At 38.1% G+C, this 54,889-nt stretch overlaps 1 protein-coding gene across 5 annotated transcripts; it reads right to left on the reverse strand.

Annotated features, from left to right (window-relative positions):
* Nucleotides 1-2,820: 2,820 nt before the first annotated feature.
* On the reverse strand, nt 2,821-46,830 carry LOC115339253 (sodium channel protein type 5 subunit alpha-like). Of its 5 annotated transcripts, XM_030008949.1 has the most exons (30): nt 46,686-46,830; nt 42,468-42,584; nt 39,086-39,284; nt 37,963-38,246; nt 36,835-36,953; nt 35,093-35,200; nt 33,374-33,502; nt 32,496-32,587; nt 31,433-31,654; nt 28,997-29,054; nt 28,188-28,329; nt 27,507-27,704; nt 26,373-26,552; nt 25,423-25,824; nt 24,559-24,688; nt 22,324-22,562; nt 21,781-21,981; nt 20,628-20,981; nt 18,499-18,936; nt 17,421-17,567; nt 16,208-16,328; nt 13,304-13,458; nt 12,469-12,642; nt 12,095-12,202; nt 10,105-10,383; nt 9,420-9,473; nt 7,535-7,672; nt 6,801-6,905; nt 6,116-6,386; nt 2,821-4,683 (listed from the first exon to the last, which is right to left on the reverse strand). In XM_030008949.1, exons 4-30 carry the CDS (start codon nt 38,215-38,217, stop codon nt 3,485-3,487), a joined length of 6,018 nt encoding a protein of 2,005 aa, XP_029864809.1. In that variant the 5' UTR covers nt 38,218-38,246; nt 39,086-39,284; nt 42,468-42,584; nt 46,686-46,830; the 3' UTR covers nt 2,821-3,484. The 5 variants fall into 5 exon arrangements, with proteins under 5 accessions (XP_029864809.1, XP_029864808.1, XP_029864807.1 ...); XM_030008948.1 differs by lacking the exon at nt 42,468-42,584 and having other exon boundaries at nt 39,159-39,284; XM_030008947.1 differs by lacking the exon at nt 42,468-42,584.
* Nucleotides 46,831-54,889: the final 8,059 nt, after the last annotated feature.

Consider the following 54,889-nt stretch of genomic DNA (forward strand, 5'->3'; position numbering starts at 1 on the left):
CCATGCAGATCCATTGATTTGCCCAAGAGCTGAGAAACACTGAACTAAATGATCTGCATAGTCCCATTAATAATGATAGTAGTACCAGTGGTAAAATCAGTCTATCTTAGGCTACAGGTCCTGATTTTTGCTGAAGAAAATAGCTTTTTATTGATTAGTTCCATGCAGTCTTTTTTTTTTTTTTTTTTAACTCTTTTGACTGGATTGCAAATAATCAAGGCCTTTCCATTACTTTGATTTCCTGTGAAAAATGTGTGTGCTTTAGATAGTGAAATCAAGCCCACTACAGAGAGGAGAGGCACGGTTGTTCTGGTATTCTCATGTCTTTCATTGGTATATTTATTACACTACTTCACTATCAAAGAAACAAACAGAAGCATCGTGTTATTGAGCTGGTGTTTCTCATGGACTGCCAAAGGCAAAAGCTCTCAGCCCTCATGTTTTTGTTGTCTGTTAATAACCTCTTTAAAAATGCAATAATTTGGGGTAAAATTTGTAAGTGATACATAGCTTATGGAGGAGGTAACTGTTGAAGAGACCAGGCTGTTAATGCAATGCTCTCAGAATAGTGGCTAAAAGGGGGCAGGCACAAAAAACGTCGTTTAGTATGACCAAAAAGGACAGCAATCTATCTGGAAACGAGACTGTCTGCCACACAGCCATCACAAGAAACTAGGAATTTAGTATGGACATCGGTAGGATCCAAAATTAAGAGGTTTCAGAGGAGAACCAGAAGGATTAAAGAACACGGCAAGAGATTTGCCTTCCCCAGACGATACCACCTTTACTCAGAAGGGCTTCTGCAAAAGGCAAAATTCACCCTAGGGGGTACTTGTCATTTCTTGCACTAATAAACAGTTCATTTAAGGTACCAAATGATCTTTTGCATCTTATCTCCTACACTGGTAAAGCTCTGACTCAGCTTCAGGGTGGCCTTCCCAGACAGACAGACTTCAGTGAGGCTTGTTTGTAGCTGACTGTCAATAAACTATTCTTATAATCAAAAATACCCCTTCCTGGAACACAAACTGGCAAAAATGAGTCGCACTACCTTTGGGTATGGATGGGTTTAAACACATAATCTCCTGAGAGGATGCGATGTCAGGGCTGTTCGGTGCACACCCAAATCGATGAGAACGGTGCATGCAGCTCATTACTACTCGACGGACCCTGGACATCGTGGGAAGCAGACATCGAACAGTCTGGAGCTGGGAAACACCATCTCACAAGTGCCACGTAGTCAGCTCCTGAACCGTGGTGGGTCACAAACTGGGTAAGGGTCTTAAAAATCATTTTAGCCAACTAAACCCATCTAATTTTATTAATTATTTTGTAGTTGTTAGTTTTATTTTTTATTGTGAAGCAATAGAGTCCCCTGGGTCCCAATGGCACAGAGCTGGTGACTTCTCTGGTATAACGCCAGTTCCCTGTGCACCTATCTTAAAATCTGAGGGAGCATTAGTCAAAAGTAATTAAAGGTGCTACGATGTCAGGAATGGCTAGGAGAAGCTAAGGGAATACCACAGAGAAAATTAAAAGGTACTATAAATATTATTTATTTGCAATCAGTGTTCAGACAGTATTAACTGAAAAAAGAGTCTCATTATTAGGTGTAATTTAACATTCATAGTAAAAGAGAATTTCTGTCCAAAAAGCTCACAATCTGAAGAGGTGAAAAAGACAGGAGAAGAAGAAAGCGACACAAGACGGGACGTACAACTGCCACCATAGAGAAGGGGTGTTGAAGAAGGCAGGCAACTTGCTGCAGGTTGCAAGCAAAGCGTACAGCAGGTCCCACTCAGTCACGAAACCCGGGTTCCTTTCTGGCTGAAATCAGTGTGGAGGGAAAAGCTCACCTGAGCCTTGCCAGAACCTGCCAAACCCAACAGTGACCACACAGCTGCAACCTTGTGACTAAGAAAAATAAAAAGCATCTTACACTAGCTTGCGTGTAACATGTTTGAAGTTTAAATGAGAAATTAAAATGCCAAGGGTAATTTATGACTATGTCTAGTACCTGACAAAGGATAATACAACAGTCGTTAGACAGCAAAGTGCATCAGCTGGCAGTATCTCCAAAGTACACGTACAAAGGACAAAAGACTGACTACTCTTTGGGCATGTGTTTTTCTGAGAAGCCCAAGCTGGTAAGGAAATGAAGATAGATAAAGAACTTACTTAATAAGGAAAATGGGGTCAGGATCGTAAGAGACCATGTGCACACATACTTTCATGAGAAGAAGAAGTTATGATGACATCCTTAGTCTTATGGTAACCCCAGATCCAAATGCTTCAACCCACATTTCCTAATTGTTCATATTACTCGTACTTTGATTTCTTCTAATCTTTGCAGGAGGGAGAAAACAGGTCCTCCCATCAGAGAAGCACAGACAGAAGGCGGAAAGGCTCCTACCACCAATGGGACACATCTACCTTAGGTCAAGGCCTCGTTCCATGGCCATGGCCGATGCTCACCACCACGACTAAGGGCAGCTCAGATGGGGCCCACGTTGGTGCTCCCCAGCCTGGGTTTCTGACGTCTAAGGGAGCGGTTGAAGTGATGCTGCCAATTTCCCCCCAGTGGAAACGTTTGCTTGTGTCTCTCTTCTCTACCACATTGGCAAGAATGAACGTGAGCATGAAACTTAAACATTCTGTGAAGTTTGAGGGAAGTATGTAATAAACACAATTTGATGTGGAATGATTGATAGACACACAGCACAGCTGCCTTTGCATCGCTGCCAGAGGAAACCAGGTTAAAAAAAATAATCCTCACAGACAAAATATAAAGCAAGGTTTTACTCAGCTCTGTACAACTTCTGTAATACTGAGTTGTTTTTATTATTTAATTAAGCTGCAGTAACACAACTACAATAGCATACATGCCATGACTTATTCTGTAAACCAATCATATTGGAAGAAGTCCACTACACTGTGGCGTATCTGTGGATCATGCAGTGGCTATGTTTGCGGTACATCGGTCCCCAAACATAAAAAAAAAATACCAAAAAGAAAACCAGCAGCCATTTGCTTAACAGGTTTATAATGAGAGTACCAATTAGGAATAGACTAAGGGTAAATTTTAGCTCCTTTCCCTTTGGCAATTTATCTTAACATTGACATTCTTTTTCTGTTCTCTGGTAGATCCGTAGGTGCTTGGGCTTTTCTCTGCTTCTTGCACCGAGGGTAATGTCAGCAGACGTTACCTATCATTGCTGAGAATACGCCACGGCACTCGGGTACTGCGGGACTCGATTTGCAGGCGAGTGCCCTTGATTAAAGAGATCCAAAACCTGTCTCTGCATATGTAAGTATTGAACAAAGCTGAACATAGAGCCAAAGGCTATGAGTTAGCATCTACCACAGTTAAGTGATTGTGATGAACAGACTTTGTTTAATAGGGAGGCTGCCTCAGCTGACATGTGTTTACAATATCAGCTTCTGTGAACATTTTAAAATATTCTTAACAACATTGTAAGATGAACTATTTAATGTCTGGATATTGTTGATTACCTGTAATATCTCCATTCTCAACCATGAGATTGCCACTACTGGCTCTTGTGACACTGTCATATGACGGAGGAAAAGATGCTGAGGACAAAGTTTCAGATTTCTCAGGGCTCCTACCATAGTTTTCACCCATCATAGCTGCAATAAGTCCTTCTTTTTCTGGAGCAGCATCTCCAGCAGTGTCAATACTGCAAGTTCTGTGATGGTACAGGTAAGAAGCCTGCTTTATGGAGCGCAGGAGCAAATGACTCCTGTAGGCACGCTGGATGACAGTAGCAGAAGCTTCCTCTTGTCTGTGTCTGAGTGTAGTAGAGATTGGCTCGTAGGATTTTTTTGATGGATTGGCAGCCATGAACTTCTCCTCCATTTGTACTTTTAGAGTATCCAGCTCCCCAGAATCTCCTAACACTCGTTTGGTAAAAGCAAACAAGATATCCAAGCAGTGGATCCTGTCTCCACTGACCATAGGCAGGTCCATTGCTATGAGTTCAACTTTGTTTGGTTTTGGTACACGTAAAGGTTCAGCCAGAGCATCTGCAAAGTCTGAAAGCGCAGAGAAAGTTATAAACTGACTTGCCTCAGGATCAAACTTCTCCCAGATTTCATAAAAGATGTCAAAGTCATCTTCCCCTAAAGGCTCTGTACTTTCCTCAGTAGCAGCATTGAAGTTCTCCAGAATAACAGCTATGTACATGTTTACAACAATGAGAAATGATATAATGATGTAACTTACAAAATAGATAATACCTATGGCAGGTTTACCACATTCGCCTATAGTACCATTTACATTTGGATCACAGTACGGTGGCCCGGTGTTTAAAATAGGACTGAGAAGACCATCCCAGCCAGCTGACGTTGTGATTTGGAAGAGACAGAGCATGCTGTTAGCAAAGGTTTGGAAGTTGAACATATCGTCAATGCCATCTTCCATCTTCACGTAGGCAAAGTTAGCCATGCCAAAAATAGCATTAATGAACATGACCAGAAAAAGTAAGAGGCCAATGTTGAATAGAGCAGGTAGGGACATCATTAATGCAAAAAGCAGAGTTCGAATTCCTTTGGCAGCCCGGATGAGTCTCAGTATTCGTCCAATCCGAGCCAAGCGAATGACCCTGAACAGTATAGGTGGTAAGAAATGTTCAAATGCTGTACTGATGCCAGAAAGCAGTAAGGCTAAAACGGAAAGGATAACAACTGGTTAGAATATCACATTTCTGCTTAACTAGTAAGTAGGATGAAATGATAATATCTGTACAGTTGAAAAATACCCGATGTGTGTGTGCTAAGACCCTAGCAGAACAACCTTTAATAGAAGGTAGAGTTGAAAAAATAGCTGTAGAAATCAGCAATTATGAACTACATTCTTCAGCCACCAGAAGATAGTACCCATTGCACTAATGATGGCAAGCACCTTTCTATGCACAACTTCAAATATCCATATCAGTCAACGCTCGTTGACTGATGGTTTTCTTTGACACTGGTTGCATGAATACTTCAGCAGGTGCAGGTTATATACTTACCTTCTAAATTTGACTTCAGATGCAGACACTACAAAGTTAAACTAAGAAAACTAGATATAATCATAATGTCATGGTCCTCATTTCAGTAATATAGTCAAGATATGCATAAGCAAACCAGTGATGAACACAGAAGTTGTGCATGACACTCTACAATGGCTTTTAGTTCATTCAGGGACATAGCTACACATAGATGTTATTTTATCTTTGGTTTGTACGAAAAAATGACAGATCTAGTAGCACTAGAAGAGGTTTGGCTTTTCTAGGTTTAGATGTTTTGGATACATTTTTATGGATTTCCACTCCAGGAACTTAACTTCTCAAGGAAGTACCATATTCTTACTGGAATCTTACTTACCCAAAACATAAGTCATACTAAAGAAACAAGTATTTTTCTTCCCCTAACTGCCTTCTGCTATTTTGGCAGTACTGGTCCTAGGAATAGTTAAATTGGCAGAAAGCTCAAATTGGCAGAAGAGCTCTTCACACCATTCTTCCATTGCAAACCCTTCAACTAAAAGCTAATAGATTTGTGTTGTTCCTTTCTATCCTATTACACAGTGTGAACCCTTATTTTCAATCAGCCATGCCTGAATTTCCAGAAACTGTATTCTGTAGTCTATAATCTAACTCCAGTCTTCAGATTCTCTCTGTATTTCAGTTCTCTGTCACAAACACAGATGACAAAACCCAGCAATTTTTATCTGACTGAAGATTTCTTAGCTGACACTAAATCTGTAACAATGGAAATTACCACATAATGTGGTGCTGGTATGATGGGTTATTCATTCTGTCTTTCAGACTAGGAAAAAAACAACCTAAAGAACCATTATGAAAGATTTTACATAACACAGCTACCTTTTTTTTTTTTTAAATACTTTTATTAAAAGAAAATAGCAGAAATCTTAAAAAAATCTTATTTCATATTATTTTAATATAATCATGGTGGGTTTTTTGGTTCTTTCTCCTCAAGACTTTACAGTATTATGATTTCCATTTCAACATCCATTTGCAGTTGATTAACTATTTTTTTCTGAAAAGAAGAATAATTGATTCAGTAAAGAATTTGCCAAACCAATTTTACTTACCAACAAGTGACATGATCACAACAACTAAGTCAAATATGTTCCAGGCGTTTGAGAAGTAGTACTGCCTCAGAGCCACCAATTTCAGTACACATTCGGCAGTGAAGATGGCAACGAAGAGTATATTGATTTTGTTAAGGATGTTAGTCTTCGTTTCACTTTGCTCATGGGTTTCCACCATCATGGTGATCATGTTAAGGCAGATGAGAATCATGATGACAACATCAAAGGCTTGGCGTGTTACAATGTCAAAAAGGAACCCTTGGTATCTGTTCTAGAGGGAAAAAGTACATCTGGCATCAGTTATGAAAGCAGGGAGTACTCATCCATACATGTTTCTAACAGCTCCAGTTTTTATGTTGCAAAGTCACTTACCTATAGTGAAGTCAGAGAAATTTAAGAAAAGCAGAAAATAAAAATGACATTAAAAATCCCTTCCCAGTTTAATCAGTTCCAAGGTGAACGTAAAACCCAACAATATTTATGCAGAGAACTTAATAAATATTTAACCTGTAAAATCTTTCAGTGCAACTTTTTGGCATGCAATTGACTTTAGAGCACTGTCTGAGTATCAATGTAAAGACAATATAAATAATTTATATGCAGTATATAAACATACGCACTTTTCAGTGAATTAAATTGCACTTTTGCAATGCATTTTCCTTTTGAAGAATTCAGACAGTCTTACCAGTGGTCTTGGGATGGGTTTTTGAGGTTTCTTGGATCCCAACTTTTTCATTGCATTGTAATATTTTTTCTGTTCTTCTGTCATAAAGATATCTTCCCCACCTAAGTATATAAAGAAATGTCACTGTTATTTGGTGAGAAAGCAGCACTGTTTTAGTTAAAAATTCTAAAATGCTGGAAACTAACATTCTTTCTTTCTTCACATCTTGCTGGTACTAGCCCTTTTCAAAATGTGTAACTGTGTCCAAAAAACCAGAGTGGCACAAACCATACATTCACAGAGCAGAAGTCCTGGGGTGAAACCCAGCTAGCTCAGAAAGCATGAAAACAAAGGACCTACTGAAAACCTGGACAGGAACAAATCTTTCCTTGGCTTCCCACATCCCGGTCTTGTTGAATATCCAAAATACTCATCAGAGCAACTGTACCAGACCACTTTCTAAATAACGAGTCTCCTGTTGTGCTCAGTTCCCAAAAAGGAGCAAAATTTTAAGCGGCTGCAGAAAAGATGTCATTGCCTTTGAAATGCTGGGAAAGAGCTAGGTGTTCAGGTTATAGGGGAAAAGAAAGGAGGAAGAAACTCACCCTGGGTGTTACATCTGCTAACTTAATTACTAATGCTCTTGTAAATGCCAATAGAAGTTTTAGATTCTATGTATAGCAAGGACCTTGTTCTCTAAAGATAGTATTGCTCGAGAGATAGTAGGTGCCTGGGAGCACAACCAATGTACTTATCTTTTTCTTTTGTTGGTTGAAGTTGTCGATAATAACACCAACAAAGAGATTCAGGGTAAAGAAAGATCCAAAGATGATGAAGTTCACAAAGTAGAGATACATAAATAGGCTGTGTTCCATTTGCGGCTGCTCATTTTTCTGCAAGAATGAGAAGCAACATGAAAAATGACCAGTTACAACACAGGCTCAATTCAGAATAATCTTCATACTGTTAATCCTCTCACAAATTGATTCCAGGAAGAACTAAGATTTACAGCCCTGCTGCTAATTCTGACAAAATTCATATGGTTTAAAACTACTAATGGTGCATAACACAAAATATTTTATGTAGACGATGCCTTTGGAAGGAGCATGAAATGATGGAAGAAAGTAACATTCATATGGTGACTACAGGATGCATGAAAATTCTAGGACTTTGTAGGGACATTATTGCTCAGATGCTGACTGCCATCCCTTTTGAAATTAAACATGAACTTTATGAAATGATTCACCAGGCACAACACCCGAGAGGTAACTAACCAGAAAATACAGCTCAAAATAATAGTACTACAACGTGTTTGTGCTATGGTAACTCGTTAATTTGATTTCTTTTACAATGTTTGTTTATGTAGTTTCTTGCTAGATCATTGCAGAACAGGATAATTTAATTCATACTGATATATTTGCACTGAAAAACTTGTAGAGTAAAACTTAGTCTTTGACTAATGGTGAATGAGGTTTACTTTTATTTTAAATGTCTTTTTTTTTTTTACAAAAGCTGATTGTTGTGGGGATTTGTTTCTTTTCAAATCTGACTTGAAATCCTACCATTTGCAACTGATTGGGGGCCTACTAAAGTCAATAGAAACAGTTATTGAATTGGACATTCCTGACGTGATTTTCACAAGCATTTCAGAAGCATCAGTTCGGCTTCTTCTGATAAGAATAGGAGTTGTAAATTGCTCAGTACTTGAAAAATCAAGCAAACTATTTAGCAGTCAAATTCCAAGCTCTTGCCATTAAAAATCTGGGCTTAGATATGTTTTTTTCTTCTTGGCAAAAAACTTCTTCTGTGGCTATTATAGATAAAAACAAAACCAGAACAAGAAAAATAGTTTTTCAAATTGAAACACAAACACCCCCATTTTTATGTATGGTTACTTTTAAAATTGATTCATTTGAAGTCATAACCAATTAAGATATCCTCCTCATTTGAAATCCTTTGCCTCCAAAGACATACCACTTTGGTCTGTATAACATTGGATGATACTTCTGATAAGACAAATATAGGTAAAATAGTACACTAGCGATGGCTGACAATGTATTTTAAATGGTTGCTTATCCACAATAGCTCAATTCTTGATAAGTCTGGTTTTATGTTTTGAAGTGGACCTTAAACTTTGTCACTGTAAAACATTCAGGCATACCCCAAGTGTGAGTTTCATAAAAGATGTGTGAAGGTAAGTGCCTCCGTGTGAGTGGGAACTCTGAACTCCCCTGCTAGCTGATGCACATCCAGTTATTAGTAGAGTCAATGTAGTATAAAAAGGTGCTCAGCTGAACAATATAGATATCCAGGGTGAGCTAAAATGCTCCCTAGATCCCTCTGACCGTATTGACTAGATCTCCATTAACCATATAGGGCACTTGGAGATGAACTCACACAGAGACCTTACAGTATAGGTAACTGCATTTAAGTGAGTGGATCTGAAGTTGAATCCCACTTGCTGTTACAACAAATTAGGTTACTATGAGTCATTCATAGATGAAACATTTACATCAGCTGAAAAAAATAATTACTGGAAAGTTCTAGCACAAACAGCAGATATAAAAGTGCAAAAATCGTAATGCTTTTGTAGAAAGCGGTAGCATTAGCAACAAATACAGTTTGAATATAATGACTGACCTCTCGTGAATCTACTGCCGCATACATGATGTCCATCCAACCTTTAAATGTTGCCTAGAGTGAGAGATTATGGAAAACGTGTTGAACTTTCAGGGTAAAAGTCTTCACATCATTTGCAATATCCAACTGACGCTGACTGGAGTAAGAGCCTTTGGTATGGTCACACACACATAGCACCAAGCTCTGACGTTAGGGAAACTTGCCCCTGGGGTATGTGTAGGTATTCTCAGCCTTATCAGGACGTGAAACCTTGCTAGGGTGGGACAGAACATGTTGTCCTAGGATGCTGACAGGGCAAACCTTAACTAGCATGGTCTACTCAAGGCCTTACAAACCTCATGGCTGAAAAAAAATCTGTATGACAGAAGATTAGTTCAGTATCTGCCCCAGATTCCCTTCTGAAATTGACTCCAGCTCTCAGTCTCATGAACCTGCTGGAGGCTGAAACAGAACTTGCCCACCAGATGCTTACTTCATCACCTGGAAAATCACAGCAGGATCTAATTCTTCCCCCTATTTCCATTTGTGTGCACGAGCAGCACTGGTGTTTGAACAGCCAGCTAGAAGGGAAAAGCAAGCTGTATGATACCACTCCTTTCCATCACTCGGAGAAAGGAGTTAGGAGCTGACAGGAGGTCAAGCCCGTCTGACATGGTGCTGACTAGTGAAGGCAAGCAGCACTTACCACCTGAAGAAGAGCCAGGTAGCCAGAGCCAACATTATCAAAGTTGACTTTAACATTGACCCAGAATATTTTTCCTGTGTTATTATACATTTTACAGTCTGTTATGTTATTGATCGAACCATTCAATTCTGAATCTTCTTCTGTCAGATTGACACATTTCCCAAACTTCCCAGCAAAGAGGTTCACTCCCATGATGCTAAAGACGAGCCAGAAGATGAGGCAGACGAGCAGAACGTTCATGATGGAAGGGATGGCTCCCAGGAGGGCATTGACCACCACCTTGGATGAAACGGGAGAGGAAAAATACACTTAAACAAAGATGGGCTCAAGTATTTGCTCAGTGCAATAAGCAGTCACTTAGTCATCTCAGCAAACAGAAACCTAATGTTTTCCATGTAAATACTAGGCACAGCTGGCATGGGTACCTTGAGCAAAGATTAAAAGGTCTATAGTATCTCTTAGGCTTTCAAAGGAATAGTTGATATTTTTGGGGCTGCTGTGAGCCACTACCACATAAGTATACTACAATATGAGTCCATCCTCTTTTGATGACTTTCCCTTGGTTTTGGAGTGGGGGATGTTTTGTTTGTTTGTTTTAAACTTTTATAACATAACATTTCTGAAGTATTCATCTATAAGCACTAGTGCAGAGAACTGTATTATTAAGACAGTAGAAAGTAGTTTTTAAAAGGACCAGTAATAACTCTTCAGTAGCATTTTGTTAGATCTATGATATTTAGTGGATTATGACTGTGTTTGGGGTCTATAACCATGAGTTAGGTACTTTTTCTGTGCTAGGTGCTGTATAATCACAGAAAATGTCCACGTAGGTTTTAAGTGTATGCTTAGACATAACAGAGTGTTTCATAAAATGGGGCAGTGTAAGGAAATGATGAGAATATATCTTTGAGTTTCACAGTGAAGGCGATGAACCCAGCAGTCAGGTAGCAAAGAACAACTTGATGGACCAGAAGAAAAATGAAAAAGCTTTGTGACGGTTTGTGGAGACCATGTCACACACATTCTGCATAGCAAGACAGAACGTAAGACGGTACCAGTTTAAACATTGACTCTAGACATGGAAATTTTGATACATTCTGTTAATTAATTTAATGCAATTTCTCTCTGCCTTCACAGCGACAAGATTGCAGTCAGAGAGCTTTCAGTATCACTTCCAGAAGATATCCAAAAACAATCTATATCTCAGCTGCATTGAGGCTGCATTCCCATGTAAAGGTGTGACAGTGAGGCCATATGTATTTCTATCACCCTTTTTTACCTGCCAGAGTATATTCCATAGACCAGATTTTTGCCCAGATACCACTGTGGTTATCACACTGTTTCACACTGCAGTGTATGGATGTGTTTTGCATATGGCTGAGGGAATCTTTCTCTGCATTTGCACAAGGGTAGATTTGTAATTAAAAGTAATTAATGTCCAGCAGCTTCACATTGTTCCAGGTGCTCCTTTGGTGCAAAAAGACAGCAAATATTCTATAGACAAACACTTCTGCTTTTTAAAAGAATGGTCTATTTGGAACAATAATTTGAGCAAAGTACCTCTTAATAGTCTAAAGCTTTTGTAAATCAATTCAGTAAAAACCTGCAAAATGGAGGTGATTCTTTCCTCTGAATTAGCTTGCCATCAGACTTCAAAAATGAGAATTGTGCTCACAGTTCTTATTCTCTATTTTAATTTTGGCTACCTCAGTAAGACAGGAACACAAGAACTGAGCGGCAATGGAACAAAGTTCTGCCTAGTCTAGTTTTAGTTTCAACGGCACTTAGGATCGATCACTCGCGGAAAGTCCATAAGGAGCAGCCAAGTACAGAGGAGTGCAGCAGCAAAGGTGCCTTTTAAAAACTCATTTTATAGGTCCTAAACTGAACTTGGGGTAGACTTGTGAACTTCATAAAGACACAGACATGAGTTACGACCCTGTTCCATGCTTATTAGTACTGTCAGGCTTTAATTTATATTCAATCTTACCCTCATTCCCTCAAATCGTGACAACGCTCTTAAGGGTCTCAGAGCTCGGAGAGTCCTAAGAGATTTCATAGGGCCAAATGAACTGCCTAAGAGGTTTATTAAAGAGACCTGAATGGGAAGACAAAAGAAAGTATTAGCAATGTCCTGACGTCTGTTCTCTTTTTTCCTGTTTAAAAAAAAAAAAAAAACAAAAAAAACCAAAAAAACCAAACCCAAATCTCCCCATATTTTCAGTGCCGGGAGTGCAATATCCTGAAACCATCATTAAAGGAGGCAAGAATACTGTCTTAACTTTGCATCCAGAAAATAATCAGTGATTCTACTTCTACATCCTGTGTCAGGACCCATGTAGAAAGAGCGAAGGCAGAACTTACGTCTACAATGAGGAAGTCCAGCCAGCACCAAGCATTGGTGAAATACTTCTTGAAGCCGTAAGCCACCCATTTCAGGAGCATCTCCAGAACAAAGATGAAAGTGAACATTTTGTCAAGAAATGCCAACATAATTTTAATGCTTTTTCTCTCATTTATATGGATGTCTTCAAATGCCTGAAATCATAATATATACATACATGGCAAAAGTCAGAGATGAGCTTTATAAAATGAAAGTCTAGCATCATTAAAACCCCTTCGTCATTCAATATGTGTTTTACACCGATCTAAACGCCATCTTTTACTCAAATCTATGCCAGCTGATAAATGTTTAATTCTCCCTGCCCCTTCTCTTTCTTTTTCTCTATATAGTACAGCCCTGTGGACACATACATCATGCACACTGGAATGCTAGGAGAAAAGTGTATATTTTCAGAAATTTATTTCAAGAAATTTATACATTGAGGAGAACTAAGCACTTTTTTTTTTTTTAAATATTGAGTCATTTATTTGTTTTAATGATATAAAAACTCCTTTATATTTCACAACTGCGAAATAACTTCTTGAGAAAAATCCAGTATACAGCCAGAATAGAAACAGCTGCTGAGATTTATATATTTGTAGTTTTGCTCACACTCTCTTATAATTTTTAATCATATGAATAATAATTTGCAATAATTACAATAGTGAGTAAATGACTGCTATGTGAAGCCTCTTCTTTTTTCTCCTGATGATTTCAAAGATATTCACTGTATTTGCTGCTAAAAACAACTTCTCTGGGTGCAAATCAGAGCTAAAAATGCTTCTAAATAAATACATGAAACTGTGCTACACTAACCAGGGCTCCGCTGCTGAGAAGAATCATGAATATGATAAAGGATTCAAACCACGAGTGTTCAACAATCTGGTAGCAGGTTTTTCTCAGATTCCACCACGTTTCTCCTCCAAACTTTATGGTACTACCCACATAACAATGAAAGTATCGCACACAACCTGAAAGCAAGAGACAGTAAAGAACGTATGGAAGGAATGTACATGCATGTAAAGCGTTGTTCAAGAAACTTCTGGGGGCAGGGAAAAGTCAATGGTTACATTAACTCCATCATTGTTTGTTGTTTTTCATGTTTTGCCAGGAGATAAAAAATAGGAAATATCTAATTTTGTTTGCCTTGTAACTCCTGTTTATATACATATAAAGTAGTTGGAGCCACTTTGGACAACTTTCTGCTGTTTCAAGATATTTCTGAGATTCTGAACATACTCTCACTGACCTGCTGTTTGGGCACAAAAAACTTCAGGGCCATGGGACGAGTCTTGATATTACAAAAGCCTTTCTCAGTTTCTGCACGCTATTTGGAAAGCAGAGATGAGATACCCAGGAACACAAAGGCTTGGAGATATAGAAGGTAAACAGTTGCCTTCAATATTGCAGCATTATACCATGCCTTGCAAGGTCTATTCATTTATTTATTTGCTTCTGAATGTATGGAATGGCTGGTTTTGTATCATATAACCTGCAAGAATATGTCATATTCTAGCTAACATAGGCTCCATAAAAGGAGACATCTCCTTTCAAGGTCACCAGATTACTTCTTATAAGTGACAATGACACCAGGGCCACCTAACGTTTCCTGACCACCCCATTACAAAATCCTGCATTTGATTACTTATTAATTTGCCAAGAATTAACTTGCTGTGGCTGTCATTTTCCTTGCTGTGTGCTCTGTTAATTCATGTTTTCATTATGGCAAAAAAAGTCAGTCAGAAGGCTTCTGTCATTTCCAAGCATGGAAAAAATAATGTATTTATGTGTCTCATATATATATATATGATTATCTCACACACATATAGTCTCATACAAACAACTCATATATATATGATAGGATATAATATATGTAAAAAATTCTGATCATCTTTCTTTCAATAATCCCAGTTGCCCCACTAATGCGGATCTGGGATGTGAGATGGGGCAGGGAATGGCACTTGCACAAGATATGGACTTTTTTTGTGTGCAGAAAATTGTGTCAGGTACAGATTTGCTGCACCTTCAGTTGAGATCTATAACAGTTTGGCCACAGCAGGCACACTCCAGCCTGGGACTACAGAGCACAAAACAAGACATTTCACGTTTCTTCTCTGGGGCAGGGAAAGAAAACAAACAAACCAACCCACCTTTATTTCTTTTGTTCTTACAGCTATACTGGCAAAAAACGCCATCGATAAAGTAGTTTTGAAAAAAACGCTGTAGCTCAGAAAGCTGACATCTGTATTATTAAGGCAATATTTGTGTTTTTTTTCTGGAGAAAGCAAACTGCAATGTAGGTATGGCGGATCTCTCTCAGGATTTATGACATATAACATGATAGTAAAAATATACATATTATTACTACAGAGAATGCTTTGCATTCAGGTACAACACCTCTCTAGCTTCAAATAATTGTGACATGGTTCACTGTTATTGATTCAATCCTAAAACTGTGCATTAGAAGTTTCATTGTCCCAAAAAGTGTACAGGGAAGAAAAAAAAAAAAAAAAAAAAAAAAAGGAAAAAAAAGGCCAGCTCTGCAGAACAGGGCAAAGAGGGGACGGGAGTAATTACAGCCAGATGTGATTTATCCATGTTCTCATCAGATACAACATCCAGGAAGCAGTGCTTGAATAGGAAGGCGGTGATGAGAGAAAGGCTCTGCCTTTGGGAGCAGAGGAGGACAGCAAGCTCTGAGAGCTGTTGGACCTGCTGCTGGGCTCCATGTATGCAAGGCTGGAGAAGTCCCTCCTGATTATTTTGCGGTACAGGGAAGCTCGAATAGGCAGAAAACAACAGAATCGAAGAAAACTTGGGTGATGGGTGGAAAAGATGGTGGTCAGCCAGGCTGACTGCATGAGCGAAGAGCAAGTTGGAGCATCAGGAAGAATTTTACCACAGTTATAATTCATTTAATATAACACACTTGGAAGAAATAAGCCTACAAACTGACTTGTTACAGTTTATTCTCTTGCAACTAATACTGAGATTGTAGTGATTACCCCTGGCCTTCAGTAGTAACAGTTATTGGGGAAAAAATCTCAAGAGCTATTTCTTTGCATCTTATGAAAACCACATGTTGTTACACACGTTAGGGTAGGAATAATTCATAAAACTACTGGACGCATCCCGTAACAACTTGTAAAGCTAGATGTTGTAGGATGATTTGAGAAGGGATTCCCAGATTATCACCCTATAGAAATTCAACTTCAGCCTAGCAGCTTCTCTCTGCTCATTTCACTCCTTTCTTTGTTACAGAGATTGCTCATGAAATGCTGTTCAAGGAACAAACATTTATACTGTTGCAAAGTATTAACAAATCTGATGTGCCAAGCGCCTTGTTCCAGTGGCCATTGTCAGGTGAGACCTGATCACATACACTTCTCTTATGTTAAACCCCAAAAGCAACTTGGATGCTGTCCAATAGAGTGAAATTCATCTCACCACTATATTAACCTCATTTTTGGGGATCGGATCTATGCCATTGCCCAGGTCCCACTTAGAAGCAATTGGCTTTAAGGGGAAGGGCGTTTATTTTTCAGGTGTCACGATCTCTCTGTTGACTAGAGAGGGACAATGATTTGGACTATTTATCCCATTTCCAGATCACTAAAATTAACTGAAAGTAATCTGTCCCTATTGACTCAGCATCACCAGAGAAACAAGTTGGGTTTTAACTCTTCTCACTTCCCAGCTGTGAAACCATGAGAGCCTTACCTTCTGGAAAACATTTTTCTGGAGTCTTGAAGTCTTCAGCAAACTCTGGAATCTGCCTCAAAAGATCTTCAGGATTTGTCAGATCCACCGTGCTGCCTTCAGAAGAGCTGACACTGTCAAACTACCGAGCAAAATAAGATCAGGTATCGATTCTTTCTACATTCAGCTCCAAATGAATAAATTGATCCATGAACAAATAAAATTCAAAATTAAAATTTGGCTGTGTACTAATATTTCAAGTAGTGTTGGTAATGGAACAAACTTCGTAAATTTAAAAGTATATGAGCTTAGAAGTATTAATAGGTGCATCCAAGTAGGGGCCAAAGCTATATAATTACAATATCTATGTGAACCAAATGTAACTGCCTAATAAGCTGGTAAATTGAAGAGCTTTTAAATTGCTTGTAAGTATATGCAGTACTCAAAGTGGTATAAACCGCTTGGGTTAAAACCATAGAAAGATACATTCAAACAGGAGAACCAGGTAAGTATATCTGGTATTTTATTAGGAACTGAACACCCATGACAGTATTTGCAAAGCAGAAATTGGAATAATAGCATATATTCTCCAGTTACAAAGCTTTTTGTTATGCCATTAACCATATACGTCTGATGAGTCATCAGTTTGTTACAAATTACTTACTCTATGCTTTTGTTCTTTTATGTTTGCGTATTGTTGTTACTTTTTTTAATGTATTCTTTATTCAAAATTGTTCTAAAAATATTTTTAATTAGTAACCACTATCTTTAATGTCATAGTGAGAAACTCATTTAAAGTATTAAGTTTCTTGAACCTGAGGTATGTAGGACACAGGGAGACTTTCTGGAATTTCCCACTTGGAAGAATATCTCTCTTTTAATGCCTTTATTTTTCTCCTCCTCTCCTTTTTTTCTGGACTCAGATTTCAATAAATGGGAAGTAGCAGAGAGAATTTTATAAATTATTTATTTGAATAAAATTATTTTGCAGATTTTCCATTTCAAAACACTCTTTCTTATACATACATTTTTCTTAAAAATCAATACCTAGAAGCCCAGCACGGCTTTGATTTCATTTGCAGAATTCCAGCTCCCTCATTAACCAGCCAGACCGGCTACTGCAAGCTCAGAGCTGCTGCTGCCACTAAACTCCACTCCATCAAACTCTTGAACAGAAACGTACCTGTGCTTGACCAGTACTGGAAAGTCATTGCCATAGAAAAAAAATTGTTACCTCTTTCTGTTCTGGCGGTGACGGTTCAACTTTCCTATCCTTTCCTAGGTAAAGCACACTGAATTCTTCGGAGGAAAATCCCGATCCTTTACTCCAGCTGCCTGAATTTTTCCCTCTTTCTCCCCTTTGCCTCAGGTGATTTTCATCCTGAAAATAATCTGCAGATTAGAGGGGGTTTCTTTTCCCTTTTTAGGGGGTGGACAAGTTGGAAAGGAACGATAGATAAGATGTGCATTTCATTTAAAGTGCTACTCTCCAGACAAAAGTCCTAAGATACAACCATTTTGAGTCTCTGATTTTACCTAAGAATAGAGAAAGGGAATTTTTTCCCAACCGACTTGCAGCAAACTAAGGAATTTTTGTGAGCTAGTCAAAAGCTAATTAAGAATTTTTGCATAGGAATTAACACAGAAACTTAAGGTGAGAAATCTTGCGACCAGAACAGCAATCTTCTATGGTTAAAACAGAACTGAAAAATTCAGAGAACACAAAGAAATAGGATAATATATGCTATCATATAAGAAACATGACCTTAAGAGAGCCACTCCATACTTAATCCTTCTAACTTCTGCTCATTATTACTATATACTACACACAGCAAGGACAAATCAAAGAATGGACTGGAACTATAAATTCATATTATGAGTCCATGATAATGTTCTTTATGCAGAACATACATTTTTGCTCTGTTATATAAATAATGCCAAAATAGTTGGCATTATTCGCATAAACTTTTACATAAAATTTCCAAGTTCACTGAGGACTGCCACAATTACCTATGGACAACCTATGGGCTGTGTAATTACCTGTGTGTAACACAACTCAGCAGCTAGGAATTCCTACAGCAAACCCAACAATTTATGGTCTTTCTTTTAAGACCATGAAAGAATCTTGATTTTAAAAGGCTCCAAGTGATAATTTACCCTCACTCTAAACATTTGTACCAAAATTTGGTAACTCTCTGGAAATGGATCAACATATGCCACCCTGCTCTGCTATAGACACTCTTCTACCATACGTGCATCCCTCTATATATATATGATTCTACTGTTCCAACACAAATAAAAAAATTCTTTACCTGTTTGCTGTAGTCTATGTCTGTAAATGTGCTCAGTTTATCATCATCTTCAAACCCCTCACTTGTATTCTCTGCCTCAGCAATAGGGACACAAACAAATACATTGGGATTGGTAATAAAATCTTCAAGACCTGAGCATCTGTCCCCATTTCTCTCAGCCCATTCATTATTGTAATTCTCTTTACGATTTTTTATCTCTTCACACTTGAACCCGAGGGGGTTCTGTGCAGTCAATTTGATTTTCTTCCTGTGCGCTTTCTTTATATGCCTGAACTTTTCACAACAGGTATCCCATGTAACACTCTTCACAAAGTGAAACCCCTTGTGAATCCGAGCAAAGGCAATCCGAAGATTGTTCATTTCTCCATCATCCTCTGCTGTCTGGAGACATTCGGTACTGAAGGAGTTCAACAGTAGCGCAATGAAAAGGTTGAGAACCTGAAAGTCAGTGAAACAACAACAAAATTAAAAGCCAGGAGAGTAGCACTCAGAAATCTAAATTCTAACTTTGAGGAACACAGATACTATCAAAGTTCAACCTTACTGAGCAAACCAAAACAAGGTAATAATGAAGTGGTTATGACTGATCATAATGTGGTTGATGAAGTAAACTTCTCTCTCAGAAAGTTCAATGTTCCCATGACCCTCTTCCCCCCCAAAGTTTTTTAAAATAGTAGCTAAAACAGATCTGTGCCTGCCAAATGCATTATTTGGTCAAAACAACTTTTCAAAAGTTATAGTAGTAACAAAGGCTATGGTCATGGCTTGTCAGTTTAATAATTTCTCTTCCTTCTTCAAACTAGAATTAAATCAGGCTTCTGTGGAGCTGCTTCCAAAATCCTGTGAGATCCGATTCAGGCCCAGCAATTCCATCAAAACTGCAGCACTGTCACAAAAATCAAAATCAAGAGAAGCTCAAAGTGAGGTTTCCTCCCTGCTTTTGAGTAGATTTAAATAGAAGAATTCATAAACTTTTTTTTGTTTTGTTTTGTTTTTTAAGGGAATGGGAGAATTTAAATTTTTTTCCTAATGTTTCAGTTTGGGATGGGATCTATGTATCTTAATTTTTATCATGTTAGAACTGGGCAGATAGCACCCGTGAGTCATCCAGGGACCACAGTCAGCAGACAACATTAGCCCTTCAGAGACCATTTCATCCCATCTGTCTTAGTTACTGACATTAAGTTGGAATAAATCTCACTCTCAGATACCTCTCTGTTTCCGTTGATAATAAGAAAGCCTAGACAAGGAACGTAGGCTAAGCACTTAATTGTTTGACAGTATAACATTATGGGATATGAATATCACTCACAACATTTCATCACTGAAATCAATCATTGTGGTGTAGAACAGGTGGGATATTAAACCCAGGGATTTGGGATTCAGCCACAGAACAGATATTTCCCATAAAGGACTGCCTAAACCTAGTCCTTTTCAGTGGTTTCTTAAATTAAAATTGGTGTATTAATGATACTGAGAATGACATAAGAAACAAAGCTACTAAAAAAGAGTTTTTTATGATTTGGGCATTAAGAAAGGACAGAACAGGACAGGAAGGCAGCCTCTCCCTTACACCCTGGCACAGGTGTGCGAGGCTGTGTCGGGTATAACATAGCAGGATCTAGCTCTTGGGTGTAAACGTACTTAGAGATGATTAAAGAAAATCCTGATTTCAGTCACAGAAGTGTAGATTCTGCCATTTGCTGATAAAGAATTCAATCATTGCATGAGATCTTAAAAAACCCCCAAAACCTAAAATTAACTTACAGAGGGACTTAAGCACTTAGCTCCATTAATTCAGGCAGGTGAGCCATAAGCCTTACTGATTATTTACATCCAAATCCCAAGACTTGAAGAAACATAGTTGCCTGTATTGTATTTACTGCAAAGATATTCCTCGTCACATTGCCACATGAAAAGGTCAAGTGATGCTGTGTGCAAAGCACACAAAATGTGAAAATATGGGCAGCCACTCGAAGGTGAAAGGCAAAAGAGGATTTTGCAGCCGATAACACACACAGGTAACTTTTCCACCTGTGTTTAGGGAAACTACCTTTTGTTGACAAAGTGGCAATTAAGTAGATTCTACCATAGACAGAATGAAGAGAGGAAAATATAGAAAAACTCACCACTAAATTTCCTATCACCATGACCAACAGAAAGACAAGAAGGCACAGTGGCTGTTCAGCAACCACCATGCAGTCCCACATGGTCTCAATCCATTCTCCACACAGAATTCGGAAAATGACGAGGAATGAGTGGAAAAAGTCCATCATGTGCCAGCGTGGCTTGCCATTTTTGTTTATTTTATGGCTGTTCTCCCCATAGCTTCTCCCAAAAAGTTGCATCCCTACTATAGCAAAAATGAAAACGATGATTGCCAGGACGAGGGTCAGATTACTCAGTGCTCCCAGGGAATTACCAATTATTTTAATTAGAGTGTTTAAAGTTGGCCAGGACTTTGCCAGTTTGAAGACCCTCAGCTGTGTAGAAACATAAAACATAGTGTTAGACACCAGTAGAGATAACCCATTTTTGAACCGTTCAAATCCTGCAAAAAACATTTGACAGGTATTCTGAACGATTCCAGCAATGTAATATTTGTGGCACTGTGACACTAATACTTTTTAAAAAGTATTTATAGATTTATTATTTTTATTATTATTATTATTATTTTTAACTGGGCAACATTGCAAACATAAACTAACTGCCTCGTAAAGGACCAGGCTAGCTTGAGTCCCCCGTACGGGTTTGGCCATTGCAGGCAGGTATCCATTCAATGCACTTGATGTAGATTAGGGTGCCTAACTTAGATGTAACACAAAGGACCAAAATTGGAAGACTGGCTGCTATATTACTATAAAAACAGTCTATCTTTTGGTAAAGCAACCTAAATCAGTCCATGGTGTATGGTATGAATACCTTAACATAACTTCACATCTATTTTTAAGTATTGTTTTTTCTGCATTTGCACTCTAACACTTTTTTCCTAAGTTTCCTGTACTAGTTTTTAATTTTTGACACCAATTTTATAACACGTCTACTCTGGAATATTTTTTCCTCTGAATATTTCTTAGCATATTCAAAACAAATGTATACGTCATTAAACTCTGACTTCACAAAGTTTAAGAGTGTTTTTCTTATTCCTAGTGCCAAGAGAAAGAAAAATAAACCAAAACAAAACAAACACATTTCCAGCATCCTAACTGCAGACAACAGAATTATTATCTATTATACTCACAACATGAAGTTTTATACAACTGAGTAAGCATGAGGCATTACCAGTCTGAAGGATCGTAAAACTGACAGGACTCCTCCTTTTCTCCTTTCTTTCTTGCCCTTGTGTTTGGGTAAACTCAGTTCAATTAAACTCAATGTGACAATTACACTGTCAAAAATATTCCAGTGCTGCTGAAAATAATAATAGGGATCTAGAGCGATGATTTTTAAGATCATTTCTGCCGTGAAGATTCCTGTAAAAACCTGTGACAGAGAAACAGTATCATGAGCCTAAAAGTAACCATGAATTTATCTCCTCTTTAGATCGTGTTCCCACAAATAACATTCATAGACAGGTCAAGAAAACTCATTTTTGTGAACTTCTAATGCACTTTCAATTAAAATAGGAGTATTGTTTTCTGCCTTCTCAGGAGTATGTCAGAAGTGTATCAATAAAATCTGGGAATAGTCTATATTAGAAAATTAGAGTTTATAAATGCGGAGTTTGCTATCTTTAATTTTTACAGTTACTCTTTATGTCTCAAGTGAAAACACTCATCAATCAATCCTTGGTATAAAATGTCACATAGCTGAGATTTTGCTTACCAAGTTGCCTACATTAAGCATCGATTTAAAATTCTGTGACATATTATTGTGCTCCAGTGCCATGAACAAAGTGTTCATCACAATGCAAACAGTGATGGTGAGATCAATAAAAGGATCCTTTATGAAAGCAGCCACTTTTTTCTTGATTCTCAACCAAAGCGGAGAACAGTCCCAAATGAGATATTTTAAAGCAAAATCATTCAGGCATGGCGGGCATCTCCGCTGAGATTCTTCAAGTTCTAAATGCAAAAGAAAACCCCACTATAATTAAATAGTTATCACTGAGCAAAGTAGTGAAATAACAACTTCAGGCATTCAAAAGACCAGAGAAGAAAAAGGAAACCTCACATCTCACCCAGAGCCCCAAAGCTTCCCTGCACTTCCTACCATTCCGGTAGTCCCTACATCAGCTCATAACACGCAGATAAAATTCAGGGAAAACTGGATTCAAAAGGCATTCATGTGAACTTACTTCCAAAGCCTTTAGATCAGGTTTTATTTAGACTCAGACTTGTACTACAACAATTTGACTAAATACAGATGTTTATGATGCAGAGGCCACACCGCGGCCTCTCACGCTCTTGTAGTTCAACGTAGCAGCTAAGGCACTTTCCCCCTTATCCTCACGTAGATGTCCAGGACACTGGCTGTATCACACCCAACATCTTTTTCTCTCCTTTGACTCTCAAGGGATTCTACAGAGTCAATGGCAGCCACAGGAATTCTGACGGTAGGTGAGGCAAATCCAAACTACCGTGCCTGAAATTTGGCCTTAGGCCACTTCTGCTGGGAAGGTCATGCCTACCATTTCCCAGCTGATGCAAGTTGCCACACCTCTCCATTTTCTGTAAGTAAAACATGGGACAGGAGTTGTTCTGGCTTTGTCATTTACATCCTTTTGGTCAAATATAAATCTTATAGCCTTTCTTTCTTCACCATCAATACTAACGAGTCTTCCAAAATACTTTTGACCCTGCTGAAGTCCTATGCAAATTCATTGACAAACTGGAGCTTACTTAAAGGTAAATACAAGCACAGTAGGAATTAGTAATCTGTTTTTCAGGGATGTGAAAATTTTTCAGACATCAGATCAGCTGGATCTGACTCCTATCCTTTTCTTAGTTGGACCTGTCCTTATTTCTTCCCACTGTTTAGTCTTCATTTCTTCTTCTCCAGGCTCAAGTGCCAGATTCCACCCTGCACTGCTTATTCCCATGGGATCACCTTGACTCAACCCCACTCCAGGTGTAGCTCATCTTCTGTTCTTCTAGATCAAATGGCTTCTTGCTTATGCATACAGTCTGGATCCAGCAAAGACCCTTTCTGCTCCCCTTTCCAATGTCTGTTCTCAGGTTAATCCACAGCCACTTAGAGCTACAAGTCCTGTTCCATCCGAGTTCACAGCTGAAAGTGTGCAACAAACCCCAGATCTTTGGTGAATTACACTGCAAAGCAAGGCTCCACTGGATGCATTGCAACTGTGGTTCTCCCAAGAAAAATTTAAAAAAATTTAAGAAAAGGGACGTCCCTGCCACAATGGTACCCTCTTGCTAAATCCCATACTTGTGGTCCAAGGACTGGTGATAGAGTTCCTCAACAGGGACAAAAAAAACCCAAACCCAACCAAACAAAAAAAAACCCACAAAAAACCCACCACCAACAAAACCCAAACAAAACAAGACTTCCTCATCCTGAACAACTTGGGCTGAAATTTTTCAGTAAGATCTGCAACAAAATTATCCATCATCAAAATAACCGTCAATGATAAAACCCCCTGAAAAATTCACATGGAAAGGTAAGTTAAAGGAATAAAATAGTGAGGTTAAGTATTCAAAACCCAGGAATTACCAAAACTGATTTTACATGCATAATTTTATTGTTAGATTCTGCATGCTTAAGTCTCTGCCAGTGACATATCGCAAGTCACAGGGTCAGGAGAAGAAAACAGTACCCCAGTCCTGCACCTCAGATGCTAGAGAAACTCCTTCCACCCACCTTCACTCCAGTCCCCTTCACTGTCTGTCCTACAAAACGAGATCTTACAATAGGCAAAGGATGCATTCCAGTGCATAAAGACTCTCTGAAAATGCATTTTTTTTAAAAAAGATTAACGATGAAATTCCTAACTACACAACCTACAAATCTCTCTTAACCTTTACGAAATGTATTGACATTTTGGTCTTTCATGCTAGCATTACCTTAGGATTGAAATAAGCATAATGAGGAACCACTTACCCTCCAAGACACTGGTAATTATACTGACTGCACTTGCTGCCCTTTGTCTCTGAAGTGCCTCGTTAAAATACTCCACTGACAGATGAGGAGGTGAATGCATCATACTGCTCTCATCATTTACAGCTAGCTCCTTAAAGAAGTAAACATGATTAGGGTGATACCACAGGAATAAAATGAAGTAGGATGTGATGATGACTAACTGTGAAAGTTAATAGGAACAAGGACATGCAGCCATATGAATGTACCTTTTTACAAGATGGAATAGATGTTGAGAACGAAGGTCCTACTCTTCAGTAATAATGCTGCAGTAAATGGCTCCTGCAAGCATGTAATATCTACAGGGCAAGCACAAACCTTGGAAATAAGTGTATGAGGGGAAATAGGCCTAGGAAATATTCCAGAGACTAACGGAAAAGAACAGAGATGAGGGATAAACTCATAGAAAAGCATCGCCACCCACTTGGGGAACTTACAGACAAAGGTTCTGCATGATGCTAAAGGTGCTACGAAGGAGGAAGAAATTACAGGTACTGTTCAAAATGACCCCCCTGGACAGAGTATGGGATAAAAAGACTCTTTGGTGACTTGTAATTCCAGCACTAGGAACCTTCAAAACTATGTTAGTACAAATTGTGAACAGCAGAAAAATAGGGTTTGTAACAGGAATGCTGAGGTCTAGTTTTCAGGAATTCATTGGTGTTAAAAACCACTTTCTACTGACAACTTATAAACTCCCCACATCAGTAAACTTCATTTCACATCACTGTTTGCCATTACACTGAAACTTTTAAGACAAGAAAAACCTGCCATTTGTAGAGAAACCATAATATGAAACACATATTTAAAATAATATCTTTTCCTTACCAGATCCCCCTTTCCCGTGTCTTCCATTACCGGTGGGAGCATTACTCCTTCGGAAGACACTGGATCTAGACTGTGCACCCTGCTGCTTCCTCCTCCCATCCCCGAAATCACGCCATTGCAGTCGTCCGCGTTAGCCCACTTGCTGCTCTGCACGCAGTTCGGGGTAGCGGGGTGAGAGCTGTGGCTCATTTGACTTTGCACGCTGGAACGTCTTCCCATCTGCGTGACCGACAGTGACCGACGCTGAATTTCATGTTCCCCAGCACTGTGGGTTTCCTCGTCGCCAAAATCTGTTCTGGAATCAACTTCTAAAGCAGGTATTTGGAAATTGAACACGCTCCCATGGCTAAGTCTGCGTTTCGCCTGATTTGCGTTGGGACCGTACATCAGGCCAAGGAAAGACTAAAAGACCAGGAAAAGGAATAAAGAGAGAATGGCATAATATCATAAAGAAAATTTGGGGAAGGAATAAATGTTTATAGAGTTTCACAACATTTCCTATCAACCATTGCAAGTCCAAAACTCTTTACCCGATTTAGATTTTTCAGGAAGGATTATGCTTAGATTTTAAAAGGCAGATAATAAAATCCTATCAGCTGTAGCAGCTATTTTTGTGCTAAGCTTTATATTTATATTTTAAGCAAGAAATTTTAAACAGAGAATGATGGCACAAAATTTAAATTCTGATAGTCTTTCACTTTTTTCTGTTTCTTATTGTTACAGAAAATGTATTGTAACTGTTATAACTTTCCTTCCATCCTTCATTTATAGTATTTCCTTTTCAAATTAATCTTTACATATAAGTCTTCCTTATCCCAAAAGATTGTTTATTTTAAAGACTTAAGAGTGATCAGTGTTTGTAATGGGATTTGGTTTGTGCTTTCAAGCAATTTATTTTAGTATTAAAATTGGAAAAGCTGTAAGGATCTCAGATTCAGACAATAGATTACCAACTTTCGTTGACTGTCTGTGGACTGTGACTTGGGGAATTGTTCTTCTTCATTATCCTCTATGCCCAAGGACTTATTTCTCTTTTTCCTATTGCTTCTTTCTTTGATTTCTTTGGGAGACAGAGAAGAGGCTTCAAAGGAGCTAATTGACAGGATATCAATTCCTTTAATAGCCAATGACTGAAATGAAAACAAAAACATGGATGATATTTTTGCTGGGTACTTTGAACATAAGCAGAAAGAAAACACTTCCGTGCTCTATATTATTTCCTCTTAACAATTTGTGTTGCACAAAACTCATTAAAAATCTTCCAATATGTGATAACACTAAAAGAAAGAGGAGAGAATTTCCCCAACATATGGAGCACTGAACAATTTGCTATTTGCACTACGTTACATGATCGCATGTATTGGGCCTGCCAGGGGCAAAATAATCACATTATAGCTCCTATTCCTCCATATGGCAGATTTGCTTACAATAAAAATACTCAGTTCAAAAATAATGCTGTAGAATATATCCTTTTTCCAAAATAAATGCTCAAACAGTATTAAAAATCTGTCATTTTGTTGGGGATCCTTGGGACTGTATTCATACTGTGGCTGACTTTCCTTCCCATACTGAATTTAGGACAATGTTTTCAAAACACAGGAGTATTTGTCCCAGAAGCTTCTAAGCCATTTAAGTTGCCAAGAGACTTTCATTCAACTACAATAGGTTTTGTCTCAGACGTTAATGCAGTTGATCAATGGAATTACTGTATATTTCTCTGCTCAGCAGCCCACAATGATAAAATAGAAAAAGAAAAATTAAAAAACAACTACATTTTCTTTTGGAAGCTGCTAGCTGATGGAATTTTACATTTTCCAGATTTTAAAATACTGTTTTTCTTACAGTAACAGCAGCCTTTAATGGTCACTATCCACAATAAAATTCATTGTTTCACAGGAAAAATGCACAACTGAACAAGGAATTGCTCCTGTAGCTCTAGGAATCACTACTTCCAGTAAGTTCTCACTTGCTCCTGTTCCCATGAGTGACCACTATATACAGCTGTACACAAGGAGTGATGCTTTTGCCTATGTGCCTGCAACAGAACACTGAGATGAATGCTTGCAAGGGAAGAATTTATGTACCTCCTGCTCCTTCTGTAATAATTCCAAGGCTTCCCGAAATTTCCTTTCCTTTGCCTCCGTTTCAGCAATGGTGGCCTTGTTCTGGTCTTCGTATGCCATTGTTACTACAGCCAGAATCAAGTTGACTAGATAAAATGAGCCCAGAAAGATGACCAGCATGAAGAAGAGTATATACACCTTCCCAGAAGCTCTGAGGGTCTGTAAGCAACACACCCCAGAGATAAAAATTACCATAAAACGTACCAAATAAATAGGCTTTCAATGCATCTCTGAAATCCTTTAGAAGCACTCAGCTTCCTAGACACAATGCTTTGGGAAGCTTAGATGGAAATACACCTTCCTTGGCCCTTCTTCCCCCTCTTTCTCCCTCTTCCTATACCATCCCGTGTGAATCACTGATCGTATACCCCATGAGGATGACTGAGGAGGCATTGTTACATGTCTGAAGAACAATACAGGACCTTTTTCAAGTCTCTAAACCAGCAGGGTGATAGGGCTATTGCTGGGAAAGACTTCAGCATCCCTTTTCTAGGAGTCACGGTTTGCGGGAAGGGAAGATGTGGGCTTGATGACTTACAGCTATTGCTTTTATTTGAGGTTTCTTGTTCTCACTGCACATTTTCTGCTTTGGCTATTGCTTTCCCTGGAAGACCAGTTCTGAATTATGCACAAAGCTGGTACCTGCTGGTACAGACGCTCCCAGTAGTCCTGGGTCATGAGGCGGAATAAGGAAAGAAAAGCCCAGCCAAACGTATCAAAACTAGTGAAACCGTAATCAGGATTTTCCCCAATTTTCAAGCATATATAGTCTGGAGGACAGGTCCTAGAAGTAATAGTAAAAAGTAGAGCTCTTTTAGCTGTGCAGTTTTCAAGGAAAATTTCGGCTTATGTGAGAGTTCTGATTATTGTTCAACTCTGCATTTCATTAGATTGCAAATCAGTTTTCTACTCCAGGTAGCATTGGCTGGAAAGTGGGATGGAAAAAGCAGCACCCACAACCCAGCCACAAAGGAAGAAGACAGACTGGAGTAGACCAGCAACACAGGACAAGTCCCTCATCACCAATCCTCATCCCCTGCCCCTCACTGCAGAGCAGCCACATCTCCCTCCTTGCCCAAGCCTGCCCTCCAAAATCCATGTTTTGTTTTTCCAGTTTAACACTCACGAGCCTTCACAAAGAGGAACGTGTCTGTCCTGTGCTACATCTGAGATCATTCCAGGTTTTGGTTCTCTTGTACATCCATGGGGAAGAGAAAGACAGCGCTTGAAAGGCTCAAAGGAATTTAGACCTGAATAAGCCAACTGCAGGTTCATGCTTCATTCCCTCCAAGTATTAAATTATCTGTTTACTAGATTTTGTTGTCTGTGTTCCTGTTTCTGCATTCAAGGAAAGCTTGGAATTTCTGCTTTTGTCTCATATGACTGAGTGAATATAGAAGCACTGAAGCAGAGAAAACTTCCAAAGAAGAAATATTCTTAAGTGCACTTACCCAGCACCGGAACCACATAGCAAAATATCTGAGGTGCCCTCTTTCTTAGCAAAGTTTTCTATAAAAAAGGGGAAAAAAATTAAAACAAGAGAACTTTCTAGCCTGAATCCTCTATCCTTTAATACGAGTAGTGATGAGTAATCAGTGACCTGGAAGTGTATATGCCCACATATAGACAGATTTCCCACGCTCACAGTAACTGCGCCAGTTTGCAAGATGTCTTGTCCTCATTTATAAACATGCATAGGTGTATGCACAAATTTCAGACCAAAGGCAATCCTTAAAACAGCATTTTTAAAAATATTTTGGCCACATCTGCATAAAGGGAATGAAGAATTGGAGGGCACAGGCCCTGGTTTGGTAATTTTTAGCACAAACTCTGGCACAGTTTTGGCCCGTAGCAATTAGCCCTCTCCAGGACAGGGTACAAACATCATTTGGGGTAGCATAGACCAGTTCTGGTTCCAATGAACAATAAAAACCAAAGCCCTGTTTTGAGGAGGAAGGAAGAGTATTTGGTTGTGTGGATATAGACCATACCATGTCACTGCTCTGCTGAGCCAAACAGCAGGTCCTAACCCCGCTTAGTTGAGAAATACAGATTTCTCCAAGAGGATGCTGGAGCTGTGCCCTTTTTGACCTCTTCCCCTATTTCTCTTAGCGTGAGTTACTCCAATGCCTGAGCTAGCAGCAGACTGAAAGTAATAGCTTTAGTGCTAATAGCTAATTAGCCCCCATTAAGATGTGGTTTATTATCCCAGATGCAAGGGAGGTCTCACGTCTTCCTGGTGCTTCTCAGACCTTAGCTGTGCTCTACAGGTAAGCCAGCATGATTCAGACCCAGCAGGAATCTTTAGTATCAGCTGTACCGTACCATGTAAATACACCACAAAGGAATGAGTCACTATCTGGGCTACTTTCCACCCAAATTTTGTTCAGCTCTGCTTCTGCCAACTGACAAAAAGGTTTTTTAAGAAGATTCAGTGATTGAACTTCAGAGAATCATAATAACATGTAGTTCTCCATGTTGGAGATGGGAACTTCCCACAAAATCAGGACCAAAGCAGCCCATAAAAAAAAATATATAAAAAGTCACTTAATAGAAAACTCAGCTTATACTGCTGTAAGTCCTAAATCCTGTAGGAAAGTCATCTAACTTTCATTAAACCTGTCTGGCCCCTTCTATTTCTTTTGCTGTCATTGCAAATCACCCTACACACAAGATGTATTGCATGGGATGTGAACAAGACAAAGCTTGTGAAGCAACACAGATTTTTAATTTCTTCAGCTCTACTTTCTCCAGGCCATTGCCTTTATACAGCTGCAATGTTGTGCATTAAAAAAAAAAAAAAAAAAAAAATTTAGGTGTTTTTGTTTCCTGTTTCTTCAGCACAGAAAATTAGTATTTTTAGCCAAAGTTTGTCAAATCCACGGTCTCTTGTGTGGAGTTCTAGTCATTCCCTGGTTTTCTTTTGAAGCTTGTTTTCAATTACGATTTTTACAACATTCTGTATATGTAAATGACTTTGTTCATATGTGTGGTTTTTCAGTAGGTACAAGAGTTTCTTGCAAAAATTTTTCCTTCAAAAATCTTTTATACAGAGACTTTCTCCCCCTGGACTATGAAGTTATTAAAGAAATCCTGTCTGAACAAATCTTCCACACAGAGTGTATACAAGCAGCAGTCCTGTGTGGCTTTTTTATGTATTTCAACATTTCCCCTAGGAGAATGCTTTTCTCTCTATGTAACTGCTGCTGTGTCTGAACTCGCTGGTGGAGATTTTCTTCAGTGATGAAGCTTTCTTCAGATTTTTGGCATAGACATTGTTTACTTTAGCTTTTCCTTTAGCACAAGGCTTTTCCTTTCTGCATTGCATCTTACAGTTGCTGTTCCTCTGACAACGCTTTGGTGTGTTTTCAGATCTCTGCTCTGTGCTTCCATCACCAGCCTCAGTCAAGACGTATACAAGAAAGACGTATATTGTATATATCTTATATAAGATATAAAATACATATGATGTGAAGATGAAAGTAACTGACTTTTTTAAACAAATTCCTCTGTTTGTTTCATGCTGAAGTGTAGTTCACTGGGCAGCAAAATTAAGATGTACAGACTCTTCGGCGTGTAAGAAAAGGTGAACTTTGGGGAATTACAGCAGAGAATGAGCTAATGCGTATTTCAGTTATTGTCATATCATTCTGGGAAACAGAGCTGGACGTTACTGGAAAATTGGGGAGTGCTATTTCTTATAATGAAGGGAAGGGGTGCATTCCTGGATGCCTGCAATCTGCTCTGGCAATCTGAAGGCCATTATCAGGTAGTTACTCATCAAAATATCAATCATCAAAACATTAATATCATTTACAGCAGTGGCTATACATGCATGCATAGGTGTCTATACTCTCATCTAAAAAAGAATTAAGGAGAAAAATTACCTGTATCATTAGCAAGCATTTCATAGGATTCCCGTGTTTTGTTAAAGAAATTCGGTATTTTACTGAACACTGTAGAGTTCCTGATACACTTTTGTCTTAGATTGCCCTTGAAAAGCTGGAGGCCTATGAGGGCAAAGACACTCAAGCAGAAAACGGTCAGGATCATCACATTGGCAAGTTTCTTAACAGACTGGATAAGTGCCCCTACAATGATCTTGAGTCCTAGGAAAACAATATACAAAGGAAAAACAGGATGAAAAACTGAGATTCATATGTCATACTTGATTAGAGTTAAAACAATGTGTAACAACCAAAGTACCAAAATTACTGGATAATATGTGACAAATATATTTGCAATGCAAGTATAGTTTGGATGAAAGAGTGTTTAATATGAGAAAAATATTTTTTTTCCTCATTTGATTGACCCTAAAATTTCCAGATGTTCCTTTACTCTCTGTAAAATATTTAGGCAAGGATGAGAAGCCAGAGATAGTCTAGTTTTTCTTATCCAGAAAGCGTAATATGCATAATTCAAATGAAATTTCCAACACTGGTAATATGTGAAGCAACTGCGAACACTGGAAACAGTAATGAATATGAACAAAAAGACCAGAAAGAGAAGACAGAGGCAACTCACTGGTTCTTAATTTGTATTTCATCATGAGAAAGAATCCACTGGCTTTAAAACTAAGGGAAAAGTGAAAAGGAAACTGTTTTCCCAGGGATGATGTAAGATGATTAATAATAAAGTCCCTTCAGTAACCAGAGGTGTTTCTGTTGAACACACAGACCAGCTAGAAGAACATTCTGTAAAACTGACATTATAAAGTGTTAACAAAATCTTCAAACGCATAATGAAAATAAATTAAATATAAGATTGTTTCTAATGCTTGATTTATTCTGGCTGGGCCAGGTGACTGAGACACTGTGTCCACAAATTCAGCTGTGTCTGCAATCAATGAAAGATATAGAAAAAAAAAAGAAAAGGCAAAAGCCAACATTTTATTGGAGAAGAGAACCAGTAGTAAGTAGCAGAAAATATTCAGCAAAAAGGGTATCTTACCTGGGACTAATGAAATGGTTTTTAAAGCTCTCAGAACCCTGAAAGTCCGAAGGACAGACACGCTCCCCAAGTTACTAAATGCTCCCACGTAGCTGTAAAGTCAGGATATGATATGTCAAGTGGTTGAATGGAGTAAACAGGGCAATTATTTTACAGTGGTCATTCTTAACTGTCAATCCTTCTGAGCATATTTTAAGTATTAATAAATTACATATCAAGGACTTGTCTGAAGACATACGAAATAGGAATACATTTCTTGATTATTAGAGTTTCATTATGAGGTAGCTCTTGGCTTGTGCACAGCTGCTTTTGTGTCAGCATCTTAAAATATCAGGCATTAAAATTATAAACAAAGATAACACCCAAAATTATTCATTCAGGCTGAAATTCTGGCTGAACTGGTTTTATGTCCCTTCTGTAGCTGCACCTAACCAATATAAAAGCTTTCTAATTACTGCAAACTGAAGCTCGAACTATGATTTTGGGAAAGAAAGAGCCCAAATTCAATGCACTGTCCTGGTGTTTATAAACATCGCTCAATTTCCAAACTCACATTCTCATTCACAGGATCAGTATGTCTGTATTTGACAGCCCGGCTATTACATTTCACTGACTGAAATGCATCCATTCACGTACACTCATCACAGAGCGTATCTTGCTCTGCACAGCTCTATTCCCTTCTTGAAAGACTAATACACTGTTCTTACACAGTGAGCGATAAAACAAGGGGAAGAGTCAAAGTCCTAGATAGTTTCAGATGCAATTAGGACCCACAGGGGTGTTTTCGTACTGCAGACAGCCTTTTGCACCACAGCAACAAGAACTTCAAATACAAAGCGCAAGTGCAAGTAATCCATATTTTATATGTTCCCACTTACGCCATAACGATAACACTGAAATCCAACCAGTTCCAGGGATCTCGAAGCAAAGTGAATTCATTTAGACAGAATCCTCTTGCCAATATTTTTATCAATGATTCAAAAGTGTAAATGCCAGTGAAAGTAAATCTAAGGAAGGGAGAAAAGTGCCAAAGGAAAACAGCAGTATTAGCAGTTAACACGAGAGACACAGTCAGACTACTTACTGTCTAGGCCAACAAACCAAGCCACTGCTGCAGAGGAGTAATGGAAAGACTGCTGTCGATTTCAGCGTATTCTATCAGTATCTGCCTCATATGGAGTTTGAGACAGTAGTTGACTGCAATCTGGACGTGGATATTAATGTGCATGCCTGTGACATGGTTTTTGGCACTCAACAATTTTTTTTCAAACTCTTTCATGTGAGACCCCAGAATTTAAGAAAAACAAAATTCCTAGCTACTTGCTAAAATAAAGATCAAAATTTGTATCTTCCTCTGGTTTCAAGTAGCCAAGTGAACGTGTGATATGCTGTAAATTATTTACCTTGGGCACATAGCATCCATTTCTGTGCAGAATGTTTAATAAAACACTTAGGGAAATACAAGAGTACAGGTTTTTCAATTTAAGATGGCAATTATTCTTATTAATGGAAAATTATCAGTAAAAGCTCTTCTGGACTTACTGAGTGCACTTATCATTTCAACAAGGCAGCAATCTCCCTACAGAATTCAAAAGGCATTCATTTGGTAGTCAGCAAATGCACTAAGAAATTACATGGCTGTAGTGCTTCCCTCTTCATTTGGAAAGAAGTATTCTGAAATTATTATTGAAATGCATTTGAATGGTAGTCTTGATGCCAACAGCAGATACAACTCTTATCTAACCTTTAGCGCTCTCATAGGTAGAGAAGTATCTCAGCATCTTCTGGAGATATGTATATTAATACCATGCAGAGTCTTGTTCCCGTTTGCATGAGGATTTGCCATTCCCAACTGTTTCCATGTCATGTAACATAAGATAGTCAGAAACAATTGTAGACTTGTTTTTAAAACTAAGTATTTTGGAATCTTTTCCTTTGCATTAGGTGTTAGAATTATCAGGGTTCGTATTCTAATATTTTTATGCCAAACTGAAAAAGTGAGAGCTGAAATATTCTTTTTAAAAAAATAAAAACATGGGATTATCCAGTTTAAGTGTGACTACAAAGGCATGGATTTATTGTGATTTAATATTGCAAGTGTTAACATTCAGCAAGCGCTGAAGATAAGAGCTTTACTTTCTAACAGTGTCCTGGAGGCCAGGAGCTTCTGACAGAACATTTTATTAGAGCAAAACTCAGCATTTCAATATTATTAAAAAGAATTTTAAAAGACAGGAGCTCTTGATGTGCTTCATCAGCGTCAGCAACAATGGGAAATGTGTCTGGATAAAAAGCAAATAATTACTGAGAAACTTCAGAAAATGGGATAACAAACTGGAGCAGTAGGACAGACATGAAGCTAGTTCAACAGCAGAACTTAATCTACACTTAACTCTCTCCTATAACACCACAATTATTGTAGATATTGAGTTTAAAGACAAAAATACTCCCTCCATGCAAAAAAAATGACAAAGTCCTAACACAAGCAACTTTCCTTCTAAATCTCCATAAACTATCTTGAGTAAAAGCGGCAAGATAAGTCTCAATAATTCAATATAACTACAGAATTAAAAACATACGTACCCACAGATACTTACTCAACATACTTGATCCATGAAGGAGATGGAGAAGTCTTAGAGGACTCAGTCCGAGCCATGAATACACAATTAGTTATAATAGTGCACATGATAAACAAAGTGAATAACGTAAGTCACGGGAGTGAAGGCAAAGAATATGACATTGATTCAGAAATGTAACTAGATATTCTATCAGTCATACATGTCACATCTGGTTTTGAGTTTAAAACACACGTAAGGACAGCATGCACATGTATTTGCTGATTTTGAGTCATACTAGATGACAACACACTACCGTTGTTATTCATTATTTTTATTGCGCTTCTGTATGGGCTAGAGATCTGCTGCTCTAAGCATTGCAAACTTGGTAAAAGGTTCCTCAAGCACTCAAAGAGTGGGAGGAAGGATGCATTTTTAGTTTCATTTTATAGCGTAAAAGCTAAAAACTTGCCCAAGGTCACACAGGTGAAGCCCAAATCTGACTCTAAACTGGCAGAGCTGCACTTTTCTGAAGGAACAGTGTGAAGTCTGCCAGGATATTTGCGGGTATCTCGAAGGACTCTAGGTGCCCATGGTTAGCCAACCCTTGGGGTTACTTGGTGTCTCTCTGGGACCTGCTGACTATAGGGTACGAACTATAGGAACTTGGCCATCTAGCTCACGTGTAGACACCTCAGCTTAAGCACCTGGCTCTGGAGCTGAATCTCATGCCTCGTGTCATACCGCACGTTCTGGCAATCCAGGAGGTAGTTGTGCATGTGAAAGACATCTAGCCTTTCCATCATCTAGCCTCTCCATCCCCACAAAAAAAAAAAAAAAAAACCACCAACTTCTGGGTTTAGCTCTAGGCGTGGTCAAACTGGACCACTAGTGTTGAAATGCCAGTATCAGCCAACTTGCTGCCAGGGGAAAGCCTCAGATGAGAGGCATCGCTCCTCCAGGGATGTGTGTACCCTGCTACGATGACAGCATCAGACTCATTACAGCTAACGCAGCACCGCACAGCCAGGAGATGGCTGGAGACCTAGACTGCACACAGGGATACCACAGACTCTGCACTGCGCTCGATTCTGCCCCAAGCAACAGCGTTATTGCTCTGGTCTCAATCTCCAGTGCCACGCTGAAGCAATACACTAGTGATTCCCGTCCCCTAAATTTGACATATGAGGTGGGACCTATATTACCTTTATATTCCAAAGGCGTTCCCTGCAACAGCACCCCTGGAAATTTTCATTTTCATATACCAAAGTTATATATTTTTAGTCTGATTTCCTAAAGAAACTAAGTTTGCATAATTTTTCTTTCTATGTGTTTTCATATGCGTTACTGCCTATCTCAGCCTTTTTTTTCTTAAAATTGACCAATGGTTGATCAGCTTTGGCACATGATTTGAATTTAATTCCTACAGTTTCGGTAAGCAGAAGATGAGAAAGAGCATAGAGGCCTTATTAGTCTTCTCACTGAGAAAGGCTTCAGCGTGAGGTATTTGTTTATGAGACATCAGCAAATCAACATCAGACATCATTCTCAAAACACAAATCTGTAGAAAATCAAGCTTCAATACCCCCAGTACTCACAAAACTATTTATTTCTTAAGTAGCACAACAGCACCAAGGCAATAATAATTTCTAAGGTAATTCATAATTAGAAGTAATCTGGAGTGAGGAAAAGTCTAGATTGAATCAATGCTCTAAAATACAAAAGCACAGGATTACATAGGGTTTCATAATCAAAAAGAGTGAATGAAGCCAACAAAAGGATATGAATGCACTAAAATTTTAATTGCTGTTCTTCGGATTGGATGGAAAGGACTGAGGATCCATAAGGCACGTGTAGCCGTAAATCTGAAGATTATTTTCTGTTTGTTTAGCACTATGAAAATCTTTTAAAAAAATAAAGAAACATGAAATAAAGTTTTCAGGAAGTTGAACACAGAACATATTTTTGTACTGTAGCCTGTTGTATCAGTGATGAGCAAGAGCTTGATTTTAACTTTAGACTGTTTGTTTAAATGGGAAGACTCTTTGTAATACTTTGCTCTCCTTTGATCATAAACTGATGAAAGAGTTAATACCCATTAACTGTCAAACTGAAAAAAAAATCCTCAGCATGAACTTCTTTTTTAAACCTTAGGACTCGCAAAGAGTTGTGCACAGAACTAATCTTGCTTATGACTATTCTCTTAAAATAAATTGAACCTTTCATTGGGTCAAGATATACAGAGGTGGAAGGAAGAATCACAGCCTTTATCATTATTTGCTGTTGTTGGTAGTGATCCTCTAGCTCTAAGACTGTAGAAATTAGTTCAAAGTATTAACCATTTCTCAAGCAATAAGCATAATTTCCAATGGATTAGTTCCCATTTCTCTGCTCTTTATTGAAAATCATATTCTTCAATACTTCATTACTAGAATATGGAGCTTGAATAAGTAGGTTTTAAGGATTCATCAGCAAATGTTTTTAAATAATTTTTATACTTAGGTGATCATTTATTGTACATTTAAGTGGAACATAAGCATTGAGATATAGAGGAACACATTGTTTCAAACCATGGAATTTAAGAAAATTTACAAAATTATCATTTCTTGTAGATCTGACTCAAAGCCCTCTTTTCTTCCTTTATCCATTTTATTTTTTTCTGCTTCCATTCTGATTCAAATGTTAATCAAGTTTGTATTATTTAATTCCTGTAATTCAAAATTAAGCTTTTTTTAAGAAGATTACAGCATGTCATTCAGCTGTGCCAACTGTCTGCATTGTTCTAATCTAGAAAGGGATGATAATTTTTCCAAAGGGATGTAAGCAAAACTGTTTGATAGATCATCCACATAAACACTTCACAGCAGCACAATAAAACAAATTAAAATCCAAGCATCTTGGTTGGCTCTAACCTTACGATCTTTGTAGTATGGGTCGAGATCCTCCAGTGGTTCCCCAATAAGCTCTGGAGGAGGATTTCCATAGAGAGCTGGTAACTTCTGGAAAGCTTTTAGGTCAAGCTGAGGACGTGGTTTCTCCTTAGGTTTCTGGTCTATAGTATTTCTTTGACAATTCCTCTTAGCAGCAATTCTCTTTTCGATAGCAGCCAAGGATTCATAAGTGAACTTACGGAAGTTGTTGGTACCCGGTAGTAAGAACTCGGCCATTTTTCACTCTTCTCTTCCTGTCACTAATTCTGTCCAAATAATAGAAACAAGTAGAAAGGAAGTCAAGTAACTCCAAAACAGGTAAATTATGAAAATTAAACAACTGCTTGCCCATGCATGGCTAATAACATAAACTTCTGAGCCATCAGCTTCTAAAAAGAAAAAAAAAAAAGATATGATCAATACCTTTTTCAGTGAGATGTCTGTTCAGTATTTTTTTAAATTATGTGTATCTGATGATAGGATGTGGGCAGACCTCTATAAAGTTAAGAGTATTTTTAGAGCACCTCATTTAAGATACCTGTTATCCCAAATGCTCTTGAGCTGTTGTTCAGAAAAAACCTAAGGTATTGGTTTAACTCCGTATTTGGAAATGGAACAGTAAATCCAAATATGTGGAAGGTGTGTCTGCAACAGAAGGACCAAGTGTTAAATTAACTAGCGCGGATGTAAATACTCAGATAGATAACCCATCCTGGTGGTGTCAGCACAGGAATGAGCAGTGTCCAAGCATCAGAAGATTTAATTCATGATCCATAGAGTCACTACTGACTGACATGGTGGACAGAAATGCTTGATCTGACAAATACAAGTATCAAGCACAAAGCTTATATTTTAGGCCCACTTGTCAGAACAGCAAAAGTGAGATTATACTAGAAAAATACTTTGCATTATTTAATGGAGAATTTTGGTCAGGTATTGGATAGGATCCGTTCAACTAAATGCTACCTGAGTGCTTACTTTGGCAGTATAGTGAATCCAACCTTCTACCGTAACGCTGTGAAAAGCTTCAAAGCAAGCTCATGAAGTGCACATATATTGATAGTGAAAAAACTGAAAACATTACAAAGAGTAAGATGATCCAGACCTGCATTCTTGTGCTAAACTCACTCCAAAGCTCTATAAGGAGATTCCTCTAAAATATTTTCTTTGATTACAACCTCTAGGAAGACACTGTTGATTCAGTACAGAGTCACAGAGCTACTGAGCCAGTGCAGTCCCATCTGCAGGCTGTGAAATGATCCCATCTGGTCGAGGGCTTCATGCAGGATGTATCATTGCTGAGTCTGCATGGAAGAAGATCACATTAGAGGCACACAGCCAGGTCTTTCCATCCAGAAACTGCCACCACCACTTCAATGTGCCCTTCAAAGTTGACTTCGTAACTAGCAGTCAGAGCTTCATCTTGGAAAGTTTAAGCTGTCCTCGCTGGACAACTGCCAGATGACCTGCTCTTGCACCTTTCCTTTCCAGGGACTATATGCAACATCCCAGGAAAACACAAAGACTGAATCAAGAGGCTTTGTTTTACTGGAAATAATTTTACCACCTGTGTGCTGACTCCCTGTATCTTCCCCTGCCATGCAACGCCATTTCATTTTGCCCCAGATACAATATGATTTCAGTTGTCCTCACGTTGCTGAACTATAAAAAACCATTGCTGTGAAAACAACAGCTGGAGGCCAGTGACAAACTAACTGCAGTGAAATCTTTTCATTTTTGCAGTCTGCCTGCCTCTCCCATTAAATAAGCACACAAAATTATAAATAGGAAAAGTATCCCTTGCTTCCAGCACAAAATAGCAACATTTCTGGAAGAGAAATAGGACATTCAGGCAAGAATACTCATTATATTACATTTTTCGAGATCAAGCTAACAGTCTGGAAGCTGTGTGTAGTATTATACCAAAAATGAAGAACTTAACATCCACTCCCAATTTTTCAAGTCTTCAGCTAGCCAAAGTGGTGTTTGTTTTGTTGATGCTCAGAGTAATTTAGATGTTGTGGTATCAGTAATGAGAGCTCTGAATGATGCATGAAATGACACAATTTCTGTGCAATGCACGGAGGGAATACAATAATTACTTTATTCTGCTTTGTGCCAAATCATCCAAACATACCCCCATCCCTCCACACAGCACTTCCATAAAAGTCTACCTGATCTCAAAAGTTCACCATAAAATTCTGGGTTTGCTGCAGATTTCTTCGCGGTTTTCTCTCCTCTCTTCCATGAAACCATCTTTCAAATCCCAGAAAAGAAACTTTGATTGTCACACTGTTCTCCCTCAAGACTGTTAGAAGGCAAAGCAAAATCCAGGAGGACAAGATGTTGCTGGCTAAAGCCAAGGATGGGGAAATAGAAGGAAGCATGAAGGCACGTAGAGTCTGCAGGTCCTTGGCCAGAGCTAGACACCAGGCAGGGGAGTCTTTCCTGGTGGTTTTATAAATTGCTCCACAGGTGAACGAACATTAAGGAAAGGAAATAAAGCCTTGTGCTTGCTGTCTCACATGTCAGTAGCAAAATTTCCATTGATGACAGCTGCAAGCCATGGAGTAGAAGGCTAAACTACACTTTTCATTCATGGGCAATTCTGAGCTACTCAAATGAGTCCTGAATAAAATCTATTGATTATTAAAAATGGAGTAATCTGGAAAAAATATTCCTGATACATTCAAGCATCTTTTAAAATATCCCCAAAATAATTTCTGTTACTTATAGTCTCAGGGAGGATAACAAACAAAGTACAGCTGAGATGTATTTAGGTTTTTATCTGACAGGGCTAGACTTAGCAATTTGACCAAAAGAAGTAAAAAGTGTTAATGCAAAACCATTTTTGCCCTTGATGTCACAGAAGCAACAAAGTACCATTTTGGCCTTTTCTCAAGACTTGAAATACCTACAAAATAGTGTGACATTTAGTATCTCTCTAAAATGAAAAGTTTTCTTATCCTTTGACTGACTGAAGACCAGAGAATGCTGAATGAAATCAACACGACTGAAGAAGAATAATAATAAAACCAAAAAAAGGTATTTACGATTTGTTCTTTTATCTGTCAAATGTATTTTCTATGAATTATTTCTCAAATACCAAAAGTGTAACTAGATAGCTTTCCAAAGTAAGCCTGCCGTCTTGCAAATGTGTTTTTCTCTTTAGGAATATTTGTTGTGACAGACTAGGAAACAAGGTTATTGTCAAAGATGTTTTCTCTCCTTTTCATGCTATTACAATCACCCTAATTCAATCCTCAGTTAATGAATAAATGTTGTCCTCAATTATTTGATTTCTTGGCTTCATGATCTATTACGGAAAGAGGTGAAAACATGTTGACAATGACTGTGATCAGCATGACCAAGGTAATTAGTTTGATCAGAGTGGCCAGGATTACCTTCTTCGATTTTTTTTTCTTTGTCTTGGATGATTGAAATTCTTGTCCGTTAAAACTGTCCCTCTGCTTTAAAAAAGCTTTCATAATATGCACAGAAATTTTCTCTTAAGTAACTGGAATAACAGTTGTTTGAAGACTGTATGTGAAAAGCCTTGTCCTATTGGAACAACTGAAATTTTATTATTGCCTTCAGTGTAGCTGATTTTTGTACACTTTTGCATCTTATTCAGTGATAATATCCAATGCCTGGAAAAGCAAAGTTAGGGACTCTAGACTGATCCAGCTCTTTGTATTGCCAGTAATTATTTCAGGAGTCAAGAACATCAGTACGGACCTTGGAAAGACATGCTAACCGCACCACCCAAAGTTACTATGGTAGACTTGGGCTGTGTTGCATCTTTCTACATCTGAATTTCCAGCAGATGAGACAAATAGAACTGAATAACGAAAGATTTAGTTAACAGCAGTTCAAAGCTTCTGTAGAGCAGTTATAGTCTTTCCTCAGAAACTTTTCTATATTTTGAGGCAGATGATTTAATGACACTTTCTTAATGATCTTTAAAACATGTATGAAAATAACTTCTGTAGGTTTTTTTTGATCATAGAATAATTCAGGTTGGAAGGGAACTCTGGAGGTCTCTAGTTTAACCTACTCCTCAAAATGGGTCAGCCATGAGGTCAGGGTTTTATCCAGGCAAATCTCCAAGGACAGAGACTGCACAATCTCTTTGAGCACTCTGTTCCAATACGTGACTCTCTCAATCCATTTGGACCCCTTGTTGTTTCAATTTATGCCCCTTCCATCTTGTCTTCCCCCCACGCACCACTGTAATAATAAAAAAGAAATAAAATATTGCATTAATTTGAAAGGAAAAAGGCAATGCTCCCCAATGCCTCTATATAAGGAAAACAAGTATTATGCCTACTTCAGCCCATTTAGTCTACCTATTTATAGCAGCCTACAAGAAACATCTCACAGGTCTGAATAACACCATCCAGTGGAGCTCCATTGAGATTGCCAAGGGAGACAATAATCAGCATATTTGCTCATTAGTTTCCCACCTTTAGCACATCACACCTTACCTGAACTGAGCTGTGGCACCAACCTTTGATTATTCCAGGTTCAACCCCCAAATTCATTTACCTTCTCTAGACAACCTGGCTGAGAGCTGCAGTCCTCTGAGTCTCCTAGCATGGCATCTGAATGAAAGGAGATGGCAACAGCTGATCTAGCTACCCTATACCCTCGTTGCAATCAATAAAACTGAGGACACAGACCAGCTAATGATAAGTAAACATATAGATTAAGAAACATGAACGGTGCCGAAAAATGCAACTGATTTTTTTCATTGCCTATAAAAGAAAATTTAGCGTGAGGTAAATCCCATTCTTTCATATTTACAGTTTACAGTTCCCAGCACTGGGGAAGAAAGGTAGCAAACAGTGTGGAGATTCACAAAAGAAAGAGCTGATAAAGCCTGCTCGCATTCATCCAGAAAGCCCCTTTGGGTAGGATTCATCTCACCTCACTGCAGACATCTCGGAGTTAGACAGCTACATCTCCACTAGCTCTCCAACTGCCTGCTGAGACACCTTTTCACACTTCTTTCAGGATGAAATGCATCACATCTCAGAGTGCCAGTTGACTACAATTGATGACCTGAGATGTCTCAAGTGAGATGAGATAAATTCAACTTGTTGCATCCATTAGGCCTACTCTTCTTGCTGCCTCAACTAATGGACAACTGCTAAACTTCCAAAGATTAGTAACTCTACAGTCAGTGGTAGGACTGGGCAAACATCATTAGTCACCAGCAGACTGTGAATACAAAAAAATTCTAGGACTGCCTTATATTACATTGATTCCTTAATGACTACTTACAGGACAAGCCTTCTTAGCAATTAGTGTAGCGTTAAGTCACATTTTCTTTGCATGGTAAGGGTGGACTAATTTTCAGCTACTTTGCTATCATAAATAATTTAAATCTGTGCAGAGATCACTTTCTGTAAGTGCTTGAGCAGTCGATTGACAAGTTGTCAAATGGCCAGTTGCAAGCACTGAGGAAGTTAAGAAACTCTGTGGCAGCACAGGAATCTGAAAGAAAAGAGCTGAAAAGCTTTTAATGCCCATAGACTAGTCCATTGCTGTAGGAGTTAGGATGAGTTAGATATAATCAGCATAGTTATTACCATAAGCCCAAGAACTTTAACTGGTAGCTCTGGTGTGCCCAACAAAATAGCAAACCATGGAAACAACCCGTTGGTCATCAAGAAGTGCAAAAGTGTTCAGAAGTGATCAGAACAAGATTGTGAACGCCAACAGTAAATGCCAAAATGACTGTGCAGTTTGAACTGAGTAATCATCAACAAGGCATTCCCTACCCATCCCCATAACTAAGGATAGTGGGGGGGATCAGAGGACAAAGAAAGACTGGTGGGAAACTCCATGACCCAGCACTAGGATTCAGGACCATTTCTCCAACCTCTGAGGAACCCAGGGAGTGGAGAAGACCCCAAGGAACCCCATGGCCCAGGACTATGCACGGCATGGCTGGAGCTGCAGTACAGGAAAGTCATGTAACTCATAAAATTGCATATATCTGTGATTAAAGTGTCCTGATATCCGAGTCCATCGATCCTGCACACTATGGTCCTATATGGTGACAATTGCATAGAGACCTGAGATAATAATCTCCTTCCTATGCTGTTACCAAGAAGATTGACCAGTTGCTGGACACAGATGACAGGGCAATAAAGCTCAGGCGTGGAGTTTAAAAAAAAAAAAAAAAAAGAGAAGAGACATGTTAGGACTCGGCCCTCTCCTAACTTGAACACTATGTGTGCTTAGAAACCTTGAGCAAAATGGAATATATCTTGATTTAGAAATGGCATAGCAAGAGATATCAGCCGGTCTGGGGACAGATTTAAGAAACATGGCCAGGCAATGTGAGTTTCTCTTTTTTTCAGCCCCATGAAGTGGGGAAGAGGTGGAGGAAAAGGAGAAGGAGGAAGGGAAATTCATTCATTTCACCAGGCTGGGCAGGCTGGGTCCTGCCAAAAGGACAACAGTGGAAGGAAGGAGCATGTGCTGCCGCTTACATTTAGCAGCCAGGAAAGGGACAAGTTGTGGGTTTTCACCACATATTTTCTATAGTGCTGTACTGAACCATCTGCAGATTTTATGGATATTCAAGCTTTGCAGCAAACAGAGGGAATCTGAGTTCTCTTCACCCTTAAGGAATGAGAACTAAGATCTCGCTACCTCAAATTTGCAAGAGGCTGAGGACACTTGTGTAAGAGTTGCTGCAATCGTATTCAGGTAACATTACTAAATGGTAACTTAGTGGGTTTTTTGCATTTGAGATCTAGGGCTCTAAAGGCCAGATTGCCAACACGTCTGATTTTTTTCTTGCCACATGTAAGCAGTGTTTCAAATGTGGTTAATGTGATTATTGGTTCTATAAACTTTTAGCTCATATTGATATGACTTGATTACAAGAAACAAAAGTTATAGAAACTCAGTGAAATACATGGATTGGATTTTGGACTCTTACCATTAACAGAATGTACTAAATGCACTAAAAGTGTCACAGATTTGTCATTTTGTAGTTCTGAAGATTGGTTTCATCATGTACATTTTGATATAGAAAGGTCTCTTAGCACCTGAATATATGCTTTGGAGGACAAAACTTTAGATACAACATAAGACAAAAATTTTTCCCCACAACATAACAAAAGTCAAATGGTCCATGGAATAAAACCTGAAAAAAAAAAAACCAAAACAAGCCCTCCTGTTAATAAAACACAGTGAGAAAACTTTTAACATGTAAGTTTAAAAAAAACCCCTTATCTTGAGTGTACAATCTAAATTTTAACTTTGGTTGCCAGAAGTTTAACAATTCCACAAGTTGTATGAAATTTTCAAATTACATGGTCTTTTGTCTGCCATGGTTTTCTACACAGAAACATTTTTCTAAATAAATTAAAATGTATCTAATCAGAAGTCAGTTCTGAACAACCCATTTGCATTAGGTATGTCATTTAATAATGTCATTTAATAAATGACATACTTAATGTCATTATTAGGCTCCTCACTTTTCAGTATTAACTTCACCATTTGCCCTTTTCATCCTAGAGAAAGAAATCCAAATTTCAAAGAACTTTTCTCCATTGATATGGAAAATAGTCTCAGGTCAAGTCAAATAATTACAAAGAAAATCAAAATGTAGTACAACAAAAAATCAAAACCTGTGAAACATGGTAAAGGAACAGTACCAGTACCGTGGGAAGAACCTCCAGAACACCTTGTTCTTTTAGGTCTCTGTACTGGTTAGCTCCACAGTTTATCATCCTTATCATCCTAATAAAACACCTTCATATAATACACAGCTCTATTCCACTTAAAATCTTTTCTCTAGAGGTTTACCTGTTGTCTCTGTGGTGAACTGAACACACATAAGCCACTCCTCGCAGATAAAAGCTATTGCAGCTGCTTCAAATGCAAACCTGAAACGCTTAACCTTTTCTGCTTCATCAAAGCAGAGACCTGTTTCTGTGAGTTTTAAAAGACTGCCTTTTTTTCTATTGCCAATTCACCACCTAACAGCCAAATTTTTATTCTCCTCTTGATTGCATCATTCATTAATTTACTTCCCCATCAATATTCACTTATTAGTTTATCTGCCCCACAGTTTATCTTGATAAAAGCATTTACCACAGTTCAGCATATTCCACAAATAAAACAGATTTAATTAAGCCTTTTTTACACACAAAAAAAATCCTTTAAAATAAGATCCATTCTTCTCAAGTCTCAAGAAATAAATGTTAGTCTGTATCAGAACAATGTTATGAAGCATAAACCCATGTAAGAGAGAGTAATGTTATAAAACTTAAGGTTATTGAAATTTTTCTGTCTTTACTTTGAAATAAAAATTATAGCTAAAGAATCTGAACTTTGTATATAAAATATAAATCTCTGCCATTGTTATGCACAGAAGAAAAACTTCCTTTTATACCTATTCACTCTTCCATGTGTTATTTTTGACCCTAGTTATTTCAGCAAAATAACAAGTCAAAAACATAGGGGAAACTCCTGTGCAAACTTACTGCACTGGAGGGAATAAATTTTCACTCCTCCCCACTTTTCATTTTCTTTTACATGCCACTCACCTAGGAAAAAAGTTTCTGCTCAGGTTCTTTAATGTTTTTTAGGCAAATAAAAGGTCACTGAATCCTATAGAAGACCCTACCACAAAGCACCTTTTTTCTAAGAAGAGAAGTGCAGTAAACCACAGGACTTACATTATTCTCCATCCCCTCTAAGTGAAGGTTCGAGGAGTCACTTCTTTCTACGCAAGAGAAACATATCTCAGCCCAGTTATTTCCCAAGAAATAGTTGGAAAAACCTCCTCACTGTCTTTGTCATAGCTATGTCCCCTTTCAGCAATCCCTCGCCACTCTGGAGATACTCTTCCTTCAGGAACTGTGTTATTTGTACATGCAGGGTGTTGAGGGAGGCGTCTATTTAGCCATCAAAGTAACTGATGTGATTATACAAGGTCTCATGGGAAAGGCTGTAACCTCAGTAAGCAAAGCTGGGGAGGCTCCAAGCTGAGCATTTCTTTAAGATATTGTTCCATCCCTGGATTTCTGAGTGTCTTTCACAGAAAATCAGGAGTGAAGCAGGACAAAGTGGGTGGGAAACATGGAACAAATGTGCTTGTCAGCCTCACAGTGAGAGCTGTCTGTACTATAACAGGTTTTTTTATTAAAGGCATTGACCTTTATATTTTATTTGAATATTTCAGTTTCAGTTCTCTACTTTAGTAAAGTCAGAAAATGTATGATGCTGAATCTATAAATTATGCCGAAAGACTGTGGCTGAAGCTGGGTAGAAGGCAGGAAAACTGATGACTGTTACCTCTCTGTATCCATGTGTGTATACACGTGTATGTGTGTGTGTATACATACACATAAATAAAATGCCAGTGCATATATATGATTCAGATTCATTATATATATGTGATGATATATGTAAGGAGTAGTTGAGGAGCCTGGAAGAGTTCACTCACTCCTGAAACCTGCAACTCTTCCATGGCTGAAGCCACTGTTGGATAGGAGAAAGAGAGACTTACCTTTGCAGGTATGTCTCCACTACTAGAAAAATGGGACAGGGCTCGCTCATTCTCTGGCCCTGAAGCGAAATGGCGCAGGAAACTTCTGTCCATAAAACTAAATTTTCTTATGCTTCAAAAACAGGGAGGGAATACAGCAGTCCTCCTCTCCAAGGAGCGACCCCTGCAATTTTAGAGGATCCTGCCTCTCCTGCAGGAGAGCCAAGATTTCTCTTACTGAGTGTACTCATTTCTCCATGTGGTTTTGCTTAGGGACAGAGAGTGTCATCTCGTTTATAATTAGACTGATCCAAAGGATCCTGAGTGTAGTATTTCTGAATTACCCAGGCTGCTGAACTTTTTAAGGCAGAAGGAAGATGTCTTCTTTGCATCAAGCATTGGCTGCACAATAAAAAATTTTAATCATCAGACACTAAAGAGTAAAGTTAAGGCTGATACATTTGTTTCAGATTATACTTCACTTTCAGGAAGTCTATTATTTCACCTATTTAAAATGGGATGAATCAAAGGAAGGAAAGCCAACTGACCCCTGGATGGAATATGAGATGGCACCTATGAAGCATGAAAATCCATTAAAACGTGAGCACTGTTTTGACCCAGAAGATCAGGGTGCCAGATCCTTCCCTATAGTGAATACAATCAGGATCAATAAAACAAATTTTTACCCCATCTGTGTTTTGTCCTTGGCAGCTTTGGTTGAGGTAGAAGAGAAACTTTCAAGGAAAGTAGTCTTGCAATATACTGAGACAAATGCTGTTTTATTTTCTGTTGAAGTTGAGTTTGTTGCCAATCTCCTTCTATCTTTAAAGTTACCTTCTTTCAAAGTATGTAGGACTGTGAGAAATGGAGAAAAGAAGTCATGATGGTACACCAGGGCTCTAACTTTGATGTGTTGGTGGAACACTGTCATCTTTCGGCAAAAGCTTTGGTTCGTCAGGCTCTAAATTTAAAGAACGTTGCAGTAGGAAGTTAAACTATGTCTTGGATGCTTTGGACAGGGCACTGCAGAGGAGGTTTAACTTCATGGGAAGAAGAACATCTGGAACAATCAGGAAGACTATCCACAAATTAAATTAGGAAATTTCATGGCAGGTTAAAACAGATGAAGGATTTATTAATCCATCTGACTTCACAATTGCCACCACTATCACACTTTAAAGTAACATCACTTACAGAAAGTAGCATGTTCAGATCAGTCACATCAACTCAGACTTCATGACACAAGTTCAATTCATATTATCTCTTGTTTCCTGCAATCTGTCTGTCTGTCATAGGTCTTATATAGCTTTAAAACCATCTGAGAATTTTATGAAGCTTGAGCTGTTTAAAGCTTCATTTAGGTATCCGTGAAGACAGGCAAAGTTCTCCTCCTTTGTATCAATTTCTACACCTTGCATTCATATGGAAGGAACAGACAAATAATAAGTGTAGATTTTAAAATATATTTATGTCCCCCAAAGAAATATAAGGATGCCAAATAGGATTTTCAGTGTCTGAATGACATTGCAATCAATGTGACTTAATCTTCTAAACACTTTTAAGAATGCCACTATAAAGCGTCTCTAACATCAGTTACGTAGATAGCTTTCATATCCATCTCCAGTGCTAATTTACTTGCATTTCACCCAAAGTTATAGATGAAAAGCAGGCTTGAAACAGCAGCTAATCTTGGCTTCCTCCCTATTAGCTATTCTCCTCTGCTTTGGGGGAAAGACAACCTGCAGTTTCTAGAGGCAAGAAGGATTTATTGTCATCTATGGGTGAAGAAAGCAGGAATGGCATTTCATGTTTACATCAGACTTTCCCAGGTCCTTGCGCTAACCTTGAGATGGGCAAGTGACTTGTCAGCTCTGGCCCAGACTGAATAAGAGATAAGGATAGCTGTCAGTAATTAAAAATATCCCTGGGTGTTTTCAAAGGGCGCTTTCTTTTACAGGTTGCATTCAAGCTATATACCTTGTGTGTACTGAGTTACCCAAGCCCATTGACTACTCATGGCAAAGAGATAACTAAATCAGTTCGAGCAGTCAAGCAGTTTTAGCCCAAGGATTGCTTGAGAAAGCAGGTGTCTCGCATCATCTGTGCTGCGCAGTGGCTTTGGGTCACAACTCCTGGTGTAGTTTCCAAAGGGTAGCAAATACATGAAAAATGCAGAAAGGTTGAATTGCAGCAGAAGAACAAAATGCACGTTTAGTTGAAGGTGAGTGAAGTAGCTGTCTAGGCTCCATTGACTGTGCTGATGAAATTTCCCATGAGTATAAACAGGAATTTAGATGCGTCACAACTCCTTTTAAACATGTGGAGAGAAAAGAGAGATTCCCTGCTGGACAGGGAAGGGTGAGGAACCTTTGGCATTGACTTTTCCTTCCCTGTCCAAAATAAAATCCTCATTTCACCCATTGTACTCACAGCAAGACTGTCTGAGTCCCCTCTCCTCCATCAGTAGGAAAAGTGAAGAACATCCAACGTCGACAAATTCCAGTCAGTGAGAGCAGCTGGAGGAAAATTTGAAGAAGAAAGAAATTTCAAAGAAATTTGAAAAAGTAGAAATGTAAATGCTGCCATCACAAAATCTCAACCTTGCTAAATGAATCATAGAATCGCAGAATGGTTTGGGTTGGAAGGGACCTTAAAGATCATCTAGTTCCAACCCCCCTGCCATGAGCAGGGACACCTTCCACTAGACCAGGTTGCTCAAAGCCCCATCCAACCTGGCCTCGAACACTGCCAGGGATGGGGCCAGAAAAGAACTAAAAAACATTCCCCATTTGCAAAGAAAACATATGGAAATAGTCTATAAAAAAATCAAGGTGTTTAGATGGAAAATGTATAGAAGTATTTAAAAAGCTGAGCAATATCTGCATTTGCAAATGATACAGAAATGGCTTAATGGAAGTGGGTAAATATTTGATGTTAATGGATATTTGAACTTAAGAAAAATTAATACTTAAAGACAAGTGAAACATATTTATGTGATGTATGTTTGCTATTAGAAAAGAAGAATATTCATTAAATGTAAAGTAGTTTAATCTACAATAAAGCTGAACAGTCAGCTTAAAGTGAGATTCAAATTGCATTTCAGTTTTACCCTCCACAGTGTAGCAATAACTTTGGGGTAGGGAATGGTTACTTAAAAATAGTACAAAATAATTTCATTTCTTAGTTCTTCTAAAAATAACCACCAATTTATTCCTGTATGTTTCCTGACAATGCCGTAATTGATATGTGTGTACATACCTATCTGTTATGATAAATTATGCTATTTTATAGCAATTTAAGAAATAATGAATGGAAGGTAGATTGTGAAAAATTATATATCAGGTGCAGCAATCAGTCAGTATCTATCCACGTTTTTACATAGATTTCATTGCTATAGTAACAGGAACACAATAGCGAATACAATGACAGCTTTAATTGGGAGAAAGCAGAGATGTTGCACAAGTGCAATCATTTTTTAATGTATTTCTGGAATCTCACAACATCACCAGATTTAGTAAAGATTAATTTCTCATCCTTTCTGAGAACTTAGATGTGATTTGGAAATCTTAACTGTAAATTCCTTTCACATTTCACTATCATCTTCTTTCAAGGATGCAGCGTGGGTTTTCATTTTGTAACTGATCCTAGTTTTTCATTTCACAGAGATGCATCAGTCAGAACCAGTTCAGCTGCACAATGTGGGGAAAAAGGAGATGAAAACCAAATAGAAAGTGTTAATATCTAATGTGTAAAATAGACCTGAATTTTTCATCTGGGAAAGGAAAAATGTCAGTGTTATGATACCTTTTCTTCACTGTTGCTAACAATATTTCATGCTAAAATTCTTTGACAGATTTCAGATTCTGCAGAATTATATAGTCATTAATCAAAAGAAACCTTACATACTCTGAGCTGCATACCTGTAACTAAAATAATAAATGATAGCTTTTCAACTGCAAGTATTGTGATTTCTAATGCCAACCAACACGCTGGAAAAAATTAATTTGGCAACTTCTGTGTATGTACTATTTCAATATAACAATTTCAGTTCATTTAGAATCGCTTAACTGATACAGTTTTAAACAGATAAATTAAGGACCATATCAACCATCTTATGCTTTTTCTTTCCCATAAAGAAATCACCATGATGAGATTTATATAATAAAATTTCCTTTTTTTTTTTGAGGATGTGTTGTTGACTTTATTCTGCCATGAAATTATTGTATGGAAACTAAGCTCCAAAATGCACAACTCTGTCAGCTCAGGAGCTATGTTCATCTGTAGAATGTTCCTGTGACTTTACAAAACTAGAACCTTTTCAGTGTGGGGTTGGGGCGGGGGGGGTATAACACTTTTATAATACGATGGAGACTGAAAGCTTCTGGTCAAGAGGGGAAACCCTCATAAATTGCTGTTTATGGGATGAGTATTAACACATGTGGGATTCGTCACCCAGTCTGAAACCAAGGAAATGATGCTGCAGAGAGCTTTTAGTGATTTATGAATGCCTTTTACTGCACAGAGATTAGAACAGCTTTTATAATATATTACATTGCTGCTTTATTTTAAAAGAATAGCTGAAGCCATTTTCTGATTCACATAATAGTGAAGTCTAAATGGTATAAAGTAGTTAATTGGCATTTTTGTCAAAATAAAGACCTAGTATAAAGGAATCTCATTTCCTTTTATCAGAGAATGAAATTATATATAAAAAAAAAATCATGGTGATGTAAAATTCAGACTCTTTTGAACAGATAATTGGTATTACAGAGTAACAGGAAATTGCTTTCTTTGTAAGTATGTATTAAAATCATTCTGTTACATACAGTAATCTTCAGCTTTCTAAATGGTTCGATGCACATTTCAATCAGGAAAATTTGCTTATCATCTACTCAAATGGAAAAATATGGATTGCTCTTTTCTCTCTCCTCAGTGGTCTATCGAAATAATACTAAGAGAATTAGGGTAGTGAAGTAAATCAAGTTAAAAAATTAATATTCTTGATACTGTTCCATCAAGCAACATAAGGTATACCTGGAGATTTCCCTAGCTGTATCAGAGACTGGATATTTACTCTTTGAGGAACTTTTTTTTATCCACTATTTTTCTATTTTTTATGAAGAAGTAAAACACAAAAGCATGATTATCTGATGTAAATCAGAGGCAACTTTAGTTAGCTGAAGATATTATGCCCTGGAATGAAGGCCCAGGCTGGTAAGAATAAACTGTATCCTTCAGGAGCAGCCAATTTTAAGGACCTATACACAGAGTACAAGTGGATAAGCTATTTAATGCATAATAAGATGACTGACTAAAGCACCTGTTTGGCAGAGGATGGTGATTTAGAGACTGTATTATTCATCAGAGCGGAATAGCTGAAAAAAATGAATGTCAAACACTGTTTAGAAAATGAGGTCCCCTTCCGTGTGCAAAATAGTTGTAAAAGAAGATCTAAGCTGAATAATCCCCAACAGCTCGTTATGCCAGGTCCCCACTTTGAACTACATCCTTTATTCTTTCCACCTTATCTGGAACAGAGGAGCTTGTCACTGCCAGCAATCTTCAACAGTTTTCTGCAGGAATTTTCACTTTTTCCTTTGTAATCTTGATAGTGTAATTCAGCATCTATTACAGGTTTCTGTGAGGTCTTTCTTCAGCATCTCCATCTCTTATTTTGGGGTTTTCTGTCTGATGATGGCCTCGCTGGCTCTCCTAGTCTGTGCTAGAAGAGAACTGAGTATATAGTACTATTTTCTTCCAATTTTTATATATTTTCAGTTGATCTTTAAACTTCTTAGGCAACAGAAAGAGTGTGAGAAGAGGCAAACTTCATGGTCAAGGCACCAGTTCATTACTATAACCTAGTGTCTCAAGAGAGTTGAAGAGCCCCAATCCTGCTGATTTGAATTGAGCATGTTCATTCCAGGTGAGATGTCTAAGTCCCCTGACTGAGGGTCCAAATACCTGCTCTTTTGCGTGGTCTACCATTAAATCTGGGAACAGCAGCAGAAATGATTTGGGGAAGGAAGAGAAGTTTTGTATAAAAGGAGCCACATTAATTATAGGTAATTATAAGGGTATTTGCAAATTGAGAAATTGTATTCTTTGAGTCAAAAAGTAATCTAATTTTATGGTATTCAAAAATAATCAATTCCCTTTTTAAATATATAGGAATGCTTTCTTTCATTAAATTATGTTTTTAGAGTTATGCTCATGTGGAAATTAAGACCTTTTAAATATCAGATATCAAGAACTTTCTTTACAGAACAACAGGAAATGACTAATACAAATATACAGTGAAACCATTTGGTCATTTACACAAAGGAATCTTCCTCCAGCTCTTTAATGGACTAATGCATGTTGAATTGTAATGGGGCTAATTTGCTCAACACCTACTTAAGGAGAAGACGCTGGGGTGCCTGATTTTTCCCCTCTCTTGGGTCTGAAAAAGCAATATATTGCCTACATGAAAGCATCTGTAATACTTTGATAGATACAGTGAGCTGCAGCCAATGCATAATTGGACGATGCTAAGAGAAGTGTCTAAATTGCCTCTTAGAAGACACGCTTTAGAAGTCTATCAAATTCAACAAACAGAATGGAAAAAATCTAGGATTTGTTTCATCATTCATCTCATCTTCATCTTTTAAAGCTAAAACTAGAGCTTTGAATTTGTGGAAATAGGAACACGTGATTGGAAGGCCAAAGGGATCTTCTCCTGCTATTGAAATGTGTCATGTTCTAAGCATCTGCACTTTGTCAGCCACAAGTATTTTTGTGTCAAAATAATATAAAGGCCAGAGGAAGTAATAATCTGAAATAACATCAGTCTCACTGGTGTTAATCATCCAAATATTTCTTGTAACACGTGAGCTTCATTATCCTCCAAAAGAGAAAATTCAAGCAATCTGTCTACTGCAGTTGGCACTTTTTGTAACCTGTCATAAACACACGAGCATTATTTGCACATATAAATGCATAAATTTGGGTTTTTTTCCCCCAAGTAAATCAAATGTCCTGTAACTGGGGCCACACTTTTATGTTATTTTATAAGCACGCTCATTCTTATTTACTTACTAGAATACAAATGTTTTCTAGGTACTAAACATAAAACACATACAGCACAAGGTATTTAGAGGCTGGTTTAATTCTCATATCTTAACCATAAGGTTTTTATCATCAGAAAATACCTTTGCCCCAGACTGAAAATGGGGTAAATGTAGAATGTGTTTCCTGCAACACATAAAATATAAAGAAATGAAAGTTGAAAAGGAAAAAAGGTGGGAAAAGGTGAGAGAGAAAAGGAAGGAAGTGCTTCCTTTATCTACAAGTTTCATACAGCATTTTATTCAGTTACCGAAACAAGATTCAATTTCTTTTTTCAGTGAGGGA

This window comes from Aquila chrysaetos, chromosome 3, assembly GCF_900496995.4.
Source record: "Aquila chrysaetos chrysaetos chromosome 3, bAquChr1.4, whole genome shotgun sequence".
Lineage (NCBI taxonomy): Eukaryota > Metazoa > Chordata > Aves > Accipitriformes > Accipitridae > Aquila > Aquila chrysaetos.

Bases quoted from the DNA above. Each gene is read 5' to 3' on its own strand.
- LOC115339253 (XM_030008946.1), bottom strand. From the start codon at position 38,217: ATGGCCGAGTTCTTACTACCGGGTACCAACAACTTCCGTAAGTTCACT. The intron at 25,825-26,372 runs GTAATCTATTGT...CTGGTCTTTTAG, and splicing joins CAGACAGTCAACGAAAGTTG to TCTTTCCTTGGCCTGATGTA. The intron at 18,937-20,627 runs GTGAGTTTTTCT...ACTGACTTTCAG, and splicing joins TGGTGATAGGAAATTTAGTG to GTTCTCAACCTTTTCATTGC.